The sequence below is a fragment of the Procambarus clarkii genome, chromosome 21, assembly GCF_040958095.1.
Source record: "Procambarus clarkii isolate CNS0578487 chromosome 21, FALCON_Pclarkii_2.0, whole genome shotgun sequence".
Taxonomy (NCBI): domain Eukaryota; kingdom Metazoa; phylum Arthropoda; class Malacostraca; order Decapoda; family Cambaridae; genus Procambarus; species Procambarus clarkii.
In genome coordinates, this window is record NC_091170.1 from 18,271,745 (window position 1) to 18,342,893 (window position 71,149).

Below are 71,149 nucleotides of genomic sequence, written 5' to 3' on the forward strand. Positions count from 1 at the left end.
CACTATCAGCACCGCGACCATGGTAGTGATGGGGATAATGACTTGATTTCATTTGTTGAAGTTCATTATGTAATTTACATCGTTCCGGAGGGCGGCAGAGGGAGGGGCCCCATGAAGACACAAGGGATCCGGAAATTGGGCCACAGTATTGTTTTAGCTAAACAAGTTAACGTGGAAACTTAACATTTGTACTTACCATTTACTTACCATTTATAACAGCCACAGGTCGGATATTTGTTTAAAAATGTGATTATGGATTATGGATTTGAATATTTCTTAGATGTTAGTGATTGAATTATCTTTAAAGTCATTATAATGTCAAATTAAAAGTGAGTTTCCTGCTAACACAGTTAACATTTGCTCGGGTTTACATTAGTAGGATGTGTAAACTCTCAGGGATACTTGTAGCTAGTTCGAAGCTGTGTATGTGCATCATCTAAGCGTCTTTGCGTGGTATTAGTAGAGTAAATTTTATTCAGGAAAGTCCATACATAGATGATTTACAAGCATAATGTTGGATTTATAGATAGAGCTAGAACATATGATACCTAAAGCCACTAGTACGCATAGCGTTTCGGGCGATTAGATGCACCATATGTGTGTGTATGTGTGGGGTTCATTTTTTGTTGTTGTACACAGGTGGGTACTGGAACACACGGCTTCCCTGGAAACACAAACCGTAACTTGTCTCTATTTTCCGCTTGTTACAACTTGTATTAAAGTTGTTACATCTTGGCTTAACGTGTTTTTACCGTAGTAAAACGTTGTTACAACTTGCTATATTGGTTGTTATAACTGGTTAGGAGGCGTTAAAACTTGTTCGAACGTTGTACCAACGTTGTAGTTTTGGTGTGTGTTTGGCGGGTTCCGACTCCTGGTATCAGGCAGAGAGCAGAGGGCTCACATTATCATGGTGAGTCTTACTCACACATTTTCCCCTGGAACTCGATCCATTAATCCGTTAACAAACAGGTAACCAATTACTGTTGGTGCCTAGTCAATCCTCCCTAACCAGGACTCGAACCCAGGCTAATTCGCTGGCGAGACGCAGAGGGAGTGTTACCAGTGCGCCACCAGAGACTGTGGTTGTCTTGTTGACCAGTACTATAGCATATGCATCAGATGTTGTCGAATTCACTCCATTCTCAGGTTTATTGCGTCTTTAGACTTCTAATTACAAAATATCAATTGACTTTAAACATGAGACAAGAAATTTCTAACTCATCAGCGTTATTGATAGGTTAGAGGTCAACATGTGTTAAAATCAACACAAAATAAAGTTTTAAAGTATATTGAAGTTAGATATGGCGACGTCAAATATTAAGATGATTATAATCAGTGTTGAGACATTGACAGACTCAACCCTCTGTCGTAAGAGCGTTCATATGTACAAGGTTGTCGTATCTTTATGCAGGCGATGAGTCACAATAACGTGGCTGAAGTATGTTGACCAGACCACACACTAGAAGTTGAAACGTTAACTTGTCGTATCTATGGGACTCATCTATGAGGAAATATTAAGACCTTAGTATGGGATCGAACTATGTCAGCACCAATGCTGAACACATCAGTGGGACGATGTCATATGCCATCAATGTGTGAAGTGCAGGAGGCGGAGCTCTCTTTGACTAAGATATCAATCTGGTTTAATTAAGTCGGGTCCTACTTAGCTTGAAGACGAAGCTCATGTTGATCTTAAATTACCATCGTGGGGGAGAGACAGGGAGGGAGAGAGGGAGGGATAGTAACTTATAAATGGGTGGTTCCCCCCCGCCTTGCGTATGGGGAGAGAGAGGGAGGGAGGGAGGGATAGTAACTTATAAATGGGTGGTTCCCCCCCCCCCTGGCGTATGGAGGGGGGTAGTTGATACCTCCCATGATTATTGTTGCAACAGTTTTGTTGCAATCTTGATAATATATTTTCACAAATGTTTTCTATACATCACCAAGACGACGACCACCATTATGTCACCACAAACATCACCTCTACCACCATCACTATACCATCTCAACCACCATTACCGCCACCATCACCTCCATCAACATCATCACCACCATCATCACCAACATCATCACCACCATCATCACTATCACCACTGCCATGGAACCATCACAACCATCATCGCCAACACTACCACTATCATCGCAACCATCACCACAATCAACACCATTGTAAAACCATCACACTACTACCACAACCAGCACTTTCGTCTAACCACCACCAATACAACTACCACCACGACGTTGACCAAACCACACACTAGAAAGTGAAGGGACGACGACGTTTCGGTCTGTCCTGGACCATTCGCAAGTCGATTGTGAGGAATCCCAATCGACCTGAGAATGATCCAGGACAGACCGAAACGTCGTCGTCGCTTCACTTTCTAGTGTGTGGTTTGGTCAACCTATTTCAGCCACGTTATTGTGACTCCTCGTCTGCATACCACCACAGCCTAGTAGTCACTACTAGGTAGTCACTGCCAGGAAGTCACGACTAGGCAGTGACTGCAATGTAGTCACTACCAGGAAGATACTGCTCTATAGTCACTACCAGAAAGTCACTACCAGGAAGTCACTACCAGGAAGTCACTGCTCTATAGTCATTGCTTATTACAAGTATTATTATTATTACTATTCAAAGTAGTAGTGGTGGTTGTAGTAGTAGTATTAATAGTATAAACTGCATTATTTTTATTTAATTTAAAAAGTTTTTTATCAATAACATTATTAGTACAGTAATAATAATATTATTAATTAACAATTTTAATAATAATAATAATAAATAATTAGTGATGAAAATAAAGGAATAAATTTATGAGAATCAAAATAATTGTCACAAAAATAATTATAATAATCTATAGCAATTGTATTGGTAGTTGTTGATACAGTTCAAGAGCAATTTTAGTAACCCATATTGAGCAATGTTGCCCTTTATTGTAGAGTTGTTGGGGAGTAGAGGAGGGGGAGTGGTGGTGAAGAGTGTAAGGGAGCAGAGAATATAAGGAAAGAGAGGATTGAAGATGAGAACGTAGTTGGAGGAGACAACAGGATAAGGATAGAGGAATATGAGAGAATAGATGGAAGAGAGAACAAAGGGTAGAGGAATATGAGAGAATAGATGGAAGAGAGAACTAGGGAAGAAGGAAGAAGAACGTTGTGGGACCTGAGTGGGTAAAGTTAGAAAAGAGGACGAGGGAAGAAGAAGAAGAAGGTAAGGGGAAGAGAGAGTTGGGGAAGGAGGGAGGGTAGATGAAAGAGAAGGCTTGAGGGAGGAAAAGTGTTGTGGGGAATGTGGCATGCAGGAAACTTTCTGCCTTGGAAACTGTGAGGCTTTTAAGTACTTGACGAAACTACTTAAACTTTTATACTTCAAACAAAAAAATATTTGACCGGAAGTGAGGCCAGTGGGAGGAGGTGAAGGCAGAGTGAAAGTGTAGGTGGTGAAAAGGAAGGGGAGAGCGAGGAAATAAAAGTAATAAGAAGGATGAAGAATGAGACAAGAGGGAAAGGATAGATTGGCACGACTGGTCACATTCTCCTGCGTTTTGAGTGCATATATTGCTTATACATTTAGGGCATTCATCGAGTATGTATGCTGAGCTGCGCATGAAGTCCGAGCATACACTAAATTATTTTTTTTCCAAGAGACTGTGTCTATACATGTCCACTTGGGGGACTACATCAACCCTTCAATGCTCTAAATATATAGGCATGACGATATCTTTTCGAAGGCGCCAGACTAATTACAATCAGTAAGACTATATCAAAGATTATAATTTCTCCATGCATCCAGACCCTCAACACAGATACCTTGATCAAAAACTCCTAAATAATCGAAGATATAATGACAATAAGCGATTATACGCAGCCCAAGCACTATACATATCAAACACTCATCCAATTATCAACAGCCAACTTACATTTACGTAAGTTCTGCTATCTATAAACTAGATTATAGACAAAAACTAGAACTAACAAGTAACATCTCAACAACTGCCTCCCAGTCTACCAATAAAAATGCTTGGCAACTTTACCCAATCGATTCGACTAGGTAATCAATCACGTCTCTCTTTATCTTACATGATACTTATTCTGTCAGCGCTGTCAATTTGTATCAATTTTCCTTCTGCGTCCGAAGAAGTTGAAAAATAGTTCCGCCAAATGCGTCCTTCAACAGTATGTCTTATGGCAATAATGTTTTAGTTAGTAACTTTATAAAGTTAAATTTTCATCTTCCATCCATTTTAAAAAAAACATTAGAAATTGTGAGACGACTAACACTAGAATACAATTAATAATTTCTGCTTCCCATATGTATATATATATATATATATATATATATATATATATATATATATATATATATATATATATATATATATATATAAAATATAAGACCACTGACAAGTCCATTATACTAATTAACCCAGGTTTCTTCGTCAACAACAAAAAACATTACACACATGTTTAGCCATTGCATGAAGTAATTAATTGATCCAAAGCTTTTCATGTCGGCTTCAAAATTAATTACATTTTATAGTCACCAATTATTTCTTTTTTTGGAATGTTCCTGCCCCTCAAAAAATACACAAATTAATTACCTTAAGTGAAGAGTTATTATTCTTACCACTCTTATTACTTTAAAATAATTAATACTCTCATGATTTCAATAGTTATTATACCTAATGAGTATTATTAAATTTATTATTGATTAGTATTAATATTAATAATACTAATTATTATTAAATAAGTTTAATAAAACTGACAATTTTTGTCTTACTATATAAATTAGTATAACATCAAGAAATATATATATATATATATATATATATATATATATATATATATATATATATATATATATATATATATATATATATGACTGAAAACTCACACCCCAGAAGTGAATCGAACCCATACTGCCAGGAGCAACGCAACTGGTATCTACAGGACGCCTTAATCCGCTTGACCATCACGACCAGACAAAAGGAAGTGATAGCCGAAGCTATTTGAACCACTTCCCCGCTGGCACTCGGATGGTAATCCTCCAACCACTTGGGTTGGACGGTTGAGCGACGGTCTCGCGTCATGCAGATCGGTGTTCAATCCCCGACCGTCTAAGTGGTTGGATACCATTCCTTCCCCCCGTCCCATCCCAAATCCTTATCCTGACCCCTTCCCAGTGCTATATAGTCGTAAAGGCTTGGCGCTTTCCCCCGATAGTTTCCTAGTTCGGATGGTAATCTTGGGCATAGCATTTTATCAAATCACCTCATTCTTTGCGGCACACGTGAGGAACACAAATGCGAACAAGCCTGAATGGTCTCTAGGACAGGCTTGTTCGCATTTGTGTTCCTCGCGTGTGCCCCAAAGAATGAGGTGATTTGATAAAACGCTATGCCCAAGATTACCATCCGAGTTCCAGTGGGGAAGTGGTTAATAACTGATAACAGGTCAGAAGCCATCTAGTCCTATAACCACCTTTGTAAAAAATATAAAATAAAACAAATTATGAATAACTACTGTAAAATAAATGAAATGACTGATACTCTTAATAGAAATGGAAGTTTTACAGTCTTCACACTATTGTAGTAAATTGCGGGTTGTATGATTGTAGCAATTGTAGCTACAGTTGTAGCTGTAGCTTTAGCTTTTTATGTCTTCGGCCATGTCTTTCACATAACCTCTTTCACATATCCATTCGTGTATCCGTTGTTATCAAATCTTCGTTATTAGCTTATTAGCGTATATGTTGTCTCGCTTTACTAAGCTCCCCATGAAGCTGCCTCCAGCTGGAAATGAGTAAAAAAGAGATGGGAAACATACTACTAGCGTTAGGGGAACCTGCTTGATTGTCAGGAAGGATCTGCTTGTCTGTAATGTTGCTCGACCACATATCCCAAACACTAGAAGCAAATAAGTCCCCCCCAGTGAGCATGTTTTGTGATACGTTGCACCTGATTTGGATTTTTAAGCCTCAGACCTCCAGTCAGTAGTCTAAATGACAGGTATCATATATGAAACATCTCAAAGCTCATAGTTATATTGCTTATCACACATTCACATTTTCCCCGTCAAGTAGTCATGGTTCATTAAGAGATTTTCATTGTTTTAATTTGCTAATTAGATGTTTTGATGTTAAAAAGGAAAAATATACACTTGAAAGATGCTTAAATATTTATTTGAGAATTTATATATATGTATATATATATATATATATATATATATATATATATATATATATATATTATATATATTTATATATATATAATATTATAATGTGTGTGCACAGTACAGGCTGACCCGCATCGGAAGACATTTGGGAACACCTCACTCATATAATATTACTGAAACTGGTGTCCATTTTTGTAAATAACTTGTGGTGTTCTAATTTTGACTATATATATATTAAGGTGGTCTTGCAACGATGAGTCACAATAACGTGGCTGAAGATATGATGAACACACCACACATTGAACAATGAGGGGACGACTGGACACTGCTCCACGACGGACCGATACGTCGTCGTTTTTTTCATTTTCTGATGAATGGTTTGGATATTATATCTTAAGGTGGTCCTGTCCATTTGTTCAGAGTTATCATAGGGTTTTTATTTTTCTGATTTTTCGATAAGGATAACATTATTTTTCCCTAAATTAACTTTTGCATTAAGTTTGTTTTTGGGGTTTGTAAGGATGATCTTGCTGCTCTTTATATATTGTTATTATTTATGTAATTTATTGACTGATTGTCCTAGGATTTATTAATATGTCTTATGTTCTGATATTTACATGTAATTTCATATCAATCATCTACCTCGAAACTCCTGAATTAAAACACCTGCCTCGAGGCTGCTGGATGAAAACATCTGTCTTGTTGGATAAATTGTTTTGTTAAGTTAAATGTAATTAAAATTTGTGTTGTTTGAACACATACATGTTTACAAGTTTTTATTTAGTTATTTCTTGCATTTTTTCTTTCTAAATAAATGAGCACGTGTATGTCCCCAATATTCTGAGCACATTAATTTACAAAGTATTGTTTGTGTCTTCAATTTGGTCTGCTTCCAATTTCATTTCATTTCCTCGCTCAGTATCGTCATAATAAATGTCTTTATATATATATATATATATATATATATATATATATATATATATATATATATATATATATATATATATATATATATATATATATATATATATATATATATATATATATATATATATATATATAATATTTTATACAAAATTAGTGATAGGGAAGAAGAAAGAGGTGGGAAAGGAGGGATGGGAAAAGAGGGCAAAATATCACAGCTATATAAGTGAGAGATTGAAAATGTCAATATACTGCTCGTTATAAACACTCGTTTAAGTTCAAAATATACAGATGAGACCCGTCATATTTTACTGACACACAAAACAATCTTTAGTTAAATTGTTGAACATTACATATACTTGGATTATATTATTGCAATATAGCCAAGTTTATTATGCCCAGGATATGAAGACAAGGTGCTTCACATACTTCCAGTGGGCTATATTTTAGCGTGGATACAAAGAGTCATATTATGTCACATTCGCATCGATATGAAACAGGAATTAATATGACTCACGGGACAATAATATAGCCAATCAGAAAGTCAGTCTGTTGTATCATAAACCTACCAGTTTCTCCTTCCCCACACTATTAAACCTAAAATAATATAGTGTTGCCTACTCTATGTAAATAATTTCCAACAGCATCAACAACAACACATCAATATAATAAATGCAATATACAATAGCTACTACCTGTACAAAACTTATGGTACACGCAGTTTTCTTTTTGTTTTTTTGTTTTTTTGGCATTTTAATAGCCATACAACACCCAAGTCAAAGCATAATATCATTTTTCTACAATTTGCTCACATTGCCTATGTTACTGCAGTAATATATTGTCATACATAGATGGCTTCCCTCGATGTATATGCTTCACCAGCAAACACAACCTAACCACAACATTATAACAACGTTACGTTATTAAAACGTAAACAAAAATAACGTTTTGTTTCGCACACAGAAATCACACTCCCGTGAGTGTGATTTCTGTGTGTAATGATGTAAGGGCGAAGAGGGAGAACGGCCTATTGACATAGCTCGAGTGCAGGGGGGAGTTGTGTAAAATCCTGGTTTGTGCCTCGGAGAGGCTGCAGGATCCAGTAAGTTCAGTAGAACTTCGGTTTCAACTCTTTTTGCCCCTGTCGTAGCTCAGTCGATTAAGACAGTGTCTGGGATGTTCCCGGACGCAGGTTCGAATCCTCGTCACGGCCCTTGTGGATTTGTTCAACGTTTTGTTTAGTTGTATATCGGAAGCCGTCGTTCATTGTGGCAGATATACAGCCACATGTAGCAGCGTGTCAAGGTAATGCTTCAAGCAGCATTATTACATCCGTAGAGCAAAACACAGCAACATAGTTGTTCTCACGGGTTTGCGTTTCGCTGAGCCCAATTAGGCTTACGTGGGATAACCTGCCGTCGGTGTGGTATATTATTTCAGTAACATAGTCAGGAGGAGCGCTGCTCCGCCCCAGCAACAGGGAGGAAGGAGAGGCTGGCTCGTAGCACTGCCACAGAAAACGGGAGTAAGCCCATCCAATATATTTTTGGTTACTTTTCCCTAGAGGGATCGAATGGGGGATCCTCGATATCCCCAAAACAAAAGCTTTCGCTCTCCCTCTCCCTCTCTCTCTCTCTCCCTCTCTCTCTCTCTCCCTCTCTCTCTCTCTCTCTCTCTCTCTCTAGCCCCCCGGTGTTACGGCCTTATCTGTGAGAGCGGAAAGAGGAAGAGGAAGAGGAGAGAGAGGCAAGGAAAGGGAATAATAAACAAAATATTAAAAGGTGGGTTTTGAAGCCTCTTGGAGCGCCGCTTGTCGTCGTCTGCATGGCGGCCGGCGTCTCACCTGAGGGGCGACACAAACACGACTAATTAATAACGCCGTAAGATTCATATTGAATTTTGTTTCCAATGAAAGTGAATGAGAAAGCAGGTTGGAGAGTGCATAAGGGGAGGGAGTGGAGAAATTAAGGACCACTCAGACAACTAAAATGTTATCTGTTGAGGACACTATAAACTCTACTCATTTTAGTATGAATAGAAAAGCACAAGGCTCTCTCACATCTCTCCACACCTGCACAGCCGCCGGGAGTATAGAATGAAGTAACATCTAAGCCCTAGTGAAATAACATATATACAAATGTAATAGAATTAGGCGAATGGCATTGTTTTACAAAGAATTTGAACAATCAATTCAACTATTATTTCCGGTAACAGCCACCAGAACGGAAAGTGCAAATATATATATACACTTAGTGTATATATATATACAGTAAGAGGTCAGGACTGGAGTACACTTGCTGGTTGGTCAGTAAGCTATAGTATTGGCCTTAACAACCCTCCAGAGGATGATAGGCAGTAAACCCAACATTCACCAAACCAAACACCAAAAGTACCTATTCCCCAACAACTAATTGGATGTACTTTTTTTCCTGCATTATTTTCTGAGAGCCCTGACATGTTAGATATGAAAAATAATTTGAGAATCCTCATACTGATAAATGATGGCATGTCACCAGGTGAACTCACTAGCATCAACTCTGTCAAAAAATATCACCCCAAAAAATATATTTGACACGCAATCAATATTTATTGTTTTTTTTTGTATTAACAAAACATGGAATATTCGAGAGAAAAAGGACGAATTGATTTCTTAATTATGAGTTTATTCAGTTGAAGGTAACTAGATATTATTCTACAGTGTGATAAGACAAATTAAGTTATTAAATCACCTTTTTTATTAGCGGCAAATTGCATTAAAAAGTGAACCTTTGTATCACTATACAGAGTTTTGAAGTTCAAGAACCATGCGCTACTTTAGAGAACATTTAGTTCTGCAAACCTCTCTTCGTTTGGTTTATTTCCTAATGATTGTCTGAGTTTAGTCGGCCTACAGCGCGCTCTCCCGTCCCTGTTTCTCCTTCACGTAATTTGGAAAGCATAACTGTGCAGTATACCCCAAGGTGTGCGGGGTCTGAGTAGTGCTTTGTGGTTAGTATTGTGTATGACAGTGCAATCTGCTAGTTGCGTTGCTAGTGAAGGCTAGTATTTTGTTAGCTATGCCAGTTGATGTTAGACCTTGGTTTGTACACTTGAGGTCGTTACTTATGGCCACTCCGAGGATAGCACGCAAAATACTACCAGCTGAGTCACAATAACGAGGGAGGAACACAAGCCCATGCATTTACACACATACACGCACTCACACAAACACACACACACACACACACACACACACACACACACACACACACACACACACACACACACACACACACACACACACACACACACACACACACACACACACACACACACACACACACACACACACACACACACACACACACACACACACACACACACACAAAACAGCCAGAGAGAAACGTCAATGTTTATCAGTAACTGCAACACAGACATTAAACATACTACCATTTAAAAGTCACAATCGTTCACAATCCAATCAATCCAATTATCGTTGACACAGACATCCTGAGACACGTATGAGAACAGCTCCAGATGAAAGGGGGGTTCCTCTTTAAATTTAATTCTACTGGTTGAACTGTCAATATTTCCTCATGGAAGATAATTTAACCCATCGTTGGTCAAGTCCGCTGTGATGAAGACATGGCGGAAGATGGATCCTCTCAGATATTTACTTTGTTGTCATCAATGAAAGGGGAGAGAAGTAAGAGGAGGGTGGAGGAGGAGGAAGGGAGGAGGGTGGGTGGAGATATATATTGCTGACGGTGGAATGATTAGAGAGAGAATTGGGAGAACTAACCTCCCATTTTCTTTATCAACGGACTGTTTTCTAAGTCCGGATGCCCAAATATGCATTAATCAACACCACATCATACCACTGCCAAGAATTCCTCCTGGAAACTCTCCGCTCTTCTCCAGAACTTACAGCAGCCTTTTAAAAAATGGCCTCCTTTATTAATTAATCAAACAAGGCAGCTGAGCTCCCGAATAGAGGTGTCATAGCCAAGAAGCTCTCGCGAGGAGGTTAACCCACGCCTGAGCAATTGCATGCAGCGTCTGGCTTTGATGTCGGTATAAGCGCACCTCTCTCTCGGCGCCTGAAACGTTTACCTAAATGTCAGGTATAATTTGGGGCTCAGTGCAGAGAGAGAGAGAGAGAGGGGAGAGAGAGAGAGAGAGAGAGAGAGAGAGAGAGAGAGAGAGAGAGAGAGAGAGAGAGAGAGAGAGAGAGAGAGAGAGAGAGAGAATCTTGTCTAAGAAGAATGAAGCAACAACACTAAGGCGACGTAAGTGGAAAGTGGACGGTGTGAAGCATAGTGGTAATGACCTGAAGGGAGGGGAGGAAAGGGTGATAAAGGAAGAGTAAAAGATGAAGGAAAGACAGTAGGGAGGAAGAAGGCGAAGGAGGGGCACAAGAAGGAATAATGAGAGGACAATATAGAGTGCAAGGAACGTACCAAGGAACTTCTTAAGTGCCAAAGATTTTAGAGCGACTACAAGTTTCAGCGTGGTTAGATTGGTGTAGCAGTTAGACGTCTGACAACGGCCCAACATACGCCAAGACTTGCTCAGCCAACTTGGTCTCCTCGTTGCAGTAACACCCATCTGATGACTTCCATCTGGGGGATTAGGTTCCCTGCCTTCAGATCTTGGTCGCGTTGTTCTGATGCCTCCACTGACCCCTAACAAACCCATGGTGAACATAAAGCCGGTTCGTTGCTGGTTATATCCCAGTAAGCCACATTGGTGGAAGACAACACTCATTCATTTGTACATAAGCCACGCACAAGTAATGAATAGCAACAGCCAACCCATGTCCCGTGAAATTATACAATCCCAATGAGTGTGAAGCACTTGCTGGTAGGATGCCTCACAATGAGGAAACTCCAATTACATGAGTACCAAGTCACAGAAGACACTATTCATGGTGAGTCGTGGACCTCTGATGGTAACAGGTGCACACTAAGTGCTCATGGCACTCATGTGTTTTCTTGGGGCTTGTTATACATTTTTTTACCGTATAATTAACTCCAGGTTAGTCAAGCATGAGTTAGAACAGAGTGAATGGGAAAGGTGCGCTGAATGCATGAGTGAATACTGTGTGGGGGAGGCTTGGGTGGGTGTGAGGGGGTGAAAGAATAAGCTGCATGCATTGTTTATACTGTGTGGGTGGATGGTTTAGGTGCGTGGTTGATTTTAATGGGGTGGATGGTTTTGATACGTGATATGTTTTGGTAGGGTAGGAATGAGGATAGTATGGTGGATGGAGGTGTTCATGGAAGGGGGGTTGAATTGTGCATAGATAGGTAACATGGGATGGATGGTTGATGTGGGTGTTTGGTGCACATGTGGAAGGTGGTGTGTGGATGGGTGTGCTTAGGAGTATTAGTACAAAGTGAAAGGGGGAATAGGCGGTGTGAGGATAATAAAGAATAGAAATTAAAACTCCAAGAGGAAGAAGATGAGAAAAGGGGAAGAAGAGGATGAGAGGATGGTAAAGTAGAAGATGATAGAGATAGAAGCAGTAAATGAGTGAAAAAATGGAAACTCCTGGGTTAGACCGAGCTTAATTCTCTTCACTATTTTCTTCAGTTATGTTATCCCTTTCTCATTCTCCCTACACTTGTTTCTAATGGGCATATCAGCGATTCTTGTTGTCCTCGTCTCCTTTCCTCACTCCTTTAACCCGCCTCTTTCCCTTCCAACCTTCACAGCCTCTCTCTCTGTCTTTCCGTTCTCAACTCTCTCTCTCTCTCTCTCTCTCTCTCTCTCTCTCTCTCTCTCTCTCTCTCTCTCTCTCTCTCTCTCTCTCTCTCTCTCTCTCTCTCTCCCTCTCCCTCTCCCTCTCCCTCTCCCTCTCTCTCTCCCCCTACCCTCCCCCCCTTCTTCCTCCTACTCCCCCTCCATCCCTCCCTCCCTCTCTAAAACCCTCCTTTCCTCCCTCCCTCCCTCTTAAGACCTTTCTTTAGAATGTTTCCTAATGGCTCTCCCCTCAGTGGGTACTTACTAGGAACAGCTCCTTCCCTTATTCCATCCCTTCTATTCTTACGCTCTCTCCCACTCTCACTCTCTCCTAACATTGTCTATTTCCCTCTTCTTTTCCCCCCTTCCTTTGTATACATATTACTCCTCATTCTCTCTGTTTATCTGTCTGCCTTTTTGTCTGTCTCTGTCACCCCCCAATCAACTTACTCCTAAGGACATGGACCTTGATGGAGACCCTGTCAGCGTTGGAGGGCTTGCAGGCGTACTGGCCGGAGTCCCAGCTGGAGGCGTTGAGGACGAGTAGTGAGGACCTGGTGGTGTCTCCCCTGTGCTCCGTCTCCACCGTAATCGCTCGACCAGGCTGACCGTAGTTCACCAGCTGTAATCAGTGAAAGATGCACCCCAATTCCCTTACCTTTGTAAGCATTTTGGCTACCTCAAACACCGTTCTATTTAAATGCATAGACAATTGCACTGGGTAACAAATTGTGAATTATGAAACTGGATATGCTCCTGTACTCTTTAAATACATAGACAATTACACTGGGTAACAAATTGTGAGTTATGAAACTGCATATGCTGCTGTACTTCTCAATTACAGGATAAACAAAAAATTGGTCAAATGGGGGTGGAAAAGAAAAGGTAAGGGGAAAATATGGGGAATTAATGAGAAGGAAGAGTGGCATAACAGGCGGAAGAGAAGGATGATAAGAGGAAGAGAGGAATAGAGAAATGATGGATCTGAAGAGAAGAATGAAGAGGGAAGCGAGAGGAATGATGAGGAAGAAGACAAGGACAGCGAGGAGAAGGGATGAATGATGACAAGAAGAAAGGTATTTTGAAGGGAAGAGTTGGATGATGAGGATATATTTGTAACTTATGGCAAACGTAGGGGAAAAAATGTTAAATGAAAGGAGATGTTCACATAAGGAGAAGGGAGCTAAAGAATAATGGGTAGAGAGAAGAGGTGCGGAAAGGGAAGAAATAAAAGAGGACGGTAGCAGAAGAAAGAAGAGAAGGGGAAGTAAGCAAAAAGAAAGAGGAGAATGGGACGGAAGCAGAAGAAGAGAAAGGAACAGAAGTAGAAAAGGATAAGGAGACGGAAACAAGCTAGTTGGATGAGAAGATAAGTTCACCTTTGTATGATAGCCTGTCTCTACTCTGCAAACGATATCAAGTTAGGCTGTCTGTATATGATATCGTACCTACTCTTCTTATGTGATATATATCTACTCGCTTTTATAGGATATCATGTTATATTATTTAAATGTGCTGGCCTGTTTTCTCACAGTATATGTTATCCTGTTTGTTTTATATATATATATATATATATATATATATATATATATATATATATATATATATATATATATATATATATATATATATATATAAACATATATATAATTGCCTGTCTGTATTCTTTATATATATTTTCAAAATATCAGGAAGTTACAAAGTTCACCTAGACAAATTAGGCACCTAGCCAGGGTAAGGTACTCACCTTATCTCTGTGGTACCACAGGATGAACTCGGGAGGCGTGGGACTGAAGTGTACCATGCAGGTGAGGTTCAAGGTGCTCCCTCGGTCCAGGTACACGTCTCCTCCCCCTACCAGCTCCACCGACGGTACTACGGTACACAAACACAAACAGGTCAGCACGTGTGTGCTTCTCATAGAGTTATATTTTAGGAGAATATTCGCTACACATAATACGCCGCTGAGAACACCAGGGTACGCGTTGTGTCTGCTGAGTATACTAAGAAGTTCAGGTTTTCATGTAGTCTGGTGAGTATTATGTGTGCTACATGGATATGTAGCACACATAATACTCAATACAAAATTAATATTGTGATATATGAATCTTGCCTGAACTAACGTAACCTAATCTAAATTAGCCTAGCTTAGCTTAAACTAATATGACTTTACCTAACATAAAATAATCAAACTTAACCTAATATGGCCTAATCTATTATAAACTAACGTAACTTAAAGTAACAAGGTCTGACCGAACATAAACTAAGAGAACACCAGGACCCACCCACTCATTCTCTTCCGCAGCTTTACATTCGTTAGAAGACATTTTAACTGAGAACTACACAGGTTTCCCAGTCGGGCGCAAGACTTTGGTCGGAATACATCGCCAGCACCAGAGGACAAGCTCAGAGAGCAGACTATTGCAGTAACTTGTGAGTCAGTAAGATCAAGGGCCATGCAATGTAAATTGTTTTGAGAGAGAGTGAAAGAGAAGTGTGTGTGTGTGTACACATGGCGTATTGAGGGGGGTCGAACCCTGAACCTAACGGATAAATGTTTATTAAATACTAAGTCACCAGACCCGTCGACACAGTTGGGGCCTGAAGAGAGAGGTGTGGTCTCGAACGTTCACTCTACGATTGCGTTATACGCCGACATTTGTACTTCTGACGTTATGGCGTCATTATGTCTGATTATTTGACATAAATGAATTATCTGACCCAAATGTGAGATTTAATTTGTTCCAGCCACGATATTGTGGATTATATTCTTCGTAATTTCTGTCGCTATATTGCACATTTGTCGAACCACCCTGCAATCTTTTTTTTTTAGGGAACACGGTTGTAAAAATTGAGTAGAGCCTTGAGAATATTTTTTTTAGACATATATCCTTCTATTGAACACGAGTTTGTGTTTGTTGGATTTGGTTGTGTTTTTTTTTTGTCAATACGCCAAGTGCCAAAATCAATGACCTGTCACTTACAAACAAGTACACATGCAGGTAACGCTTGGGAGCACTTGTTTGTTTCCTTCTTGTGTGTGTCTGTGTGACTGTGTTGTGTTGCGTTTGTGGGCGAGTGTCATGTGTCTGCCTATATTCACTTATTTAAGCCTGAAGAATCGAGCTGTTAGCTCTTGTGTGTGTGTGTGTATTGTGTCAATTTGTGTACGTGTGTGAGTGCTGGTGTATGTTGTGTGCTTGTGACTGTAGGTGTACGCTGTGTGTCTGTCTGCGAGTGACGGTGTATGCTGTGTCTGTGTGTGTATATGTTTTGGTTGTCTGCTTATGTTTCTGTGTGTGTGTGTGTGTGTGTTTACTAGTTGTGTTTACTAGTTGTGTTTTTGCGGGGGTTGAGCTTTGCTCTTTCGGCCCGCCTCTCAACTGTCAATCAACTGTTTACTAACTACTTTTTTTTTTCCCCACACCACACACACACACCCCAGGAAGCAGCCCGTGACAGCTGACTAACTCCCAGGTACCTATTTACTGCTAGGTAACAGGGGCACTTAGGGTGAAAGAAACTTTGCCCATTTGTTTCTGCCTCGTGCGGGAATCGAACCCGCGCCACAGAATTACGAGTCCTGCGCGCTATCCACCAGGCTACGAGGCCCCTGGCCCCTGTGTGTGTGTGTGTGTGTGTGTGTGTGTGTGTGTGTGTGTGTGTGTGTGTGTGTGTGTGTGTGTGTGTGTGTGTGTGTGTGTGTGTGTCAGTTTGTATCTATGAGTGCATCATGTGTATCTGTCTGTATATCTGTTTACTTCTGTCTTTCAATATGTGTAGTCTGTTTGCCTATGTATATGCCTGTGTACGTACGTGCTATGTGTGTCTATTTATGTGTAAGTCTGCATGCGTGTATTGTGTTCATGAATGTGTGCATGAATGTGTGCATGAATGTCTATTTGTGTTATATGTATAACATATATTTTATGTTATATATATATATATGTATACCACATACTCAGATACATCGGCTCAGAACCTGTTCCCAGAGGCCAGCGCTCCCACTCGACAAGCTGCCAGCCACGAATTCATCAGCAAATTACCCCCAGGGAGTGCTGGAATTGCTACCAACACTGTGATTAACTCCAGACAAAAATTAAATAATGACTTCTCGTCATTCATCCACCCTACATCCCTACGTTCGGCTTGACTAAGTACTTCACCTCGCTGCTCTCGTCTATGGTACACACGCTAATTCTGATTTATCACCTCTGAAGACATTGTGGGAAAGTTTAATTTAAGATGGATGTTCTGTGAGGTCGTTGGTAGGTAGAGTGTCTTGGATGTAGGTCTTGGTAGGTAAGGAGTCTTAGAAGGTGGGTCCATGGTAGGTAGAGAGTCTTGCAAGGTGGGTCTATGGCAGATAAAGAGTCTTGAAAGGTGGGTTCTACAAAGGTTTGGTAATGCTTATATTTCAGCAACATATTTCGTAAGATATTTCTCTTGCGTTACTGCTGTTCAATGTGCCGGACAACCAGCCCCCTGATATTACATTGCCATTGACTCTGTCACGACACACCGCTTGTGTCAATAACCTGTAGTGTGGCACTGCATCGTGGCAGCGATCGTTTTGTGACAAGAGATGATGCACTGCTGGAAACAGACGTCCACTACTCACAGTGGAGAAATGCTCTCGACATAACAAATCAACAGCCAGGAGCTGGGATGAATTTTTTTTATAATTAACATAGAATATGTAGTTATATAAGTTGTTAATTGTGACCCGTATTTAAACTAGTCATAGTGTCTCGTGGAGTATTTATTTATCCTCTACAATATTTGTAAGGTTACTTTGGTATTCGCTATGTTGGAGTTTTTGGGCGAGGTTAAGCTATACACGTTTGAACTGTAATATTAAATAATATACTGTACTCTTGGAACAGTGCCTTTGTATTATTTATTTGTCAATTATACGTTGTTAAATAACCCGTAATGTTTATAGCTAGACTGGAGAAGAAATTAGCATGTTTTATGAATATTCAAGAGAGAGAAGAATTTATTATATCAATGCTTATTTTATGTTCAAGTATTCAGATATTTGACATTATCTGAGTGACAATAACTTATTGAAAAACTACATAAATGTTAATATTACTCTCAATCACTTAGAGTGGTGTACATATAATTTAATGTAATGCTCCAATACCAGGTTAACTTTTTAAACTAAAGGTCAAACTTAGTATTTAACATACATGAATATTACCATCTCATCTTGCTGTATGTATTTAATAATTATTGGAATCATTATAATTCATTATTTTACCATTTTTGTAGGCATGCAGCTAGTAAAATATTTTATATAATTTGCAGTATAATTGTCCCTTCCTGTCATCTAATCCGGACTAAACAGGAACGTTTTGTGATAACTTTATTTTTAAATAACATGATAAATAATATTTACGTTTCTTCATGGAGAATATGATTCTTCTTTGATAACATTGTCATTGTATGCTCACGTTGGGTGATATTCCTTGGACCATGTTTGTGGTCGTATTTTTGTTTGTTACAAAACATTATAAATTATCCGTCACAAGATAAGTAATAAGCATAAACTTGCTTAGAGCAACCTAGACTGTCTTAATGAGTCAATAGGCACTGGGATACTATGAACTATCTCCTTCCCACTACACGTATCACATAAATGCAACATTAATTTCAGTTGTATGTTCAATGTTCTCCGGTGTTCAAGCGACAATATCCAAATTATTGCTACCAAATATTTTTTTATGTTGAGCAGCCAGCCGGCAGAGTCTGCAGTTACAGACCCACGTAATTGTAAGACAGATATTGGTAAGTTATTAACTAGCTGGAAGTTCTCTGGTGGTCATTTGGGAGAAGACATTTGGTTCTTGTACGTGATCTTAGCTCAGACACCAAGGTGTACCGGGACACCCTGGGAGTGTATCTGAACTACTGTGAGGTATCTGAACTACTGTGAGTGTATCTGAACTACTGTGATGTATCTTAACTACTGTGAGGTATCTGAACTACTGTGATGTATCTTAACTACTGTGAGGTATCTGAACTACTGTGAGTGTATCTGAACTACTGTGAGGTATCAGAAATACTGTGATGTATCTGAACTACTGTGATGTATCTGAACTACTGTGATGTATCTGAACTACTATGAAGTATCTGAACTATTGTGAGATATCTGAACTACTGTGAGGTATCTGAACTACTGTGAGGTATCAGAAATACTGTGATGTATCTGAACTACTGTGATGTATCTGAACTACTGTGATGTATCTGAACTACTATGAAGTATCTGAACTATTGTGAGATATCTGAACTACTGTGAGATATCTGAACTACTGTGAGGTACCTCGACCACACGCAGGTTCTCTACAGTTCTGGAAAGCCTCATATGTATTCAAAATTTTCTAAGTATAATCGATATTTATTCTGCCGCCGATCACTGGAAAGCTCCGACTATTATTGTATGACTGCCTCTATCGTGTGTGTGTGTGTGTGTGTGTGTGTGTGTGTGTGTATTGAGTTGTTAGCTCTTGGACCCCGCCTTTCTAACCGTCAGTTGCCTAAAAACTGACTCTCAACCTAATTTTGCCTATCATATATTGTTCTCTCATATACACACATCCCCAGGATGCTGTCCGTAGCAGCTGTCTAACTCCCAGGTACCTATTTACTGCTAGGTGAACTGTTGTATTAGGGGGAGGAAGAAAGCGCAAATTTGTTTCTGCACTCTCTCTCTCTCTCTCTCTCTCTCTCTCTCTCTCTCTCTCTCTCTCTCTCTCTCTCTCTCTCTCTCTCTCTCTCTCTCTCTCTCTTCGCTTCTCACTCATCTCAGTCTATCTTAAAACTTACCTACAACATTGAGTTTAACAGCGATGGCCGTGACAGGCTTGGTGGAGATGGAGCACTGATAGAAGCCGGAGTCTGAGGGCTGAGGTCGCCTGAGAACCAGGATCCAGTCCCCGGAGCTCGGGTCGCGGTGGGCAGAGAACCGCTCGTCGTTCGTGAAGGTAAATGAACCAACCGTTAGCACGTGTAAATCCCGGTTACGAATCCACGACACCTGTGGGGGAAGATGAGAGAGTGAGGCGGAGGCACGGAGTGAGTAAGGCAGTGTTAGAGGCACGGAGTGAGTAAGGTAGTGTTAAGGAGACTGGGTGAGTAAGGCAGTGTTAGAGAGACTGGGTGAGTAAGGCAGTGTTAGAGAGACTGGGTGAGTAAGGCAGTGTTAGAGAGACTGAGTAAGTGAGACAGAAACTGAGAATGAGTGAGACAGAGCCAATATAAGAGGTGTACTCAGATAAGATAACAGCACCTTCGAAAAATATTTTTTTCGGAATTTTTAGGTTGAAAATACAGCGACGTACTTTCGCCGGTCGTAAGCGAAATTACGACCAGCGTAAGTACGACCAGCGTAAGTACGACCAGCGAAAGTTAATGATATGTTACTTTTTGTTATTATTATTGATAATGGTAACTGACATTATTTCTGATGTTGTTATCATTGACATCATATTCTCTCTCTCTCTCTCTCTCTCTCTCTCTCTCTCTCTCTCTCTCTCTCTCTCTCTCTCTCTCCTCTCTCTCTCTCTCTCTCTCTCTCTCTCTCTCTCTCTTTCTCTCTCTCTCTCTCTCTCTCTCTCTCTCTCTCTCTCTCTCTCCCCCAAACAGCATCAACGAGCAGGCGTACACAGAGTCTTGTGCATTCTAGAGAAAGTAATATCCCAAAGGGTATTGAATTTGGATATTGACTGTGGTGTTGGGTCATTATGGCACAAATACACGAGTACACACATGCTCAAAACACACACACACACACACACACACACACACACACACACACACACACACACACACACACACACACACACACACAAGTGATGTGATGTGGTGGAGGCTGACTCCATACACAGTTTCAAGTGTAGATATGACAGAGCCCGATAGGCTCAGGAATCTGTACACCTGTTGATTGACGGTTGAGAGGCGGGACCAAAGAGCCAGAGCTCAACCCCCGCAAACACAACTAGGTGAGTACACACACACACACACACACACACACATACACACACACACACACAGAGTGAGTGTGGGGTCGCTCACAGAGGTTGGGATGGGAGGAGGAGGAGAGCTTCAGAGCTCTGGTACACTTCAGTGGGCTCTTCACTCCTCTCTAATGGCGGATTCTTGAAATAGAATGTTTTGATGGTTTCTGTTTACTGTCGATTATATTGTTGGCCAGATATGCCATCATCGACTTGTTTCTTCCTTCATTTCACTGTTTTATTTTTTCCCCCCTTTTGATTTTTGTATTTTTATTTTTTACTTGTTTCACCATTCGTTTTTTTTATTTTTTCTGAATTTATTTTATTGTTTCGCTGATGTTTTTTTTTATACCGTTTCGGTGAGTATTTAAGAGCATTTATGTATTTCTTTGTGTTTGTTCAGCGTCTATATATATATATATATACTGGGTGAGGCGAGCGAACCCAATTTTGCAGGGTAAATAGTCAGCGGTACTGGACCTACATAGGCTTGTCGGGTCGGCTTAAGTTAAATACCTTAAGAAATATTAGAATTTAATATAGAGCCCCCCCCCCCCCCCAATGCAATTTTTATCGAGTCAATTATGAAATATTTGGTTACCCGTAGAGTTTTTCATAATAATAAATTTCAAGAGACCCATACAGTTGTTTTAATGCTTCTAAACTACTGTATCTATAATAAATTTAATACATTTTTAAACAGAACGGGGGTGGGGGTGAGAGAGAGAGGGATGAACAGGAAAATAAAATGAGGATGAGAGGAACGAAGATAAGGGGAGGGACAATGGTATTCCGAGGGTAGAGGACTAGGGGGGGTCTATAGTTGAGAGGCGAGACCAAAGAGCCAAAGCTCAACCCTCGCAAGCACAACTAGGTGAGTACTAGGTGGGAAGTGGGAAATGTGGTGAAGAGAGGAAGAGAAGGGAAAGAATGGAGGCCAGACAAGGAAGAGGGAGGGAAAGAGATTAAGTGAGGGGAAAAGGAGGGTTGGAAGATGGGGGTGAGACGGAAAAGGATGAAAATGAGAAAGATGGGAGGGAAGAAGAGTTAGAGGGGTGGGAAAAAAGGAGACTGAGGAGAAAGGGAGAAGGGGAAGGATAGAGGGGCACGTGGGGATAGAGAGATTATCCCGGGCACCACCGGGTGCTCTTCCTAGTGTATATGTATATGTATAGTGTCTTCCTAGTGTATATGTATATGTATATGTGTAGTTCTGGATGACTCATTGGAGGTAGGTGACTCTCAAAGACGGTTCGGGGTTGGCTCCATTGCCCCTACGGTTCCAAGGTCGGTTCCAATTGCGAATCTTATGAAGTCTGAAACTTGGATTTGGTTTTACATAGAGTTTCCCAATTTTTCATTTCCCACACACAACATAACCACAACGTTGTTACAACATTGCATCAAAATATTAATAGTAAAATTAACATTGTGTGTTTACTGTTTAGAAAGAGAGAGAGAGAGAGAGAGATGAGAGAGAGAGAGAGAGAGAGAGAGAGAGAGAGAGAGAGAGAGAGAGAGAGAGAGAGAAAGAGAGAGAGGGAGGGAGGTAGGAAGAGAGAGAGGGAGTGGAGGATAGAAGGGAAAGAGAAGGAGAGAGAGAAAAAGAGAATGAAGACAGAAATTGGGAAAGGAAGAGAGTTGTAAAGTAGAGAAAAAAGGGGAAAAGGGTGTTGGAGGAGAGAGTAGGAAAGAAACTGAGGGAGTAAGAGTGAAGCAGAAGAGAGGGAAGGAAGGAGGAATAAGGGAGAATGGAATAGACAAACAGAGAGATAGGCGAAAAAGGGTGTATAGACAAAACAGAATGAGTGATATATTTCCATACATTCCTTTTCCATAACGATAAGAAAAAAAGGGCGATTGATACATTTAATATTTATTTTTTATTTTTTGTAACCCTGATATATGTTATATTACAGGGAATAATTCCCAGTGTTTCATACTTTTGGTGTTTTAATGGATAACTTATTTAGTATATATATATCTTTTATAAGTGTGTGTGTTATTTGCATACTTTATTTTAATAGATATTTAAACGTTAATTATATTTTACTTAAGAAATGTTTTGTTTGTTTACGGTATATATCCATTATTAGTGTGAATGTCTTGATTATTGAAAACTTCTCAATTATTATTATTATTATTATTATTATTATTATTATTATTATTATTATTATTATTATTATTATTATTATTATTCCGATCATTTTTATTAGTTGTATTTATCATTAATGATGGTAGTAGTAACAGAATTAGTAGCACAGTAGCGTGGTATAGTAAAGGAGTAAATGAAGAAAAATAGAAACTTGATGTGATGAAAGGTTTTAAGGAGGGTAAGACCGACGTGCAAAGTTTAGGTGTAACTAAGCTTAGGAGACAATGAGAGTGGAGCTCAGTTTGGAATCATAAGAACCGAAGTAATAGAGAGCGACTGGAGTAGGGACTGAGGGGGGGGGGTAGGACATTATTTTGAATGAATACTGATGTGTAACACTGAATGACTTATCTTGTGGGGCAGCTGGTTAATATCATGCGTGATTAGGTTAAACATGATGTGGTAATTGTATGTACACATTGTTTAGAGAATGATTTTTGATATGATGTCTTGAAGCTGCAGATTCATTGTTGTGGGGGAATTGAGTTATGAAGTGAGAATGGTCTCTAAGACTGACGTGATTGGTGTATGCTGGTATATCAGGTGTATATATGTAATGCTATAAATTGAAAGATACGTGAGGCTAAAACAATTCTATATTACAAATACACGTGTTAAGTTTAAGTTTGTATACATGTAGATACTGTGTCTTACAAGTGAAGAAACTGTACAAAAGATTATAATTACATGCTTCCATAAGTATATAACTTAAGTTATATTTGCTGTATAAAGACTAAGAAGTGCACCTTGAGCTTTATACGATCACGGGATATTATTCAATACTAGGATGAATTATGAACCCCGAATGCTTCCCGACAGAGATGTAAACGCTGAACAAATTTATATTGAGGTGTTTAGAGGCAAAAGTAAGTTAATTGTGAGGAGGAATTGCTGAGCCAGTGTGACTATATATCACTTGGAAGAGATAGGAAAACAAGGTACTGGAATATAAGTACGGAGGGAGGGAACGATGCCCAGCTACTTGGGCCATCTGGGATTGAACACCGACATGTAAGAAGCGAGGCCGTCTCTGTTCCGAAAAGTCCAATTGGTTGGATACGTTAAGAGGCACAATGCTGGTTGATAAGCACAAAAGGGTAGCCAACAAGGGGGCTTCGAGCAAGAGACTTTAAGCAGTTCAATCCTAAACAATGTGTGGTGTACAAATAGAATGTTGTAGTTGTAACGCTACGGTAGTAGGTGGTGTTGTCAAGTTGGCTGAAGAGTCAGAAAAACTGCGTGACAGGACCAGGTAGAATGTCATTCCCTGGATGCAAATTTTGAAGGGAAGACGAGACACAAATAAGAGTTTGTAGAGCATAAACTATACAAATAATAAGCAAAATTGTTATATAGAACATCCCATTTTAGAAAGAAGATAGAGAGTGTGACTAGTGTTAACAAACATTACAGGTCAGTGGTGATGCGGATAGCGTCCACACACTGCACGCCTCACGTACGATATGGGTTCTGGTCCGAGCCCTGGGCATGCAGAAATGTTTAAGAATAGATCATTAGCTTTTGTTCGTTTCCCCTTGTTCTCTCCTTCGTCCAGCCCTCACCCCTTCCCTCCCTTTACCCCCTCCCCTGCTCTCACCCCCTCCCCTGCCTTCACCTACCCTTTCTCTCACCCTCCCCTGCTCTCACCCTCCCTTCTGCTATCACCCCCTCCTACCCTCACCCGCCCCTACTCACCATAGACATCTAGAGGAAGGAACGGACCTGCGGGTCAATAATAGAGAGGGAGGGGTAGGTTGGGGGAAGAATAGGGAAGGGGGAAGGTAAGAGTGGCAATCTTAGAGGTTGACGGAGGTAGGGCTCAGTGCATGTGAAGTGTGATGGCCGCCTCGTTTGGTCTTATCGACTCGCCACATTAATTTACAGTCAATACTCATATTTCACACAGATTAACGCTCATTGCACGGCTCTTGTCGTGGGCGTAGAAGCCGTTTATAGAGGCCGGTTACTAGGGGGGTAGAGTGGTTACTAGGGGGTAGAGTGGTTACTAGGGGGGTAGAGTGGTTACTAGGGGGGTAGAGTGGTTACTAGGGGGTAGAGTGGTTACTAGAGGGGTAGAGTGGTTACTAGGGGGGTAGAGTGGTTACTAGGGGGTAGAGTGTTACTAGAGGGGTAGAGTGGTACTAGGGGGGTAGAGGGGTTACTAGAGGGGTAGAGTGGGTACTAGGGGGGTAGAGTGGTTACTAGGGGGGTAGAGTGGTTTACTAGGGGGTGGAGTGGTTACTAGGGGGGTAGAGTGGTTACTAGAGGGGTAGAGTGGTTACTAGGGGGGTAGAGTGGTTACTAGGGAGTAGAGTGTTTACAAGGGGGTAAAGTGGTTACTAGGGAAGGGTAAAGAAGGAATAATGAAGGAAACTATTCTCCTTTATCAACTTTATTTATTATTATTATTGTCGTTCTTTATGTGTATTGGCGAGGGTGGGTATATAGAGGCCCGGCCCGCAGTGCCGAGGAATGTGTTCTGTCACTTATGATAATGTCTTTTGTGTGTGTGTTTGTTTACAATAGCGCTGGAATATGTGAGTATATGTGCTATAGGCACTTGCTGTTTTCCTGTGCTTTGTCTAGAACTCTTTATTTCCTTTGAGACAAAATTTAAAAAAATCAAATCCTTTATAACCAAACTTTTCCAGTGCTGGTTGATTTGACCGTAAACACGGTCGTCTCTCTAAGAGAGGAAAATTATTTCTGGATGTAGATAATATAAAAACACATAATTACCCGGGTTTTTTTGTTTGTGTGTTTTTTTTTTGTAGGCTTAGCAAGAACTTCCCCTTTCGTTGTTCATGTTAAGACATATCTTAATCATTTTCCCTGGAACACAAACTTCTAATCGGTTTACAACCAAGTCGCAAATTGCTGTTTGGTGAATAGGGGCAAGATTCACGAAAGCACTTACCCAATCACTTACGAACCTGTGCATCTTTTCTCAATCTTTGGCGGCTTTGTTTACAATTATTAAACAGTTAATGAGCTCCCAAGCACCAGGAGGCTGTTTATAACAATAACAACAGTTTGAATAGGAAGCTTTCATGCTTGTAAACTGTTTAATAAATGTAACCAAAGCCGTCAAAGATTGAGGAAAGATGTATACGTTCGTAAGTGCTTGCGTAAGTGCTTTCGTGAATCTGGCCCCAGGGGCGAACAGTTAAGGATCGAGTTTTTTTTTTTCTACCACAGACGTGGCCACACATATACAGTGCTAACCAGCATATATACGTCAGTCGACTCTTTCTGCCTATTGTCCTCGAACCCGGTCGTAATTGCTTACGAGGCACAATTCCAGCTTAATACCACTGCGCAATAGTCCATACATTCGCTCATTTATATTCCAGCTCACTCATTCACTCGTTCACTCATTCACTCGTTCACCCCATTCACTCGTTCACCCATTCACTCGTTCACTGGTTCACCCAATCACTCGTTCCCCCACTTACTCGTTCCCCCACTCACTCGTCCCCCCACTCACTCGTTCCCCCACTCACTCGTTCCCCCACTCACTCGTTCCCCCACTCCACTCGTTCCCCCCACTCACTCGTTCCCCCACTCACTCGTTCCCCCACTCACTCGTTCACCCATTCACCGGCTTTTCCGTTCGTAAATACTGAGCACGTTGGCCAGTTCACTACCATTGGCCACTCCATAAAGCATGTCCAATCAGACACGTGAAAACCCAAGCAACCCACCTAACCCATCCAGGCCAATACACAGAAAATAATATGTAGGTTCTTTTTTTTTACAGCTACGTCGCATTTGTAACGGACTGGTCGATTCCGTCAAAAAGGCAACGTATTAGGTAAGAGGGCAATGGTTTTTTAAATAAATAAATTATATAGACATGTATAATTATCTCTCCGATGGCTAACCATTTTCCAATAACAATTTGCAACGACTGAGCCAGAGAGTGGAGGTTTGCTGATTGGCTGGATTACGGAGTGAGGAAGTGTTGATTGGCTGGATCAGGGAGCCAATGTTTGTGATTGGTTGGCTCAGAGAAAGGGTGCCGGCTGGCTGGTGGGAGAGACCACATGCTTGTGATTAGTAATAACAGAGCGGAAGGGAGTGCTGATTGGTTGGATCAAAGGTGACTGGTTGGCTCAGAGAGCGAGGAAGTGTTGATTGACTGTATCAGAAAGTAAAGGTGTGCCGATTGACTGGATCAGAATGGATTCGATCGACTGCAACAGCGAAAATAAGGATGTGTGCTGGTTGATTGTACCAGGGAGCGAACGTTTATGATTGGCTGTCCCGGAAATAGAAGGTTATGATTGGCTGTCTCAGAGAGCGAAGGTTTGCGATTGACTAGCTTGGACAGAGCGTCAAGACACGTCTTAATGGGTCGGTTAGTGAGTGAATGAGAGAGAGAGAGAGAGAGAGAGAGAGAGAGAGAGAGAGAGGAGAGAGGAGAGAGAGAGAGAGAGAGAGAGAGAAAGTGAGAGAGAGCAATAGCTCGCCGCTGGTGTGTGATTAGACGAGCCAATACAGAGTCCAAACTTACTGATTGGCTGGGTTAACAGGCAGGAGCGTCGCTGGTCTCCGAGGCAGGAGGGGGCTGTTGAAGGAGGGGGAACGATTAGGCAGGCGAGCTGGTGGGTTCACGAAAGTCGTTGGTACTCCGCTGAGGGAAATAAGGAGGAGGTGGGGAGGGAAGAGCAAGGAGATGGATAATGGGCTCACAAGGGTCAGAAGCTCGCTGAAGGAAGGGTGGGGAAGAGGGGAAGATGGAGGTTAAGGGGTGGGAGAAATTTCAGGGGTGTATTGTGGAGTCGTTGAGTCTCCGATGGGGAATGGTGGGTGGGGGGGTATTATGGGGTGGCTTAGGGGGGGATTGCTCGCTGGGCTCCCTCTCTGCCTGACCAAACACCCTTTCTCATCAGCTCTGGAGTAAGTTTAACGCTTAGAATAACAACGGAGTTTAAATTTACGGTTGCCATTAATTGAATAGGGTCTTCTGAAGGGTCTGAATACGTCCTGCCTATGTTTACTGGTTGGTCATTCAGAATGTTAGTGATCAGAGAAAGAAAGAGAAAGAGAGAGAGAGAGAGAGAGAGAGAGAGAGAGAGAGAGAGAGAGAGAGAGAGAGAGAGAGAGAGAGAGAGAGAGAGAGAGAGAGAGAGGGGGAGAGAGAGAGAGAGAGAGAGTGAGAGAGAGAGAGACATTGAGGAAAGTAAGCCACACTCACGAGGCCTCCCTACCAACTGAGGGAAAAAAAGTGAAGTATTTACCCATTTTTAAAACGATTTTGAACTTGCATAGAAATGTCGACAAAAAAAGGTGAGGAGAAAATAAAGAGTTAAGAGAATGCTCGTTATCGAGGTAATTCCTTCATCGTAAAAAATAAAAATGCTTTCCCTCAATCTCGTTTTCTTTTTTCCGCTAATTATCATTTTTTTCTCACTCGTTTTTTCACTCTTTCTCACATTAAATTCCTCAGTTCTTGTCCACTTCATCTCGTATTCATCTCTTTAGTTACTACATAAAATTTTGTCTATATTTATCACTGAATGTTATTAAAAAGTTAAAGCCAGTCCGTCTATTTCAGCATTTCGCTTACCTACTCTAGTTCATTACTCTGTTAATATTTTCAAAATCTTGCGCAAATTTTAAAACGATTTAATTCACAGGGAAAATATATATGTACGTTATATTCATTGAGCAGGGAAAGGAAGCGAACTACCAGGAGAAACCTCCAAGCCTTTACGACTATATAGCACTGGGAAGGGGTCAGGATAAGGATTTGGGATTGGACGGGGGGGAAGGAATGGTGCCCAACCACTTGGACGATCGGGGATTTGAACGTCAACCTGCATGAAGCGAGACCGTCGCTCTAACGTCCAGCCCAAGTGGTTGGTCAAACCCAAATACAATTCACTGAGAAGTGTAATCTTCTTTTCGTGAATATAAAGTGAGAATTTAATCCTTAACAATGCGCAGGACTAGAGCATAATTCCTGGTTGGTCAATAAGCTATTGTTGTGGCCTTAATAACCCTCCAACGGTCGATGGGTGTTCAGCCCAACACCTTAACATTATGTACCAAATGGTTGCAGTAGTCACAGTGGAAACCTGGTAATTCAAGTAGTAGAAACACGGAGAATATATAGAGATATATAATATATTAGTATATTTTGGTAGCAGTCTTTCTTTTAAACATATGTTGTTGAATATGACCGAAAGGGTAAGATTAATAATTCTAACACGAATCTTCTCAATATTTCTTAGCTTTTTCTTCACTGTCGAGGGTAATTGAAAAATTATCTCTCCAGAATTCATTTTTTACATTTTTATTTTTGGTCTGACTCTTAAAAGCGTTTCGTAAGGGCTTCTAATATTTTCAAAGATTGGTTTACACATAACAAATATCATGCTTATATTCGTTTTGGGTGAGGTGATATAGCACAAATGTTTTGGGTGAGGTGGGTATAAAGTGATTATGAAAACATAAGGATGAAAGTAACTACAGAAGGCTTATTGGCCCATATTTCTTTTGCTGCTTCTATGTTGGTTCAGGGTCTTGAAGTGGGTAGAATATAGTTATGCGTTAATTGGCTGTTGATTGCTGGTGTTGACGTTTCGTTGTGTAGTGCCTCGCTGATGTCGAGTCTCCTGCTATCGCTCTATCTATCGATGATTTCTGTGTTGCCTGTTAATATTTCTCTGGTTGTGAGAAGAGATTATATGTTCCTTGATGGAGCCCTGTTGTTTCTGCATTGTCAGTCGCCTAGAAAGAGACGTTGTTGTTTTGTCTATATACTGAGTTCTTTTGGGGCTTACAGTCCCCAAGTGGGCATGTGAAGGCATAGACGACGCTGGTTTCCTTCAAGGCGTTCTGTTTGGTGTCTGGGGAGTTTTTCATAAGTAGGTTGGCCGGTACTTTTGTTTTTGTAGTAAATTATTTACCACAAAAAATCCCATCTGGGCGCTTCTTCCGACCTGGTCGTTAGGTCTGGATAGTTATACTGACACACAGATATATATTGATATGGCAATAATTTATAATTAAAAACACATTATTTGAATAGTTTCCTCCCGCCTCTGCAGTTGCACTAGATATTGCCAGAGGATGGCGTCCAGTGCAACGACTCTGCCACTTTGGAAGTTATTCAAGTTTGTTCGGCAGACAAGCGTATGCAAGAGGCTGAGAATTTCTATGCAAATAAAACTGCGTAGCCCACAGGGGCGAGCAACGTTCCAATCTTCAACAAATGATCTTCGTACATGCACAACTGCTGTTCGTAAAGTGAATGTTAAAAATGCGAGGCGTTTTCTTTGATGCCGAATTCATCTTGTTTCTAACAGAAGCGTAAAACCTGTGGTGCGTTAAGTGTGAGGGAGAGGTTGATGTAGCAGTAGCAACCTCAGCCGTCCTGTGAGCCCTGTTGCAGCTCGTGCAATATGGATCATTCATTTGAATGAATCTTTCAGTGGATTTGAGAAACATGTTATTCATATAACATTAACCGCTGCATCCCATGCATGTGTTATGAGTAACTGTGTTAAATCGCGTTAGTCTTCTGGTATGTACTTGCCTAGTTGTGTCTCTCTCTGGCATGATATCTAGCTCTAGCGCCCGGCCTGATAGCTACTGTATTTGTTACTTAATATCTTCCGACTTGCGAGTACTCTGTCATACTTGGTTTTGAAGCAATGAAGGCGTGGTATGATGACCAGACCACACACTATAAGGTGAAGGGACGACGAGGTTTCGGTCTGTCCTGGACCATTCTCAAGTCGATAGGTCTAGTCATCATACTTTAGCCACGTTATTGTGACTCATCGCCTGCAAGGCGTGGTATGCTTCCGGTATCTCCGGGTCGAGCTCATTCCACTTGCTTGCCACTCTTAGGAAAAATATATATTTTTAGATTTTTCTGGCTCGTTTGTGTTTCTAACCTTCACCTGTGTTCTATCGTTCCGTTGTCCGTCAACTAGAGAGAGTTGTTGCTATCCACTTTTTGTATTTTCCTTAGTATTTTATACGTTGTGGTCATATTACCTATGGTCCATCTATCTTCAAATGTCTTTAAACTTAGTTTACTTTGCCCTCATTGCTTATCTCTCTTATCTCCGTCTTGTGGCATATCCTTTGCCTTTTTCATTTTTTCAGTTATGCTTTACAATTTCTGGGATTCATGCTGGAATTGCATATTTTAAGACTGGCCTGATATATATACTATCCTGAAGGGTTCCTTGTTAAGATTTTTTTTAAAGTATTCCATATGCTTGCTAGTCTTGCATATGCTGCTGATGTTATTATGTGTGTGAGTGCCTCTGGTGTTGAAACTGGCGTTACTTCTACTCCCAGAGCTTGTTTATTTTGTTCAGTTCTTTAACTGCCTGTTTCGTAAGCTGTGCTGCCCTTCTCTCTAACCCAATTACTCTATTTTTGGCCATGCAATTAGGTGATAGAGTAGTACCACCTTCAGAACATCAAATAATAATCCTCACCAGCAGTGTGATTTCTCCCTCTCATTGTTACATTTTCTCATATAGTTGAACACGTGTCAAGTTATTCCTGTGTTGAACAGTGTCAACGGCTCAATAGCAGTTCACGAAAATGCCGTCTGCTGATTCCTAGTGTTATCGTGTCTTTACTGTCATCTTATTGACTAACTCCAGCAGGTTCGTCTGTCAAGACGTTTCTTCTTCTGATTACCTTTAGTTGAAGCTTTGTTTTGTAATTTGTTAGTTCTAGATATTCCGCTCTTTTCTCACGCTCCATTTTCTCGAACATTACTCCTCTAGCTTCCTCTAACTTCCTTTATCATCTTTCTTGCTCTTATTTTCATTTCCGATATTTAAAACGTCTTGTCATAGCCTCCAAGTGAACATCTTTACGTTGTACTCTCACAATCCGAAGCTTCCTGTGGGAAGATGAGGTCGACTTTGATTGGTTCGTCCCATTCTTTTGATTATACTGACACACTGACATGCTGTGTTGAGATACACTTAAACTGTGTCCAATATTAATGTTTAATGTCCACCACTTCTCAGTCTTCATCTCCAGTGTTGACATGTTCCATGATTAAAATAATTACTGTTATTCAGTGAGCAACTATTGTAACCCCCTTGCATGATGTTTATTTCAACTCTCCTACTAATATTACATTTCCTCTTCTATATACCATAGGAAGAGAACGATCAAGAGAAAGCGCCAAGCCATTACGACTATTAATGAACAATGAACATTTCCATAGGAATGTCTATTGCGTCAAGCATTAATTTTAATCTTCCAATTCCTATGGATACTGTTGCAAAGTATGAAAACTCATTTATTCCCGAGAATAAATTCCTTAAATTTCCATTCTCATTTATTCAGCAGACTCTTTCCCTTCTTTGTTTCTCTGGTATCGTTCTTCTTGCCTTATCACGGCCGCCTGTGAATAACAATATACATAATCATCTCTGTAACTTTTGCCTCTACAACTGCTATAATATCGTGGGTTGATCATTAGCTTTGCTAGAGACGTCGTTAGCATTAGCATACCAGGTTGTGTATCTCACTTTGATAATGGTGAGTGAATGAGTTGGGTAAAGGGAGGGAGTGAGTGTAAGGGTAAAGGAGGGGGAAATGAGAGGAAAGAAGAGTAAGAGTAAGGATACTATCAGGGGAGAAAGCGCCAAGCCATTACGACTATATAGCACTGGGAAGGGGTCAGGATAAGGATTTGGGATGGGATGGGGGGGGGGGGAAGGAATGATGTTCAACCACTTAGACGGTCGGGGGGTTGAACGCCGACCTGCATGAAGCGAGACCGTCGCTGTACCGTCCGGCCCAAGTGGTTGGGCAGAAGAAGAGTAGGAGTAAGATTAGTAGTAAAAAAAGATCACGAGGGGGGAGTACGGAAGAATAGAAGGCGTGGCGTATAAAGAGAAAGAAGAGGAAGACGGAGAAGAAAAAGAAAACACAAGAGAGGATGAAGAGGTCAAAGAAAACAGACGGGAGAGGATACATGTAACACGTGTATCCTCTCCTATACGTCCTCGTATAGGAGAAGGATACGTCCTCGTATAAGAGAAGGATACGTCCTCGTATAAGAAAAGGATACGTCCTCGTATAGGAGAATGATACGTCCTCGTATAGGAGAAGGATACGTCCTCGTATAGGAGAAGGATACGTTCTCGTATAAGAAAAGGATACGTCCTCGTATAGGAGAATGATACGTCCTCGTATAGGAGAAGGATACGTCCTCGTATAGGAGAAGGATACGTCCTCGTATAGGAGAATGATACGTCCTCGTATAAGAGAAGGATACGTCCTCGTATAGGAGAAGGATACGTCCTCGTATAGGAGAAGGATACGTCCTCGTATAGGAGAAGGATACGTCCTCGTATAGGAGAAGGATACGTCCTCGTATAGGAGAAGGATACGTCCTCGTATAGGAGAAGGATACGTCCTCGTATAGGAGAATGATACGTCCTCGTATAAGAGAAGGATACGTCCTCGTATAGGAGAAGGATACGTCCTCGTATAGGAGAAGGATACGTCCTCGTATAGGAGAATGATACGTCCTCGTATAGGAAGAAGGATACGTCCTCGTATAAGAGAAGGATACGTCCTCGTATAGGAGAAGGATACGTCCTCGTATAGGAGAAGGATACGTCCTCGTATAAGAGAAGGATACGTCCTCGTATAGGAGAAGGATACGTCCTCGTATAGGAGAAGGATACGTCCTCGTATAGGAGAAGGATACGTCCTCGTATAGGAGAAGGATACGTCCTCGTATAGGAGAAGGATACGTCCTCGTATAGGAGAAGGATACGTCCTCGTATAGGAGAAGGATACGTCCTCGTATAGGAGAAGGATACGTCCTCGTATAGGAGAAGGATACGTCCTCGTATAGGAGAAGGATACGTCCTCGTATAGGAGAAGGATACGTCCTCGTATAGGAGAATGATACGTCCTCGTATAAGAGAAGGATACGTCCTCGTATAGGAGAAGGATACGTCCTCGTATAGGAGAAGGATACGTCCTCGTATAGGAGAATGATACGTCCTCGTATAGGAAGAAGGATACGTCCTCGTATAGGAGAAGGATACGTCCTCGTATAGGAGAATGATACGTCCTCGTATAGGAGAAGGATACGTCCTCGTATAAGAGAAGGATACGTCCTCGTATAGGAGAAGGATACGTCCTCGTATAGGAGAATGATACGTCCTCGTATAGGAGAAGGATACGTCCTCGTATAGGAGAATGATACGTCCTCGTATAGGAAGAAGGAAATCTTATAGTTCTTGGGGTTTATTTATGATACTAGCTGTGTACGTAGGCATTAGTTGTATGGTGTTCAATACGTCTATGGTGTTCAATAGTCTATGGTGTTCAATACGTGTATGGTGTTCAATACGTCTATGGTGTTCAATACGTCTATGGTGTTCAATACGTCTATGGTGTTCAATACGTGTATGGTGTTCAATACGCCTGTGGTGTTCAATACGTCTATGGTGTTCAATACGTGTATGGTGTTCAATACGCCTGTGGTGTTCAATAGTCTATGGTGTTCAATAGTCTATGGTGTTCAATACGCCTGTGGTGTTCAATACGTGTATGGTGTTCAATACGCCTGTGGTGTTCAATACGTGTATGGTGTTCAATACGCCTGTGGTGTTCAATACGTCTATGGTGTTCAATACGTGTATGGTGTTCAATACGCCTGTGGTGTTCAATACGTCTATGGTGTTCAATACGTGTATGGTGTTCAATACGCCTGTGGTGTTCAATACGTCTATGGTGTTCAATACGTGTATGGTGTTCAATACGCCTGTGGTGTTCAATACGTCTATGGTGTTCAATACGTGTATGGTGTTCAATACGCCTGTGGTGTTCAATACGTCTATGGTGTTCAATACGTGTATGGTGTTCAATACGCCTGTGGTGTTCAATACGTCTATGGTGTTCAATACGTGTATGGTGTTCAATACGCCTGTGGTGTTCAATACGTCTATGGTGTTCAATACGTGTATGGTGTTCAATACGCCTGTGGTGTTCAATACGTCTATGGTGTTCAATACGTGTATGGTGTTCAATACGCCTGTGGTGTTCAATACGTCTATGGTGTTCAATACGTGTATGGTGTTCAATACGTCTATGGTGTTCAATACGTCTATGGTGTTCAATACGTCTATGGTGTTCAATACGTCTATGATGTTCAATACGTCTATGATGTTCAATAAGCCTGTGGTGTTCAATACGTCTATGGTGTTCAATACCTCTGGAGTGGGCGGGGGAGGAGTTGGAGCTCATGTACGGGGGTTCATCGTGACACGGTTTTGAACCACTGGGGGAAGATGGGGAGTCTTACACACACACACACACACACACCACACACACACACACACACACACACACACACACACACACACACACACACACACACACACACACACGCAAGTACAATTAGGTGAGTACACCAGAAAGCAGCCCATGACAGCTGACTAACTCCCAGGTACCTATTTACTGCTAGGTAACAGGGACATAGGGTGAAAGAAACTCTGCCCATCGTTTCTCGCCGGCGCCCGGGATCGAATCCGGGACCACAGGATCACGTGCACAGTGTGCTATCCGCTCGGCCGGCCGGCTCCCATCTGGAGTGGGAGTTTGTGTGTGTGTGTGTGTGTGTGTGTGTGTGTGTGTGTGTGTGTGTGTGTGTGTGTGTGTGTGTGTGTGTGTGTGTGTGTGTGTGCGCGCGCGCGTAATGCAGGCGATTCATGCATGTAATCTAATAATCTGTTATATGATTGATCACTTCGATGTATAATTTATCAATGAAATACACCAGGTAAGCCATGTTTTGTTTACGTATAGAGGCACAGACAAACATTCCCCATCAATGAACGTAATCATTCAGACACTAACATTTTCAAATTCAGGTTTATTCAATTTTATTATCTAGTGGAAGCGCCACGCGTTAAAAAAAAAAAACTTTGAACCCCAGAATAAAGCAAATATCACCAGTCCATTTAATTTCGGTGGGTTTGAATATTTTATTATTATCAAACACAAATGCTTAAGCATACACAGGTTTACACGCACAGACACACGGCCGAGCGGAGAGAGCGCGGGAGTCGTAGTCTAAAGAGTTATTTAGACAACAATTGCGACATAGACTGACCTATGTCCATCCCATACCCCAGTCCAGTCACAATCACGTGTGTGCGTGTCTGCGTCTGCGCATCTTAATGTACTTCAAAGACGACCAAAGAGAAACGAGTTTAGTTTGCGTGAATTTTGTACAATATATTTCAGTACTTACAGTAATGTATACTATACATCACTATAGTATACTACTATAGTATATTCAATGTATACTATAGAAGAATTCTCCAAAATTAACGTTTTTTATTCACGTTGATAGCCGCAAGCTAATAGTACAAGAAGTTTTCTCCGATGAATATATAGAAAACGTATATGAGGTGAATGTGAAATGAAGAGAACGTTCGATAAAGTAGAAAAAAAGAGAGAGAGAAAGACAGATAGAGAGAGAGAGAGAGAGAGAGAGAGAGAGAGAGAGAGAGAGAGAGAGCGAGAGAGATAGATAGAGAGAGCAGAGAGAGAGAGAGAGAGAGAGAGAAACAGAGAGAACATTGTAAGACGAACTTACAAGGAGGTTTATAACACAATCATGTTTAATAATTACTTAACAAATTTTAGTATAAGTTGAGTTTAGTTGGATAATTTCAGTGGTTCATAATTTCACATAATTTCGTTAGCCGCGTTTATGGTTATAGAAGTGGTCTAATGGAGCTCCGTTGTGAAGATAGAGAGTCAAATAACCACTGGAGGGAATATTGTGAATCCTGCTGATGTGGTGTATGTTAAATATCTCTCACTACTCAAACATTATGGTTAGACGGGAACCCACACTAGACAGTATGGGCACAGAGGTCTTCCTCGACCACCTTTTTTCGTTTTCTTCAGAAAACTGTATATGGAAAAAGTAACGTTGTAGCCTCCGATGACTAAAGTGAAAAGTAACTTATAAAATAATACAGCGAATAATAATTATTCTGAATATTTATGTAAGGATAAATTGTTGAGTATATAACAGAGGTAATGAAGCAGAAGCGAAATTAGAAAAATATATATAATTCGAAAATCTGGAACTGAAATGAAAAACAAGGAATTGGAAGAACACCTGATATCCGCTGGCGGAGTATTGGAACCCTGGATGTCAACACAATCCCAACGTTGCCAAGGTAACGTGTCAACACTGAGGTCGTGTTTCGGGTGTGTTATGTTGACAGGTTTCAGAAAAGGTGAAAATATTCGTTGGCGGGAAGGGGTGTTCGTGGTTTTCGTTCGATATGAGTTCATAATTTCTCAGAGTATTTTGAGTATACTCTCTTACTCCGAAAAACGCCAAATACTCTCTCTGTATTGGAGTTTTTCCAAGTGAATTATTTTAATTTGTTGTGATTTATTATTTTAGGATATTTTAATATTTTGGGGTATATTAAAGTGTATTTTATTTTTTATTTTTTTTTTTGGGGGGGGGGGAACTTTTTGTGAAAATATTTCATTCGATGGTATATAGGCATGAATTATTTACGCTGTATTTTGCGATGAATTTGGTTTGGTCTGAGGTATTTATTTGAGAGGTGCTGGGTTGTCTTGAAATGCTTCTTTCATCATAAACTAAGGAATTTAATTTCTCTCTCTCTTCTCTCTCTCTCTCTCTCTTCTCTCTCTCTCTCTCTCTCTCTCCTCTCTCTCTCTCTCTCTCTCTCTCTCTCTCTCTCTCTCTCTCTCTCTCACTTTCTGATTTCTCCTCTCCCTCTCCCTCTCCCTCTCCCTCTATCTCTCTCTTTCTCTTCCTCTGTGGGCAGCATATGCAACAAGAAATACATTTTGCGAAGGGCGTATACGCCAGGAAATAATATCACAGTGTGAACGAGAATACAGAGAGTACAAAGGCATGGTAAACCAGCTGGGGTAAGGGTTGAGGGCTTGTAAGCGAGAGACAAACGAGAAAAACAATTACCAGAACATACAAATATTGTGACCAGAAAGGAGGAACTGAACCAGGTAGCGAAGCTTAACAACCCAGAGAGAGAGAGAGAGATTGTTAGGCATTCCCCCCCCCCCACCTGCTGGTCTTCAATACCAATAAATAGAATAAATAATAATATAGTAGGATAGAGCATTGGTGGTTTATAGAATGTTGAAAATAGATAGCTGGGTGATTGCAGGTGGAGAGGTGGTAGGGAGTTGCAAGGAGAAGGTAGTGGGGGGGAAGTATAGTGTCTGGGATAGGCATTGGAGGAGTGTAAGAGTGGCCTGTTGAAGGGGAGAGGGTGATGGAGATAAGGGGTGGGACTCTATTTTGTGTGTGGGAGAATTAAAGAGGCATGTGGGAAGGTGGGTGATATGGTAGATGGTTGTTAGGTGACTGAGAGGTTTGGGTCGGGGGAAGGACATGAAGGTGGAGCACTGCTGGTTCACTCTCAACACTGTGTGCTGATTGAAACTGGTGATTGTTGTTGTCTTAAGATTCAGCCACTCGGAAGAAAAAGTTGCAAGTAGCACGGGCTATGGTGAGCCCAGAGTGGACGCACCTGGCACAGAAGCGGAGTTGTAACTGTTGTTGTTGAAACAGGCATCCTGAGTGTTCTTATTAAATTACATCGATTTCCGTATTCACCTAACCCTACTCCCTCCCACTTACCTCTTTCATCTACCCTCTATCTTACCTTTTCCTACATTGCTATATATATATATATATATATATATATATATATATATATATATATATATATATATATATATATATATATATATATATATATATATATATATATATATGAAAATATATATAAGTTCCGGAATTAATGACCCGATTCTCTTATTTTCCTCTCCTGTGATAAATCACTCAAGTCCGTGTACTACTGCTACAATTAGGTCCTTCTCAGTCTCACGAAGGCCAAGTAATCCAAGACTATCAATGGCCGTTACACTGTTCGAGGTTTCCTTAGACCAACGGCGGACATTCCATAGGATGCAGTCGACAGTTATTGACCAACTCCTGGCGTACCCATTTACTGTTAGGTGCACAGAAGCATTAGGTGTAAGGAAACGTAGTCAAACGTCTCCGTCCTGATTAGCATTCGAACTCGTCGGGACCTTTCGATTGTAAACCAGAAGACAGAGAGAGAGAGACAGACAGACAGACAGACAGACAGACAGACAGACAGACAGACAGACAGGCAGACAGGCAGATAAAGACAGACAGACATAGACGGCCACAGACAGAGAGACAAAGAGTACTAAATAATACCCAAGACCGGACAAACATCAAAGAGGAGACAGCCACAATCCTGGTATACAACTCTTCTTCCTCTTCTAAGTCATGGTGAACATAACCGCGTCGACCGGGTTTCTAAAAAAGAAAACCGCTTCCTTTAATCTAAGCGATGACGTCACAACGAAGTTTACGTTTAATGCCCAGCAAAATACGGCAACATTTGGAGAAATCCGGGAAAAATTGCAGCTCAGTCTGGAACTTATAAAGAAAGAAAGCAGAGATAATCGCCAAGAATGAAACGTTTATGTAAGAAATGGGGAACAAATTAGAATAAGTGATAGTTTCCGAGATTCGTTTAGATACATAATATTTATAGATATATCAGATGAGAAGTAGCCAAGATAATGAGAAATATATTTAGAGCGATTATATTATTACAGATTACAGGTAGTTGCCTCAGACAAACAAATTTTTTGAACATCTAAAAATGTATACAAAAAATACAAACATATATATATATAATGTCGTACCTAGTAGCCAGAACGCACTTCTCGGCCTACTATGCAAGGCCCGATTTGCCTAATAGGGCGAGTAATTTTCTTTATTTTCAGTAAATTGTTTCCTATGGGCTTATTTTAATTATTATTATTATATTATATTAAGAATATAAATTATTGATTTAGTTATGTTAGTTTAGGTTAGGTTAAGATAGGTTAGGTTAGGTTAGGTAGGGTTGGTTAGGTTCGGCGAGGCCCTACACATCAAAAAGTCAAAACGAGCAATCAACAGCCAATTAACACATAATTACATTCTACCCACTTCAAGACCCGAACCAGCACAGAAGCAAAAAAGATAGAATGTATACCCATGGTTATTAATTAGGCTAGTTCTCCTATGAAGCATCGAACCCTGGCCTACCAAGTGGCAGTCCAGCATGCTAACTATCACTCCACCACCAGATCTTTAAAAGGACGATTCATCGGGCGGCTATTCCACGACGTCCGTCCCCAAAGACGCCAGGTAATGGTGAGAGAGCAGACACGTTCTCTTCAATGCAATCATATTAATTAGAGAAAACTCGAGTCACAAAGTCCCAGTTCGATGCTTCATAGGAGAAGTATTCAGTTTGTTTAAATATATCTTGCGTGTTCTAGCAAGTGTGTCTGATTCATTGTAACTCGAGTTTTCTCTAATTAATATGATGACGGTATACCCATGGTTGAATGATAGAATGTATACCCATGGTTATTAGCACAAGGCACATAAGGAGTCAGCAGGCAGTTGAGTCGCTTAGCCAGTCTGTACGCGGGTGTGGGTATCTGGCTGATGATTGGCCGAAGTGGGTTTCCAGGCTTGTCGGTCTCGACATTCCCATACGCATAACCAGGTTTGTATTCCCCGATAACCTTTGGCAGATGGAGTCCGGATTTCTTGGCGTTCACAGTTCCAATCAATCAGTTTACCTTCGTTTTCAATTCGGCTGTAGTGTCCTTCGTTATCCTTTGGAATTTAGTTTGGTCGGAGAGTAGGAGGTTCATTTTTGCAAGATATTCGACTTATGGGCCTTGTGTTCTTAGCCTGAAGTCTCCAAAGGAATTCGTTGACTTACTGCGGGGAGCATGGGCCTCAGGGATTAGAGCCTCTTTGGATGTGGAGACCCTGTTTACCACCGTGCCTGTGGACAAAACATTCAGGATGATGATGGACAGAGTGTTTCGTGATCCGGCATGTACTCATCTGGTACTCGTACCAGAGTGCATACTGAGAAAGTTACTAGAAGCTTGCACTAAAGTGGCACCCTTCTTGGGTCCCGAGGGGCACATGTATAAGCAAGTAGATGGGATCACCATGGGTTCTCCCCTAGGTGTCCTGTTTGTAAACTTCTACATGGGTACCATAGAGCAGAGGGTCATAGTTGACATGGACTTGAAACCCGCCATATACTGCAGGTACGTTGATGACATTTTTATGCCGGTACCTGATGTCAGAAGTTGGCAGCAGCTGAAGGAGGCATTTGAGCAAAATTCGGTGTTAAGTTTCACTTAAGAGATGGAGAGTGACGGGAGGCTGCCCTTTCTAGATGTAACAGACATGGAGAAGAATGGTGGCTTCCACACAGCAGTTTACACTTAGGAAACGAACGTAGGAATTTGCCTTAATGCCAACAGTGACTGCCCAGACCGGTACAAGAGGAGTGTTGTCAAATTACGTCGACCGAGCTCTCACTCACAACTTTGGTTGGAAGCAAGTCGATGAAGAGCTCTGTAGAGTAAGACAGGTCCTAGTCAACAATGGCTTCTCTAACGGTTATGTTGAAGACGTCATCAAAAGAAAAGTGAAACGCCATGCAACCTCTGAAGAGCCAACCAACACAACATTTGTACCGTCTATTAGACTGTTTTACAGGAACTTCTTTTCGACGGCTCATAAAACGGAGGAAAGTGTCATGAAAGATATTATTAATAGGAATGTTATCCCCACAGACACAAATCAGAAGATACAATTAACAATCTATTACAAAAACAAGAAAACGGGCACCCTACTCATTAAGAACTCTCCAGACACCAAACATAACGCCTTGAAGGAAACAAATGTCGACTATGCCTTCACATTCCTACTTGGGGACTGTCAGCCCCAAAGATCTCACTATATAGGCAAGACAACAACGTCTCTTTCTAGGCGATTAACAATGCACAAACAACAGGGCTCCATCAAGGAACATATAATCTCCACACACAACCAGACCATCACCAGAGACATCTTAACAAGCAACACAGAAATTATCGACAGATACAACGGTAACAGGAGGCTCGACATCAGCGAGGCACTACACATCAAAAAGTCAACACCAGCAATCAACAGCCAATTAACACATAATTACATTTTACCCACTTCAAGACCCCGAACCAGCACAGAAGCAAGAGGATAGAATGTATACCCCATGGTTATATATATATATATATATATATATATATATATATATATATATATATATATATATATTATATATACACATATATATAATCATTCGTTACGAACAGTAACGAATGAGGCAATTCAAGCTGACAAGTTTAATTTTATTTTGCGAGTTTCATGTTTAATAGTCGATCGTTTGTTGGCATCAGTACCGTAAATATCTAGCTTACCCATTTTTTCCCCAACTAGCAAAATGGGTTGCAGTTTGGCCCTTCTTCCATTCTAAACCCATACTATAATTTGAGCATTTCTCTTTGTCATTTCAGCAATATAAATCTACATGTTAAATCCGAGAGTCCCTAAATTTCGTGCTTTCAAATAATACAAAATCATAAGACCGTAATTTGGATGATCTCATATGGGGGTTTCAGCTCCTGGGAACTGCCTTTAGCAATGATTGTTTCGCGTCAGTGTTCGTGGATGCTTTTTTTGTGTAATTGACTCACTCTCTGCTCGAAGCGCATCTATTAGAAAGATTCATCCACGTTTTGTAAATACAAATAATTTCCATTATCTCCCCATTTGACCTGAGGAAGATCCCAGGTCACCTGGGGTTCAGGCACCTTTATCTTGCCTCTCTAGCCCATGATGTTGGTTCATAGGAAAAGATACGTTAAGTGAAACCTTTCGGACAACATCTCATCTCGTGCTCACCATCTTCTGGTCCTGGATGAACCCTTTGGTTCTGGAGGGAACCTTTGGTTCTGGAGGGACCCTTTGGTTCTGGAGGAACCCTTTGGTTCTGGAGGGACCCTTTGGTTCTGGAGGGACCCTTTGGTTCTGGAGGAACCCTTTGGTTCTGGAGAGACCCTTTGGTTCTGGAAAGACCCTTTGGTTCTGGAAAGACCCTTTGGTTCTGGAGGAACCCTTTGGTTCTGGAGGGACCCTTTGGTTCTGGAGGGACCCTTTGGTTCTGGAGAGACCCTTTGGTTCTGGAAAGACCCTTTGGTTCTGGAAAGACCCTTTGGTTCTGGAGGAACCCTTTGGTTCTGGAGGGACCCTTTGGTTCTGGCGGGACCCTTTGGTTCTGGACGAACCCTCCAGAAAATAAAAATAATAATAATAATAATGTAAAAAGTTTCTTACATTCATTTTCACTATAATTCTCGGTTGCCTTCCGTCGCCTTTGTTTCCTTGAAAGATTGAAGAAAAACACAAGACATTGGTGCAGGGAGAAGCCGGGTTCTTCAGCCTCTTAAAGACTGGCTTTACTCTTTCATTTAGCGCTTGTAATTAAAGAATTCTCTCCCTCTCTCTCTCTCTCTCTCTCTCTCTCTCTCTCTCTCTTCTCTCTCTCTCTCTCTCTCTCTCTCTCTCTCTCTCTCTCTCTCTCTCTCTCTCTCCTCCCCCCTCTTTTTCTCGGCGCAGTGCTCAAGACCCCACGACGTTAATGCGATAGAGGGGAAACTGTGCCGTATCTCAGAGGGGAATCCTCATTTTCCCGCCATTACCCAAGCCGGCAGCCCGTAAAAGTGGCCAATCAAGAGCCAACTCCCCGTTTAACCCACCAATCAACAGCCAGAGCCTCGTTATACTAGCCAGACAAAAGTCCACTTTATCCAATTAAACATCGTGTCATGAGCGTGGGCCGTGTTGAAGATGCGTGTCAACACAGCCCTTTCTCTTTTTTTAAACTAGCAATTAGTTCCTATAAATTATTTCCATTAAATAGTCAACATTTAGAGCTGCACTAAACCAACTATTCAACATGATTTTGATCAAATAATCAATCAACAGCCAACGCTCAATGAGACAGTCCAATCAGCAGTAAAATCTCCTTTAAACCAGCCAATCAAAAATAAATGTACCTTTAAACGAACCAATCATTATTAAGTGGCAAGGGATGCAAAAACAAAATTAAAAGAGGAAATCAAGAAGATAATATATATATTATTAGGAGAGATAATGTATTATTGAGAAACAATAATAATAATAATTATTATTGTATTATTATTATTATTATTATTATTATTATTATTATTAATTAATAATAATACAAATCTGATTCGAGATAAAATAAGCAAATTAGATTTGACAATACTGTTGACAGCTTAATAGAAGATGGGTACATATGGATATATATGAATGACCTTGGCTGGTGCTGGAACATCTGATTGGATCTGGTATTAAAGACGTATGTGTAAGAATTAGAGACTTGGAGTTAATGGAAATCTGATGCGCCTTATTGAAAGCTTCTTAAGTGACCGAACCATATGCAGGTTGTTGACAACGATTAGGCCTCCTGTGATTATCCATAGAGGTGAGTGTACCCCCCAGGTTAGGGTGATAGGACCACTCCTGTGGAACATGCCTTAGAGGCCAGTGTACCCCAGGGTACAGTGATAGGACCACTGTCCTATCACCTATGGTCCCGATTGTGAGACTTCTTTTTCGATGACATACTCAAGCTAATACCAGCGGCCCCAGCCTGTGCAAATGACTGTACTCTGACTTTTCTCAGTAGACATGAAAACCCGTCCATATCACATTAATGAAACCGTTTAAAACTATTATATATTGGGGGATCAAGTTGGCAGCGTATTGTTACCCAGATAAAACCTGACTGAAAATAATAAACCAAGACAGCAAAGAACATACAATGACAGACAAGAAGACATAACACCTAAGAAATAGCCAAGATAAGAAACATAGTACACAAGATAAAAGAGAGAGATGAGAGAGAGAGAGAGAGAGAGAGAGAGAGAGAGAGAGAGAGAGAGAGAGAGAGAGAGAGAGAGAGAGAGAGAGAGAGAGAGAGAGAGAGAGAGAGAGAGAGAGAGAGAGAGAGAGAGAGAGAGAGAGAGAATGCACGAGTAAGCATGTTAAGAACAAGAATAACATAATAGATTTTGGTCAGTCTGCAGATTATCTAGTGAGTTCTAAATTTTCACCCATTATATATCTACTCTCAGAGAAATTCAGCAAAAATCATGTACAAGAACAGGTAAAACGCAAACACACACATGATCAAGACATGTAAGATACATAGATAGACCGTCACAGTGGACCGAAATGACATGATCACTTCGAAAACAGTAATAGAACCCGTGGACATCAGTGGAAATTAAGAAATTCAGACGTTCCATTAAGGAGCGAACAATTATTTCGTTTGAGAAAAGTGAGCTGATGAATTAAGCAGAGGGTAGCATTATAAGCAGTTTTACAAACAATTACAGAAACAAATATGAGGGTCTGGAGTCAATTATACAAACAATATATGTGTGTGTATAATATATAATATTATATATTATATATATGTGTATAATATAAAGAATATATCGACAATATATGTGACCGACAACTAAAAGGGTTTTATCCAAAAGCTGGCATACGACCCCTTAAGAAACACACACACACACACAGATGGCATTATTGTACGATCACAGTCATGTGAAGAGTTACTATTATCTTTCTTACATGTTCTTTACCACCGAGCGTCAAGCGACCAAACGGGTGAGATCACAATGTGCAGAAAACAGAACCAAAGATGAATAGAACGCCAATTTGAGACGACACGTTCTGACCGGTCCAGTTTACAGTGTAAGGACGGAGAGGGACACTGAGCACTTCCTCTCTCGTTGCTCCATCTAACTGCACAGTGTCCCAGCTCCTGTGGTTCCGTCTTCCAGTAGGAAATGTCGATTACAGAGGAAGAAAAGGAAGAGAAAGAATGGAAGCAGTGAGTGTTAGAGAGAGAAAGAGAGAGAGAGATGATGGCCAAGTCCTACTGAAACCTGTTGATTCCACCCCCCCCCTAACCCCCCCCCCCCACCAAAGCCAGTGTCTACAGAACCTGGTCGTCCTAAGAGCAAACATCCTATGATCGGCTTCCTGGAAGAGGTGTTCCAGGATTCTGTTTGATCTGAATGTTCCAGCATAGCAAACGCCTGTTCAAGCAAAGTGGATGGTTGAATGTTAAAGCCGAGGGTGGAAGGCCATGTTCGGAGAGCAGCTACATGACTCCTGCAGAAGGAAGTGGAAAGCTATTTCAGAAAGCGGGATATTTCTTCCAGAATATTTTTTTTTAAATTGTTAAAGAACGATTTATTAACGCGGGTAACGGTTCCAGAAGAGAAAAAGTATTTTCCAAGCAAGGAGAATAGTCTTTACAGCAGAACGAATGGTCTTATCAACACCCACTGAACATTATTGTAGAAAATATCAATCAGGTTTCTAGAGGAGTGCAAGACCATATCGGCAGAATAGTTGACTATAATCCTGACTTGGTCTACTTCATTCACTACTGGTCGATCTGCTACGCTGATCAACCCATCAACTATATTACCCATCAACTGGAATATTAGCTATAAGTCTTTTGCTAAATAACTGCTGATATTTCGTTGCTATATATATATAAACACAGAACAAACAACACAGAAATACAAACTATGTTTGTTTTAACAAAAACACAGAAATCATCGATAGATACAGCGATAGCAGGCGGATCGACATCAGCGAGGGACTACACATCAAAACGTCAACACCAGCAATCAACAGCCAATTAATGCAGAACTATATTCTACACACTTCAAGGCACCGTATGGGTCAATAGGCCCTCTGCAGTTACTTTCATTCTCATGTACCCACCTCACCCAATATCCACCTCACCCAAAACCAATAAAAAGCAAGAGTTATGTCAAATGTTTCATACACAAGTGTAAACAAGTCTTTGAGAATGTAAGAAGCCCTTACGAAACTCTTCTAGGCGTTAGACCATTAATAAAAATGAATTTTGGAGAATTGATATTTTCATTACCACCGACAGTGAAGAAAAAATAAATATTGAGGAAATTCGTGTTAGATTATTAATCTTACCTTTTCGGTCAAATTCAACAACATATATATATATATATAATATATATATATTATAATATATTATATATATATATATATATATATATATATATATATATATATATATATATATATATAAATATATATACACCTATATATATATATATATATATAATATATATATATATATATATATATATATATATTATATATATATATATATATAATTATATATAGGTGTATTTGCGGCGAGGTCGTGGATGACAGGTACGGCCACCATGGCCTACTCTGCCAAAGCACAGGGGGATGGCACTCGAGGCACAATGAAGTTAACGACATCATCAAGAGGAGCCTCACCACAGCTGGATGCCCAGCTGAAAGAGAGCCCCGTTACCTAACGCCCCGTAACTCTGATGCTCTTATTAGTCGCCCGGATGGTATCACAGTGAACCCCTGGAAGAATGGCAAGCAGTTGGTATGGGACTACACGTGCGTATCAACCCTGGCTAACACCTACATTAACCTCAGTGTTGCACAACCAGGTGGCGCTGCCACCCACAGGGAAGCAGTCAAATCCCGTAAGTATAGTGAACTGGATCACCACTACAATTTTGTCCCCATTGCTTCTGAGACACTCGGCGCCTGGGGTAAAAGTGCTACCAGTTGAAACAACAAGGGACCCAAGAGCTGCAAGCTTTCTTTTCCAGCGCCTCAGTATGGCGATACAGAGGGGAAATGCGCACTGTATCCAGGGTTCCTGCCCGCCATCTGAGGAGCTGGAGGAACTCGACAACCTATGATAACCATCTTTGTAACCCATATGTAACTCCTTTTTTGTAACAAAGTTCAAATAAAGTAAATATATATGTGTACATACAAAAGATGGTGGTGGTAGGAGAAGATAATATTAGTGTTCAGTGAGAAACCACAAGGTCTCCTCTGAATACTTTTTATTTTCTTCTCCGAGGCTATGGGTCCCCACATTGGCACCAGAGGTTATATATATATATAAATATATATATATATATATATATATATATATATATATATATATATATATATATATATATATATTATATAATATATATAATATAATATAATATAAACAACAAACAATATCCAAACATAAAATTGTATTGTTTCAACAATGTCCCAACAAATAAACATAAACACATGCTTGAGTAGAGTTTAATGAACGTAGGATCAACTTTTAAACGATGATACATTGTTAAAATCAACGCCATTAGCCCAACTTTGCCTGGGGGGAATACGCTGAGTTAACAAGTAAATCAATACTGCAATATATGGAAGTCAACACAGCAGTATTGTGTTCGCTACTGGAATCGGGACATCAGCGAGGTTGAGCTTGGCCCTGTGTACACTTACAACCTGCTCCTGTATACACTCCCAGCCTGCTTCTGTGTACATTCACAGCTTGGTCCTGTGGACACTCACACCTTGCTCCAGTGGACACTCACAGCTAGGTCCTGTATACACTCAGTTTTCCATTGACTAACTGGTAGCTCTAACCAATACCAAAGTAACTATAATTTTTCCACTCTGGCGCTAGGTTTAATATCATAAAATCCAGATAAGTGATAGAGACTAGAGGCGAATACTTAGAAGATATTGAGGTAGGCCTATATGCATGTGCAAATAATTTTCTTAAATATGTCAGCAACAATAATAATCAAATATCTTCTCTGACCATTACTTGAACATTGAAACATTGATCAATTCTGAAGTAATTCTTGCGTCCTGGTTCTTCAATGAGTCAATTCTCGGTGATCTCTAACAATAGTTACCAAAATACATGAGCTTGTTGACCAGACCACACACTAGAAGTTGAAGGGACGACGACGTTTCGGTCCGTCCTGGACCATTCTCAAGTCGATTGTGATGAGGACAGGTAGGGACAGGCAATAAATAGGCAAGAGAGAGCTGAGGAGGAAAGTAAGGTGTAGGGGATAGTAGTAATAATGAGAACTGCAGAAGGCCTATTGGCCCATACGAGGCAGCTCCTATTATAACTACCGAAGGAGATAGTAATAGGAATAAGAAGAGGATAGCAAGGGAGCGTAGGAGAAGACAATGCACAGAAAAAGGGAGAAGAGAGGAAGAAAAGGAAAGAGAAAAAGAAAAAGAAAGATAAATGGAAGGGGTAAGCTTATGTTAAGCTTATGTTACATGAGCTTGTCGAATATTCACCTTAATATCAATGACAACAATGAATGATAGTCCCACAATCAAAATTATGCACAGCTTGTCACTGTGCATAATTTTCAGACATATCATAACAGTGACATGTCTGTGACACAGACATGTCACTGCCTGTGTTTAAACATCCGTAAATAATATCATGAAGCATTTATTCATGAGTTAAACGACTCACTGATGAATAACACTTTCACAATGCGGAAGTTGAATTATGGTGGCTAGCAAAGTTAATCAAAATTCAATATTTCCCAATCAGGATTAGCCGCATCAAACATGTCGTTTAAATTATTATGAAATTAACCACATCGCCCGTTACAGAATAGTGACCAGAAAAGATGTTTTATTTCATAGGTAGTCATATTCCTCTGTTACCTGGTAAGAGATGAATACGAGTACCTACCTGCTGACAACCTGCTGTTGAAGACGACGAGTCACAATAACGTAGCTTAAGATATAATGACCAAACCACACACCAGAAAATGAAGTGACGACGACGTTTCGGTCCGTCATGAACCATTATCAAGTCGATTATGTACCATAATCACAATCGACTTGATACTGGTCCAGGACGGACCGAAACGTCGCCGTCTCTTCATCTTCTAGTGAGGGGTTTGGTCATCAAACCTGCTCTTGGTTCCGAAAATCAACGTCCCTTCGGCCCAGTCTCTGACCAGGCCTCCACTTCCGTCTCTGTACCCAGGTCACATACACTACATTTATTCAGCTCAGGAGAGATGCAGGGATAACATTCGTCCCGTAGATTACGCTGGAGGATTGTCTGCCTCGTACGATGTTGTTATTGGAGTCTTGAGATCCTTGACGGTATTTTGATCTGCCACTTTTCTGAACGCTTATACGAGCATCACGAATGAACCTGCGTTCGTGATGCTGGCAGTTCCCAGATGTGTAGATGCGTTCCTTCACGTTACAGCCTAAGTGTGCTGCCAATAATCTTCACTGAAGATCCAGATTCATAAGGAAGAACGTCTTCTGGGGATGATTCGAATCTGGAAAGATTCCTCTTGCCGTAACCTGAATTACAAGTGTTACCACGACTCCCTTTTTTCTTCAGAAGACTTTATTTATTTGTGGTTTTAGTTCCGCCAACCACTTGGGCTGGACGGTAAAGCAACGGTCTCGCTTCATACAGGTCGACGTTCAATCCCCGATTGTCCAAGTGGTTGCGTACATTCCTTCCCCCCCCCCGTCCCATCCCAAATCCTTATCCTGATCCCTTTCAAGTGCTATATATTCGTAATAACTTGGCGCTTTCTCCTGATAGTCCCGTTCAGTTCCCACGCACGTCATGGCACAAAGACCACCTCTCTACTACGGGAACACACAAGATGGAAGTCATACTTACGGGACCCTCAAACGTCTCCACTTTGCGGCCTCTGACGATTACTTAAGGCAAGTTGACAGCCTCCAGGTGGTCATTACAGACACAATATCTGCTGTCGCTAAATTCTTGGTTCAAAACTGTAGACTAATGAGTATTTGGGCTTCCACCAAAATGCTCCCTAAAATTATGCTGTACCTTTAATGCTCCACAACAGTAATTAGTACATACACTCTTTAGTGAAATCTGGAGAGAGAATAAGAACAGAGTGGGGCTTTCTAACATTGTGGTTGGACGACAAGTACATCCAGTACTTGTCGTAATGCTCCAGTACTTACCCAGTACTCGCTCACGAGTACTGGGTAATGCATGGAGCATTACGCTACTGAGCACCAGCCATGCTCCTTGGCTGGTGCTTCACCTCTAGAACAATCATAGCTCCTTATCGTCTCTTGACCCCCCACTGACTCAGAATATCACATGATGTGGCGATAATCTCGACCAATGCCATCATTATCTCCCCCTAAGGTACAAAAGCAAAAAATCATACACTATGACATAATACAGGTTTACAGGTTACAGTTGTGTGTGTGTAAACTAAAGTCTTTGAAAATTTGTAATAAGTTATTACGAAACGCGTTCAGGCGTCGCGTCAGACTAGAAATAAAAATGAATTTTGGAGAACTGTTTTTTCAATTACCATCGACAGTGAAAAGAAACATAATAAATATTGAGAAAATTCGAGTTAGAATTATTAATCTTACCTTTTCGGTCATATTTAACAACATATGACATAATAAACTACATTCTTAACCAAATGAAGTACGAACTAGACGCCCCATTATACCACACGAGCACTGGACGATAGTTCTTGCATTTTCAACAAGCATCCCTGGAGCGGTGGTGATGTGCATTCAGAAAAAAAAACAGACGATACTTTCCTGAGGACAGATACACAAGAGAGAACACAATCCTTTCAAAGAAATGGAAGAGTCTCCGTCTGAACAAAGTGCCTTATCTTTCAAGGCCCTTGCAGAGGACTTCCGAGAGCCGCCAGTGAGTTCCCTTTCAATATGTTGATCGGCAGTGGCCGTTCTACAATTGTCATTCCAGCCAACAAGAATTTCAAAGACTTCAACAGTTCTAGAGTTCAAAAGCGACATTGGACTCCTCTTTCACTCACTTGTGTCGTGTAAGAGCGGCGTTGGACTCCTCTTTCACTCACTTGTGTCGTGTAAGAGCGGCGTTGGACTCCTCTTTCACTCATTTGTGTCGTGTAAAAGCGGCGTTGGACTCCTCTTTCACTCACTTGTGTCGAGTAAAAGCGGCGTTGGACTCCTCTTTCACTCACTTGTGTCGAGTAAAAGCGGCGTTGGACTCCTCTTTCACTCACTTGTGTCGAGTAAAAGCGGCGTTGGACTCCTCTTTCACTCACTTGTGTCGTGTTCTTTCCTCAGCAGAGTACATATGTACATACAGTGAGGAACTATATAGGTAATTAAAGTTATATATTAACATACTAGGTTTGGTAATTTTAACAAGAGTAAATATTTAACGATAAAAATATTGTAATGTTGATGATGCTGATGCTGATGATGACGGAGATAGTGATGTAATGATCATGATGACAGTGATTATGTTTATTATGATGCTCAATATCATCAGAATTGTTCCACATCCCTCTTTGCAGGAGTGAGAATCATTTGGCCCGGCTCTATTGGCCTCTCCAGGGGCCTATAGAGCAGGATCCTCAGCTTTAAATTTCCAAGTTACCACTGGGAATAAAGTCATCTTCCTCTTACCACTGGTGGATACAATCATCTCATTTACAACAGGAGATACAATAATCTCCTTTAACACTACGTATACAATTATCGTCCCAAGTCCACTGGGATTCAATCATCTTACCATTTACCGATGGAAATACAATCATCTTCCAATTTATCACAGGTGGAACAACCATCTTCCCTGCTCAAATGATGATTCAGTCATATTCTCATACAAATAGATATGCAATCAATTTAATACACCACTGGAAATATGATCACCATCTTATTTACTACTAGAGATTTCCATCTCTAGTCTTAAAAGTAAATAATATAATGATTGTGTCCCCAAAGGACAATTGGATAGTTGTATTTCTTGTGATGAATGTAATCCCTGTTGTGAATCATATAATTTACCACTGGAAATCTCATCAATCACAACAGGGATTACATTCATTACAAGAAATACAACTATCCAATTGTCCTTTGGGGACACAATCATTTTATTATTTACTTTTAAGGATACAGTCATCTCCCTTTTTTCCACTACATATACAATCACCTCCTTTACCCCTGGAGATAAGATACTATATGCAACACTGACTAACAGAAGTTGATGTTAGTATTAATATTAATTAAAAAAATATTATTAATAATGAAAACAATTCCAATGTAATTTTTGTGTTTCATATAATACTGAAATATTAACTATTATAATAGACCTAATATATAAATAATAAATTAGCACACACACACACACTCTCATACACACACTCTCACACACACACACACACACACACACACACACACACACACACACACACACACACACCACACACACACACACACACACACACACAGACATACATAACAACAACAACATGGCAGTTAACACTATAATTGAGACAAGAGAAAAAGTCACCAGTGGAGTCCCACAGGGTTCAGTCCTTGGACCTATACTGTTTCTGATATATGTAAATGTTCTCCAGAGGGTATAGAATCGTTCGTCTCATTGTTTGCTGATGATGCAAAAATTATGAGGAGGATTAAAACATAGTAGGAGGCTACAAGATGACCTAGACAGACTGAATGAATGGTCCAACAAATGGCTACTAATGTTCAACCCGAGTAAATGCAAGGTAATGAAATTAGGCGGTGGAAACAGGAGGCCAGACACAGGATACCGAATGGGAAATGAAGTACTTCATGAAACGGACAGAAAGAAAGATCTAGGAGTTGATATCATGCCAAACCTGTCTCCTGAAGCCCACATAAAAAGAATTACATCTGCGGCATACACGAGGCTGGATAATATCAGAACAGCCTTCAGAAACCTGTGTAAGGAATCATTCAGAACTTTGTACACAGCATATATAAGACCAATCCTGGAGTATGCGGCTCCAGCATGGAGCCCGTACTTTGTCAAGCACAAGACGAAGCTAGAAAAAGTTCAGTGGCATGACACTAGGCTAGTCTCAGATCTAAGAGGCATAAGTTACGAGGAAAGGCTGCGTGAGATGCACCTCACGACACTGAAAGACAAGAGTAAGGGGGAGACATGATCACCACCTACAAAATTCTCAAAGGAATTGGCAGGGTAGATAAGAATAATCTTTTTAACACGGGTGGTACGCAAACAAGGGAACACAGGTGGACAGGTAGAGTACCCAAATGAGCCACAGGGACGTTAGAAAGAACTTTTTCAGTCAGAGTAGTTAACAAGTGGAATTAATTAGGCAGTGATGTGGTGGAGGCTGACTCCATACACAGTTTCAAATGTAGATATGATAGAGCCCAGTAGGCTCAGGAATTTGTACACCTGTTGATTGACGGTTGAGAGGCGGGACCAGAGCCAGAACTCAACCCTCGCAAGCACAACTAGGTGAGTGTACACACACATGTATCAAGAACCTAAAAACAGAGGTTTTCCGAAAAACAGAAAGGTCTAAAACGAGACTTGTGCCTGAATTTTGAGGAGACGGATTATGAAAGGGAAGACTGAGAGAGCTAGCGACTTACCGTCGCTAGAAAAGAGGAAAGAGAGAGAGGGAAGCCATGATAGAGACGTATAAAATACCTAGGGGAAATAGAGAGAGTGGAAAAGAAAAAATACTCACTGAAAATACCTCAAGAACAAGAGGGCATGGATGCGAATTTGAGAACAAGATGAACAAAAAAGATATTAGAAAGTTTTCTTTTAACATAAAAGTAGTGGGAAAATGGAATGAACTAAACAATTTGGTTATAGCCGGCCCTTACATTCATCAATTAAAAAATAGACATGATAGAAAAATATAGGTCGGAAGTCACTTCAATAGACAACCAGCGACTGGGAAGGCGGAGTCCAAGAGTTAAAAACTCTACCTTGCAGGTACAAATTGGTGAGTACACACACGTCAAGCATCGCTACACGCTCCGCCGGGAGCAGCAACCACCCCATCCCCCCAACCCTCCAACCCCCCATCGATCCGCCTGCATGGGGGTTGACCTTGCCACCCTTCTCTCGACCCCACTTCTCCACCACCCCCCCTTCCCTTTAAACCTCCCCCCCCCCATACCGCGTCCATTATCAGGTCAGGTCACGCCGCTAGGGTCAACAAGCTGACCAAACACTCAGATGACCTCGCGTGACACGACCGGGCAATTACTGCCCATTTAGTGTAGATAGATTCATGGGAGAATTAATCAACCACAGTGTTGCCAGCAGTGACGGAAACTATCGTATACCAGGTATAGTCACCTCTTACGATACTGGTGAGGACGTTAGGTCACCTATACCAAGTTTGGTCACCTCTTACGATACTGGTGAGGAAGTTAGGTCACCTATACCAAGTTAGGTCACCTCACAGTTAGGTTAGGGAGGCCTGGTCGACGACCGGGCCGCGGGGACGCTAAGCCCCGGAAGCACCTCAAGGTAACCTCTAACGATACAGGTGAGGACGTTAGGTCACCTCTTACGATACAGGTGAGGACGTTAGGTCACCTCTTACGATACAGGTGAGGACGTTAGGTCACCTCTTACGATACAGGTGAGGACGTTAGGTCACCTCTTACGACACAAGTCAAGACGGAATACCTAAGACAAATCATAAAAGAAAATGGGAAAATATAATTAAATAAAGCACCCAACGTGGAAACCAAAACAAAATATCTTAAAAAACATAAAAAAAATAACAGAATACAATTAAAATGTAAATTTTTTAATAACCAGAAAAATTATATAAATATACTAAAGAGCACCTAAAAATCCCCTCTAATATTTTGCGTGTGTGTGTGTGTGTGTGTGTGTGTGTGTGTGTGTGTGTGTGTGTGTGTGTCTGTGTGTGTGTGTGTGAGTGTGTGTGTGTGAGTGTGTGTGTGTGTGGGTTCCATGATCCGACCCCGAAAGGGGATAAAAATGCGACCGATATATGTAGCAAGGAAAGGGAAAAAAAAATTCAGATATATTCACACAAATCTGAAAAATATTTGAGGAAAACCTTGAAAGTGTTTCTGTGTCGTGGCGGGGCGGAGCCTCGCATTGACACAGGATACATAACCCTTTGTTACGTAGCTGTATCACGGCGATACACTTTCAGATTATGTGACACATGATTCATAAACTAGTGTTATGCAGCTGTATCACTGCTGTTCAGCTTCATGTCTGATGATACATGGTACATAAACCAGTGTTATAAAGCTCTATCACTCAGATACACACCTTCATATGAGGCAACACGTGACACATAAATCGGAGTTATGCAGCTGTATCGCGGCTGAACCGTTATGTATCGCGGCAACACGCCTTCAGATCTCATCACAGCGAGACCTACCCAGGCATACTCGGATACAGAATGCGACGTACTGTTGTAATACAGAATGATACATGTTCTGTAGCATACATATTGAAACGTTCGTAGCAACTCGGATACGAAATGAGGCCTTCAAAATGAATATCACTAGATACAAAATGTACAGCCCAGCAAAACCGGAAAATAGAGGCAAAATATTGTAAATATTCTTCGGATATTGGTCAAATATCGTGCGTCTAGTCACTGGAAGTACGCCATGTATATATTATCTTTTACACATCACCTGCAAGATCGTTGTTTTTAATTACATTTTTTCATGTCTTGTTTACTTTTTTCAGTCGTCTTTCCTTCTTTTTCTCATCATTTCTTCATTTTCGAACACTTCCTTTGCTGTTTGTATTATTATAAAAATGATCCATTAACTGCTCTTTAGAAATAGACGAACGCCAGTAAATACAGACATGAGCTTTCTAGCCCCACAACTGTGGTATCAAACCAGCTCCTCCTCTTGGAGGAGCAAGGAGCCAAGCTTTCCTTTGGAAGACCAAGTAGAGAACCACCCTTATGGGGGAGCAATCAGCCAAGCTTTTCCTTAGAGGGGCAATTAGCCAAGCTTTCGCTTCAAGGACCAAACCTCCAAGATTCTCCTTGGGGAGTAAGCCACCAACCTCCCCCTTGGAGGAGTAGGTATCAAACCTCCCCCTTGGAGGACCAACCCACGCGACATTGTATCAAATCTTTAGCTCACATCAATGAAAATGATAGAAGACACTTCCTGTGATGTGGCGTGGAGGAGCCTTGAGTCTCGAGCACACTTGTATGTTAAGAGCCTTCCGTCAGGTAATTAAGCAGGCTCATCAAAAAATTACAGGTCAACCAAGTTTCAAGTTACGATTTAAATTTAAATACAGATACTGGGCTCTGATCTTCATGATATTGTCTGGAAAAAGCTATATGGTAGAAGTGAATAACAAAATTAATGAAGTCAATGGCTTCAGAGCTGTAATATTTTGACCTGCTACCTAAGTTTTGTGCACAGAGTGAAAATGGTCTTTTATTACGATCGCACTTTTGTTGAGAGAATTAATTATTATCAGTCTACGTAATCAAGCAGGCTGGACGAGCTACATTCTGTGCTAAAGTTGAGATAAATTTTAATCAGGTCTCACAAGTAAATATTTATAAATACTAAAATTAAACATAAGTAGACTTTAGAGTAAAAACGTGACAGGAGGACGAGAACACACACACACACACACACACACACACACACATACACACACACACACACACACATACACACACACATTAACATGGTGGAAACTGAGTGCCCAAATGAGCCACAGAGATATTAGAAAGAACTTTTTTAGTGTCAGAGTGGTTGACAAATGGAATGCATTAGGAAGCAATGTGGTGGAGGCTGACTCCATACACAGTTTCAAGTGTAGATATGATAGAGCCCAATAGGCTCAGGAACCTGTACACCTGTTGATTGACGGTTGAGATTCGGGACCAAAGAGCCAGAGCTCAACCCCCGCAAGCACAACTAGGTGAGTACACACACACACACACACAAAAAAAACACAAACACTCAAACACACACACACACACACACACACACACACACACACACACACACACATGGGGTCTGGTAGCTGAGTGATCAGCGCGCGGGACTCGTAATTGTGTAGCCCAAGGTTCGATTCCCGGCGCCGGCAGAGACAAATAGTCAGAGTTTCTTTCACTCTGATACCCCTGTTACCTAGCAGTAAATATATATACATGTATGTTTTCACCTGCCATACTTATGGCAGTATGGGTTCGAGTCACTTTTGGGGTGTGAGTTTTCAGTTGCATGTATGCCTGGGGACCATTCAGGCTTGTTCGCATTTGTGTTCCTCACGTGTGCCCCAAAAAATGAAGTGATTTGATAAAATATCATGCCCCATGCCCTGAACACTTAATGGTAATATTAATAGATCATGCCATTAATATAGGTATGAGATGTTATTATCTTATTGTACATGTAAGAGGTTCCTGTCTCAAGGTCTGATTGTATGGAGCCTGTCTTAATGTCGGCTTGAGTGATACCTGCCTAATGATCAGCTTAGACGCGGTAATCATATAAGTGGAGTGGATAATCCGGATTATTGTCTTACACGTATTATAAAATGGTTGACATATGTAATCTAATTCTCTTATCTTGTCATTTTCCCTGGTGATCTATTAAACTGAAGAATTTGAATTATCTATTTTTATCACGTTTATATCATATTATAAATATTGTAATATTATGAGGACTCTTTGTCTCAGAGAAGAAAATTAGAGTTATTTAAAAAAATATTTTCGAGTTTCTCTCCCAGTTCGTATAATATAATTGTTAAGTTTCGCCACTCCCTCTTTATATTCATATATTAATTAGATAAACACTGAATTGGATTCGAGTTTATATCGATCCAACATCCAAAAAGAAAACTACCATTCAAGAAACATTCTTTATCTCCTTAGCGAGGGCACAATGGGCAATGATGCAGATGGCATTTCTTCTCTGAATTGCAACACTTTGACGCTGGAAAAAAAATATCAATTGGTACCTTGGCTGCCATAACGACCTTACAGTCCAACTGAATTCATGAACCCATTTAGGTGCACATTTACGCAAGAAACCAAGTGTTTCATAAACATAGATGGAAGTGTGAACCTGTACAAGGCAAAGGTATTTACTTGTACCACTGCTTTCTTCATGTCGACTGTACACAACACAGGTGCTAGCCAACGTGGAGACTCGTGTGTATTTCCACACTACTCGCAGATCATACTTCCAAGGAATCCTTTCTTGCTGTCACTGAGTCTGCCTGTTTCCGTTCCGTTTGTGAGACGTGAGGAGACTTCATTATGTATTTGGTTTCTTAATGTTTTGCATGTTTTCCTTTTGATGAGCGAGAGATGAGACTGGAAACCCTATTGGTCTGCGGGTGCAGTGGCATATACCCCGCTTGAGAGGATAGTCGTGGCATTACAAAGGAATACACCACAGACCTGAGAGTGAGGACGGGTTTCCAAGGCATAAATTGGACCGGCAAACAAGATATCCTCAGCAACCAGAGCTTTTATAGCCTGGAAGAAAGCTCAGACCATCCCACATTCACTCTCCTAGTCTGTCTGTCTACGATCCTTTCGGAAAGCTGGTCATGACGAAGAGGCTGCAGAGGTGTAAGAGGCTACAGAGGTGTAAGAGGCTGCAGAGGTGTCGCACCACCTGACTCCCTAAACTAACTTGGGGTTTATGAAACCTAACTGAGTTTCTCATACGCTATGCTTGTCTTTCCTATTTGCTCACTGATATTATTGCACAAGAACACAAAAAACAAATTTTATGTGTCACTGGGCATAGACCTGTCCACTCTCACTAACCAAATGGTTTTGTTTTTATTATTATTCTTTTTGTCTACCATAGGCGTCGCCACACATTTACAATGCTAACCAGAATATATATATTTTCTTGTCCTTCATGGGCTGGGTTAGAAATCTGTAAAACATATAGTTCAGTAATTTATCGAACAATCAACCACAGAAAGCGATTGTTGTGCTTTCGTTGCTCGGTCCCATTGCCAGTCTTCTGAGATATGGATGAGCGTCTTTATGTTTGTTTACTTCAAGAGTTTATCATTTACAGCTGACTGAAGTAGGTGTTTACCTCAGAAAGGAGAATAAGTCAGATACTTTGTGAAAAGATACAAGGCATCGTAAGCATCCCGATTCCCTATTCTCAGTTCCACCCTCTTCAGGCAATTCTGTTTTTCCTCGAGGAATCCAACAATGGTGCTGGAACCCAATGGTGCTCCCAGCAGTGTGCTGTCACTTTTCACAATGGCTGAGGCTTCCAGTAAAGTGGATTTTGCTGTATTTGGATAGTTGAATAAGTATATATATATATATATATATATATATATATATATATATATATATATATATATATATATATATATATATATATATATATATAATTAAATGCTAGTGGGAATGATTTTTTTTTATTGATCTATACAAGGATGAACATTTGTTAAACATTTGACATTGCAGGAATGAACATGGTTAAAGGGATGAACGGAAAATGAAGAAAAGTAGAAGTTAAACGAAAAGAAAGGTTCGAAAGACTAATGAGAAAAAGAGGAAGGAGGTGGTAAAGGTAGTACTGGGGAAGATGGGAAAAGTGGAGATAGGAAAAGAGATGAGAGAGAGAAAAAAATTGGGAGAGAGGGGGTACTGAGGACAGGCTAAGAGCAATCCGGGCACAGTTGCTTATGTATTATATATATATATATATATATATATATATATATATATATATATATATATAATATATATATATAATATATTACGCAAATGCTGAAGCTTACCGACTTGGAACCCAGGCTCCGAGGTTTGCAGGGGATGAGAGCAGGGGCCGACGGCAGCCATCACCTCCAGAGGGGAATCCGGTGCAAAGTGTGGGTCTGGAGCAGGGGTCGGGGAGCCCTCGGGGACGGAGAGAGGCTCCTCGACGTCGTTCCTCCTGGGGTCTATCCTCACCTTGCTCTCCACCACCAGCATCGTGTCCCCTGGGAAAGAGAGACAGGGAATGAAAAAGGAAAATAGGATGGGGGAATGTAACGCTGTTAGAGTGAACAGAGAGAGAGAGAGAACGGAAAGATAGGGAAAAGGAATGATCAAACCTTATGCTTACCCTCACATACACCCCTGGGGTGAGGTTTGATTCTCCAGTGACCCCTGCAGAGCCCCGTGCTGATCCTGTAGAGCAAGGCAGACAAGAGTCATACAGCAGTATGGCTCTTCACTCTCGTAAGTCATCAGTGCCTCAAAGCCATCAAGACCGGAGAACTGTCGTCCTTTTACATGTACGTATATCGCTTTCTCTCTCTCTTCACCTCTCTCTTTCTCCCTTCCTATATCCTCTTGTGGTCTTTTGTCTTCAGACCATCTCTCTTTTCTACTAACTCTTCTATCTCACTCTCTCAACCTTTCTCCTTCACTCTCCCACTCTCTCTATTTTCGATATCCAACGCATTAGAAGTCATAAACCTGGCGCCAATAAATACCATTAGGCTTTCTCCCACCAAGGCTGGTTGCCGATAACCTCATTCTCAGCGATCACCGCGAAAGTCATCATCGCACCGCAAAAATCCCCACTGAGAATATATAGATTTTGTAAAACTCAAAAACTGACTGAATCACCCAATAATGGGATTACGGATATTCTAATTACTCGAAATTGTTAACAAACACAAATTATAACTGAATAACCTTGCTCAACTAGAATGCGGAAATTATACGACAGCAAATATCCTAATTAAAATTATTCCAATATTCAAGGTTAACTTATAATGCTTCTTCGATAAATCGATAAAGGTAATGTTTATATACATAATTATATATATATATATATATATATATATATATATATATATATATATATATATATATATATATATATGAATGAAACTCACACCCCAGAAGTGACTCGAACCCATACTCCCAGGAGCAACGCAACTGGTAACTACAGGGCACCTTAATCCACTTGACCATCACGGCCGTCAAAAGGAAGTGATAGCCAAGGCTATTTGAGCCACTTCCCCGACGGCAACTCGGATGGTAATCTTGGGCATAGCATTTCACCAAATCACCTCATTCTTTGGGGCACACGTGAGGAACACAAATGTGAACAAGCCTGAATGGTCCCCAGGACGATGGATTAAGGGGCCTTTAGTTACCAGTTGCGTTGCTCCTGGGAGTATGGTTCGAGTCACTTCTGGGGTGTGAGTTTTCATTCGCATATAGTCCTAGGGACCATTCAGGCTTGTTCGCATATATATATATATATATATATATATATATATATATATATATATATATATATATATATATGTCGTACCTAGTAGCCAGAACGCACTTCTCAGCCTACTATGCAAGGCCCGATTTGCCTAATAAGCCAAGTTTTCATGAATTAATTGTTTTTCGACTACCTAACCTACCTAACCTAACCTAACCTAACTTTTTCGGCTACCTAACCTAACCTAACCTATAAAGATAGGTTAGGTTAGGTTAGGTTGGGTTGGTTAGGTTCGGTCATATATCTACGTTAATTTTAACTCCAATAAAAAAAAATTGACCTCATACATAATGAAATGGGTAGCTTTATCATTTCATAAGAAAAAAATTAGAAAAAATATATTAATTCAGGAAAACTTGGCTTATTAGGCAAATCGGGCCTTGCATAGTAGGCCAAAAAGTGAGTTCTGGCTACTAGGTACGACATATATATATATATATATATAATATATATATATATATATATTATATATATATATTATATATATATATATATATATATATGTCGTACCTAGTAGCCAGAACTCACTTCTCAGCCTACTATGCAAGGCCCGATTTGCCTACTAAGCCTAGTTTTCATGAATTAATGTTTTTTCGACTACCTAACCGACCTAACCTAACCTAACCTAACGTTTTCGGCTACCTAACCTAACCTAACCTATAAAGATAGGTTAGGTAAGGTTAGGTAGGGTTGGTTAGGTTCGGTCATATATATACGTTAATTTTAACTCCAATAATAAAAAATTGACCTCATACATAATGAAATGGGTAGCTTTATCATTTCATAAGAAAAAAATTAGAGAAAACATATTAATTTAGTAAACTTGGCTTATTTGGCAAATCGGGCCTTGCATTGTAGGCTGAGAAGTGAGTTCTGGCTATTAGGTACGACATATATATATATATATATATATATATATATATATATATATATATATATATATATATATATATATATATATATATATATATATATAACTTTTAGACACACACCTACCAGGGGACTCAAACACTAGCCATCAAGATGGCAGGTACGCACTTGTATGCACTACACCATACTTCAGAGCCCTAAAAGAGGTGGGAATTCCGGTGTATTTAACCAACCAGATATCCCATCTCCCCAGGCAATGAGACAGTGAGGGATCTCTAGCATTTTTCATCAAGCCCTGTTAAATGGGAGAACTCGGTGCTAAGGCTTAATTATTATCATTGTAATGGCTCTCCTCCTTGCTGACCCAGTCCATATCAAATATAGGTGCATTTGCAGCGAGGTGTTGGCTGATAGGTACGGTTAGCTTGGCCTGCTCTGCCAGAGCACAGGTTAATGAAAATCAAGACACACTGAAGTTAATGTTATCATTAAGAAGAGCCTTACCACAGCCAACTGTCCAGCAGAGAGAGACCCATGCAACCTAAGTAGCTCTGACAAGCCTATTGGTCACTCAGACAGGATCACAGGGAACTCTGGAAGAACAGTAGGCAGTTGGTGTGGGACTACACGTGCGTATCAGCCTTGGCTAATACCTACGTTGAATTAAGTTTCGCACATCCGAGTGGTGCTGCCACCTATATGTAGTCAGCCAATTTAGCAGTGATGTGGATCACCATACAATCTTGCCCCTATTGCTTCAGAGACACTGGTGCTACATATCCTCTTCTTCCCGGGTGCTACATATCCTCTTCTTTGCGGCTGAGGATCCCTTGAAAAGCAACCAGAGGTGGTAACCCCTTATATATATAATCAGTACGAAGCTCTGTAGAGCTTCAATGACAATGTGGAGCCAAATGAGTGTTATTATCAGTGTATAATAATCGATTAGAACATTTTTGTCATGATGAAACAATATCGTCGAATGTTTATCATTTTCTTTGAGCCAGAAATCGATTTTCAATTAAGAAATTAACACCGAAGATAAACTGGAAATATTATATCATCTAAGAAGATATTCATAATAAGATAATCTTATATAACTCCTTTGGGTATGCATAAGATTAAAATGTTGAGTAGCTGAAAAAGATATAGAGAATAATAGAATGTAGTGTAATTCAGGTGGATATTTAAATTAGCAGGATATTGTGTAATTCAAGCAGATATACAAATAAAATATAATTATGTGTATTTCTAGAATTTATACAGAGTAATAGAATAGCCGCTAAAAGTACTGTGTTGGAGGTTAGAGAAATTACGAAGTTCCGCTCCTGTGTCCTTTGGGACTCCTGAGTGCTCCAACACGACTAACTCATTCTGTCTCCTTCTCTCTCTCTCTCTCTGTCTCTCTCTCTCTCTCTGTCTGTCTCTCTCTCTCTCTCTCTCTCCTCTCTCTCTCTCTCTCTCTCTCTCTCTCTCTCTCTCTCTCTCTCTCTCTCTCTCTCTCTCTCTCTCTCTCTCTGACATCTGCTGGGACATCCAATACGGAGGCCTGCCTCATCCCGTCTTTAATTCTACCGCCTCAGTGTTGCCACAAATTTTCTCCGCTGATGAGAAGAAACTCGAAAAGTTTAGCAGAGAAGAAAAAATTGGTGCCGCGCTCGTCACCCCTCTCGAATATCAGCCAATTTGGCCTCCGTGGTCCAGTTTAGGCTCTGGTATTGTTCTTAATGTTGGTGGCGGCCATGTTTGTTCATGTTCTTCATGTAGGTGGCGGCCATGTTTGTTGGTGTTCTTCATGTAGGTGGCGGCCATGTTTGTTGGTATTCTTCATGTAGGTGGCGGCCATGTTTGTTGGTGTTCTTCATGTAGGTGGCGGCCATGTTTGTTGGTGTTCTTCATGTAGGTGGCGGCCATGTTTGTTGGTATTCTTCATGTAGGTGGTGGCCATGTTTGTTCATGTTCTTCATGTAGGTGGCGGCTATGTTTGTCTTACGTTCTTTATTCATGTGAAGGCCATTTAGCATATATTTTAAGCCATCGGAAGCCATTTATATTTTGAATATAAAGCCATGTTAATTTTCTTAGAAATATGTCTGTTTTGTGATGGAATAATGGGTTAAGTCATTTACATAGACTTAACCCTCAGTCCAACACTTCGTATTTCATGAACAATAAATACGCTACATTTTCGACGACGGGAAAAATACGTAAAATTGTGTTGTATATTCTGGATCTTATGAAAGATACCAAAAGGGAGAGTCACAGTTATAATATGATCCACTTGAGTTTTATCAGTGAATACGGACTTTTCCTTGGCTGTAAATGTGACGATTTTCACTACTGACACAGTTGTATCAGAGGAGAAATTCACTGAAGTGATCTAAGTAGCTTTGCCGGGTGAGTAAGGCAAAAACTGAAGGATTTTGGCTAAAGTTTCGTAAAAACGAATGAATTTGCCGGGAGATTCAAGGCCGAATGATTTTTGCCGGGAGATTCAAAACAACCGAATGATTTTCGTCGGAAGATTCAAGATAAATTCCCATGCGAATTAAAGCCATTGCTAGATATTGTTGTGAAGCAGCCAGTTAAAGCAGTAATTCTCATCCCTCGTCCGATGGTGACTCCTCGCCCCAGGTAATGAGAACTGTAATTAATGACGGAAAACTTTCGTACCTAAACCCAGCCCCTGCTGTAAAAATATCCAGGCAGGCCATTCACTGGACGTATGATTTAAGAGATCGCTCGGTAATGGTAGTCCCCCAAGAGGCCGCGGCACAAGCTACATCGAGGAAAAAAATTACATGGCAGTTTCGGTACAAAACCGCTTGCCGCTGTAGTCGTTAATTACAGGTGAGGGGCGTACCTGGGGCCCCTCCGCCGTCAGCCTCTCGTAGGGCGGAAATTACAATATCATAACACCTGAGTTGGGGACGTTGGAGGAAGCAGGGATAGTGATGGAGTGTCTTGGAGGAATGAAGGAGGAAACGTGTAAGAATAGGTAATGTGGTTGAGTGGTTGGGGGTCGCCGCGGTGGTGATGTGGTCGGTGCAACTTGCCTAGTAGTGACTACGTAGTAGTGACTACGTAGTAGTGGTGTCTAGCTCTTTATCCCCCGTACACTAGCCTTGTTGGATCTGTTGCCTTACTATTGAACTATTCCGACGTTAGAATTCGTTGTCAAATCTGGCCTTAAAGTTGCTGATGGAGGTGGCTTCTTCAATTGTATTTTTTTCAGTGCATTTAACTTGTTGACAACGCGTAATGGGTGCGAATGTTTTCTTACATACCGTCGGCTCATTTGGGGTGTCAGACTCCATCTATGTCCCCTTATCATCCTTTGTCTCAATCTATAACGTTCGTCCTTGTCCATATTGCATATTTCCATCAGTATCTTGTATATTGTGATCATATTCCCTCTGTGTCTTCTCTGTCTTGTGAGATTTAGTTGCATTAACCTATCCTCGCAGTTTAATCCACATAGTTCTAGCATTAATCTTGTTGAAATCCTCTTCACTCTCGAAAATGTAAAACAAATGTACACTAAAAGGTACAGATTACAGGCCGGTGCTGCATATTCCAGTGCCAGTCTTATGTAGGTTGTGTATATCGCCTTGGAAGCGTCTTTATTAAGCAATTTAAAAGATGTTTTAATGTTTGGCAGCTTCCCATATGCTTCCGATGTTACCCTGTTTATGTCTTCCAAGTGGTGGAGTTATTTCCTCTCTGGGAAACGCCATTCACAAAATTAGGAACAGTAACGGGCCTCGAACTGAGCCCTGGGGGAAACCTGCTTGTCACATTACTCCATCTCATACCTTCGCTCTCACTAGGAACCTTTGTCTCCTGTCCGTCAGGTAACTCTATACTGTCTTCCCAGTTAACCTAGCCTGCTTTTCTCGATCTTTTACATTCAATGTCTAGTGAAAAACCGAACTGTCTAGATGATTAGACAGAATATTTCCCCTCTAAAACTTCTCAAAGTGTTCCATTATTCTCATTCTGATTACTTTCTCCAGTACATTTCAAAGTAATACTTGTCACGGACACTGATTTATAGTTTAATACCTGCTCTCTGTCCCTTATTTTGATTATTAGGGCTTTTGGATTAGTGTGATCGACTTGATCGATCGTCGGTTTCGGTCCAGGGCGGACCGAAACGTCGTCGTCCCTTCACCTTCTAGTGTATGGTCTGGTCAACTTTTGGATTATTTCCAAAATTCTGGAAGATTTGTCTGAAGTGTTCGATTGAAAATGTTTGTGAGTGGATGAAGAGTGTCCTTCAGCAGCTGTATCTGACATGGGGTTCCTGGGTTGTGTTACAAGGTAAGGTAATCATTAGAAGAAAGCGCTAAGGCAGTAAAGCTATATTCCACTTGAAAGGGAGATGAAGACCAGGGACTGAGCAATGAGGAGGCGGAAAGAAGTAGCGGAACCTAACAACATTGGGCTGTCGGGAATTGAACGCGAACCCTTCATGAAGCGAGGCCGTTGCTCTTTCGACCAGTCCAAGTGGATGGACATGCGTGGAGTAAGGAATATAATATACTGGACGGTAGAGCGACGGTCTCACTTCATGCAGGTCGGCATTCAATCCCCAACCGTCCAAGAGGTTAGGCACCATTCCTACCTTCCCCCTTTTCCATCCCTAATCCTTATCCTGACCCCCTTCCCAGTGCTATATAGTCGTAATGGCTTGGCGCTTCATCCCCCCTCCCCTGATAGTGCCCTTTCCTTCCACAAATTGCTAAGCCTCTGTTTACTCACTGGCTCCTGCTTTTCTCCCAGTAGGATCACGCTCAGGGCTTGTGTTGTGGGTGTTGACGGGGAAGACGGCGGTGTGTGCAAATGTCATTATTTTGAGGTGTGGTTGTGATGAGGGTGGTGGAGGTGTGGTGATGAGAGTACTATTAGAGATGGTGGTAGTGTGATTGTGGTGGTGGTAGGATAGGAGTGGTGGTAGTTGGATGGGAATGATGGTGACAATGGTCGATTGACTAAATACTACATGTGGCATTTAACGTAGGTCTTTGGCTGAGATGATCTTAATAGTAGCAGAAAAAGCAGCATTTAGCAGTTGTTGTAATATTAATTGTAATAGAATTTAGTGGTAATAGTAATAGGAATATCAGAAACAAGAACAGGTCTTTAGAGTAGAGGAATATGTTTGTCTTAAGATCAAGGTACCATTTCTTCCCTTGGTCCTATCGCAGATCTATCTCTATCCTTTCCAAGTCGTACCAGTTTTGCGTTTTCTCCTGTTTTAATCTAAAAAAAAAGGTTGTCATAACATCACTACTGATTATCGCATCACCATGTTATTCGTATTCAGATACGACAGTTTCATCACCGTTCAGTTGATATTTGGCATTTTTGCTCCGCTCTTCTTGACCAAGAGCCTTGTAATGTCAGCATTATACAGCATCTGCCTAAATATGTTTTGATTAGTAACAGTAGTGGTGGTAGTGCTAGAAGAATTAATAATAATAGTGGCAGAAGTATTATAAGAAATAGCAGAAATAGAAATAATAATTAATAATTAATTAATAGAAATAGTATTAATGGTATATACTAATAATACTTCTTTTACTACTAACACCATTGTCATTTCATTTATGCTGTTAAGTCTGAACTGCGTTTTATTCAGTATTTTATTAGTTTATTATTGTCAATAAAAGTTAAAGCATCTGTCTCATATTAATATTTTACGGCAGTACTCTAGTTCAGTCCAGCCAGAACTGTGGAGGAGTTTTGTGAACACTGTTTTTAATAAAGACTCTAGTAACGGATCAGAGCCAGATTCATGAGGCAGTTACGCAAGTACTTACAAACGTGTACATCTTTCTTCAATCTCTGACGGCTTTGGTTTCATTTATTAAACAGTTTACAAGCATAAGAACATCCCAATCAACTGTTGTTATTGTTATAACAGCCTCCTGGTGCTTCGGAGCTCATTAACTGTTAAATAATTGTAAACAAAGCCGCCAGAAAGGGAGAAAAGATGTACAAGTTCGTAAGTCCTTGCGTAACTGCTTCGTGAATCTGGCCCCTACATCAGGAGTAAAACTTTGCAGTTGTTGTTGTTGTGGTAGTACCAGCAGTTTTAGACGAAGTAGTAGTTGTTGAATACGTAGTGGTTGTAGTGGTAATATATATATAGGTAGCAGTAGCTACGACAAAATACAACTGGATATTTGATTAAATGTTTTCTAAAGTCAGCAAAATAATAATAAAAATAATAATGATAATAATAATAATATATAATAATAATAATAATAATAATATAATACTAGATTGGACGGGGGGTGAATGAGAGAGGGGGGGAGGGAGCAAGAGAAACAGGGTAGGGACAGAGAGAAGGGGTGCGGCGGCGACAGAAACATAGAGATGTGGGCGTGGCCAGAGAGAGAGAGAAAGGTGGGCGTGGCCAGATAAAGAGAGGTGGGCGTGGCCAGAGAGAGGTGGAGGTAGGGGCAGAAGTAGCTAGATGGAGGCGGAAGTAGAAAGAGAGGGCTAGGATTAGAAGCAGAAAGAGAAAGATCGGACGTAGGCAGAAAGAAATTGACAGAATTTGGATGTGTGGTGAAAATAGCTTCGGAGTTTGCCGTCACTGAATGAATTTAGAGTGTGTGAATGTGCCGATAAATATGTGTTTGTGTGTGTGTGTGTAATTACTAAAGTGTAATTACCTAAGAGTAGTTTCAATATGAGAGCTACGCTCGTGGTGTCCCATCTTCCCAATACTCTTTGTCGTATAACGCTTTGAAACAACTGACTGATATGACCTCCACCACCTTCTCACTTAGCTTGTTCCAACCGTCTACCAAATGTGTGTGTGTGTGTGTGTGTGTGTGTGTGTGTGTGTGTGTGTGTGTGTGTGTGTGTGTGTGTGTGTGTGTGTGTGTGTACTCACCTAATTGTGCTTGCGGGGTTGTGTATGTGTGTATCTGTGTGGGTGTGTGTGCGTGCTCGAGCGTGAGAAGAGAGAGCCAACCAATCACTCTAACAGTCCCCCCCCCCCCCTTCGACCAGCTGAGTGTACCTTACAGCCAGTCGGCCATTAGGGCCAAATGACGCCCCGTAAATCAGGTCAGACGACGGACGTTCAACTTTCCAAACTCTTCCGTAAGGTAGGCGGTACTCCCGTGAAAATCCAGACAAGAACCGGGGAATAATCCAGAGCCTGGCTGAAAATTCACCCTACTCCTTCTATCCGTAATGTCTCCGAAGATATACAGAATTTAAAACTCTCTTGATAAATTAAAGTTTTTTATGTAAATAATGAGCTTCGAAATGTATTATAAGTGCCTTTCCTCAAATCCAACTCACCGCTAGATTATTTTCCGACGAATATGGAGTCATTTCTCTTGATATTTTGGCTATAACGACCACATATTTTCGCGACATTTCAAGCACCGAGGCTATGAATTTACACAAGCCTTACCTCACTGCATTGCTCTTAAGGCAACATAACTTATCTGTAATCCGCGATCACTCTTGCCCCAGTTGGCCGCCAGCAGCCCCCAAGGACATCAGAGAACGGATTTCTACACCTCCCCCTTACCTTCACCTCATTGTAGAAATAGCCTACGCTACAATATATTTTTGAGATGTATTTTGTAGTCTCAATAACCGTACTTGAACTTGATATTAGGGGCCATTGTTTATTCCCAAAGTGAGAACATTGCTGAACAACTCGTCCTCTTCGACTCCGTTGTATTCACAGTTGTTACTACAGCTGGAACGTAAGATTAACTGACCGTTTCCTATAATGAAAAAAGAAATACGTACATAAAACTGCGTATATAAATAAAACATTATCCGAAACACTGATCTAATACGACAATAATTTTTCAATATATTTTGCAAATTAAATGAGTAATGGTGGTCGGCCCTAATTAAGATTTTTACATAATTTGTTTTAATTTTATATGAAGTGTGTGTGTGTGTGTGTGTATCCTAATTGCCTTTTGTGTTGAGATGCATATTTTTGTTTGTAATTAATTACTTTTATTTTTCTTCTGTATGACCCGAGCTGTACAAATATTGGTTCTGGAAACTTAGAGGTACAATAAATATTTGTTGATACAAAACTCAAGGATACATTGAACATCTGTCTTGTAGACCTAAGAGTACAGTAAACATCTGTCTTTGTAAACAATTAATCAAATATCCTTAAAATGAAGTGTGCGTATCAGAAAGGCTGAGGTTCCTCACATGCAGTGAGGGATCAAAATAAGATCCGAAAAATAT

The 71,149-nt window shown here is 40.7% G+C and overlaps 1 protein-coding gene across 1 annotated transcript; it reads right to left on the bottom strand.

Moving 5' to 3' along the window:
- Nucleotides 1-6,165: 6,165 nt before the first annotated feature.
- Nucleotides 6,166-60,737, bottom strand: LOC123754427 (zwei Ig domain protein zig-8). Its single transcript, XM_045736830.2, is given in 6 exon segments — nt 6,166-8,941; nt 13,273-13,444; nt 14,570-14,697; nt 19,654-19,864; nt 60,540-60,585; nt 60,587-60,737. Coding segments are annotated over 6 exon segments (843 nt in total). The 5' UTR covers nt 60,733-60,737; the 3' UTR covers nt 6,166-8,801.
- Between the last annotated feature and the right edge of the window lie 10,412 nt (nt 60,738-71,149).